Source organism: Cajanus cajan, chromosome 7 (genome assembly GCF_000230855.2).
Source record: "Cajanus cajan strain Asha chromosome 7, NIPB_CcT2T_4, whole genome shotgun sequence".
Lineage (NCBI taxonomy): Eukaryota > Viridiplantae > Streptophyta > Magnoliopsida > Fabales > Fabaceae > Cajanus > Cajanus cajan.
The window spans coordinates 33,513,560-33,585,648 of NC_138523.1; the positions used below are offsets into that span (position 1 = coordinate 33,513,560).

Consider the following 72,089-nt stretch of genomic DNA (forward strand, 5'->3'; position numbering starts at 1 on the left):
GGACTTTGGACTAATTTTCCTACCTTAGCAATTGGAGTTATTCTTTGGACCTTTGGACTATGTTTTAGTGGCTAAATGAGACTTTAAAATTTAACATGTTATGTGCAACATTTTATCAAACACTTGCTACTCAATTCTAGTGTCATTCTAGGAATTAATCTTTTGAGTGCTTGCCTTTCTTAATGTGCCTTAATTTTAGTTTTGTGTCTTCTTTCTACTCCTAAGTTTTGTCACATTTATCTACACTTGAATTTAGCCTTCCTAATTGTGCATTTTTAGTTTTTATTTCTTTGGACTCTTGTACTCTTGGGTGGTTTCTTCTTGATCTAGGTGTGGAAAGCTCCTAAACTCATCATATACATTTTCGGTGAATTGATTGGAGGAGTTGTTCGATTTGACTCCAAGACCTTTGGAAAGAGTTCTACCATCAAAAACAGTGAATACACCATTGAGAGGCTAACCTTGGGTGTTCCTTGTGAAGGGGTGGAGAATTAAAGACTAGAAGATCTACTTTTATTGTTTGCATTTCTCTTTTGCACAATTTCTTTTAGGCCACTTGTGTTCTTGGCCTTTTTTTCTTTGATTTTTGGTTTGTAATTGGCCTCTTTAAACCTATTAGTTTTAGGGTAATTTGAGTAGTGCTTGTGGGATTGACTTGAATACCACCAAGGTCACTTCAAGCTCCCACCCTAGGGAATCCGACTAACACATGCTTTAGTTGCCTTCTTTGCATGCTTTAGTGCTTTGGTAGTATAATTACTTAGGTCTTTTACTTTAATTTTTTTTTCGTTTTAGAAGGCTTCAATTTGCCTACTAGGGGGTCGTGCACACCACACACTTAATTCTTGTGAAAAATTATTTTTTGTAAGAAAAGTATAGAAGGGCTTAGTGATTTTTACTTGAAAAGGTTTGGTTATTAAGTGATTCTTAGTAGTCCACCTCCCTTGAAAGTTCACTTTGTACACTTAAGCCTTTTTGTACCACTCTTACACCTTAAAACCTTTTGTGAAAACCTTTTATCAGTCACTCTTTGTGAAAACTTTTAGTACCAACCTTTTGAAACAAAATTTGTGAAAACCTTTTCTTGATCAAAGATGAGTGATCATTCTAGTTTACATGCTCAAAATTCTTGTAGTAGTAAACCTAGTATTAGGGATGAAGTTAAGGAATTAAAAGAGTACATAAGAAAAAAAAAGGAAAACACAAGAAGGGAAGAAGAGATTAGGAGAAGAGAAAAAGAAAATGCAAAGAATAATGAGGAAATAAGAAATTTACTTGCAAAATTGGTTGTAGAAACTAGTGGATCCAAACCTAGGGTTGTTCCAAATAGGTCTCAAATAGGCAAAGGGGTTAGAATCCCTAAGAGTATGCATGAGGAAGGAAATATAAAAAGAGAGGAATAACTTAGGAGAGAGGAAAAAGAAAAGAAAATACAAATAAAAAAAGAAAAAAAGAAGAAAAATATAGAGAGTTGAAGAGTGGTTAGAAAAAGAAAAACAACAAACAATACTCTTAGAGAAGAGTAAGGAGGATAATATTTCTTCCAAAGGGTTTATGCTTAAAGAAAGTCACTTTAACATTGAAAATGATTAAAAAAAAACTCTCTTTATTCATCATGACCTTAACTCTTTCTCTCATGTTACCACTAGTCATGAAGTGGAGATTCAAAAACAAATCCCTTTTCAAGAAAAAGAATCTCAACTTCAAGAATTAGTGAAGAAGAATTGGACTTCACTTAGTCCCACTTCTTGTGCTACTTCCTTGGTGGTGCCCAAGGTAGATAATCTTCTTTCTTTAAGACTCTTTCTACTTTAGTTCTCTTCATAAAGTACCCAACTTTTGGTTTGTATGGTTTGTTGGATATATCTCATGGTGTCATATTTTCTATTTTTGATCTTGAGGGAAGTTCAAACTTATTTGAACTTAACTTGGCTATTTCCCTACAAGAGAAACTTAGATTATATGAGTCTTCTAGACTCCTCTTAACACCTCTTTCTCATATGTATCTAACAAATAATGCAACACAAAGTTGTTTAGGTAACTTTTTAATTAAGTTTTCTTTATTTTCCAAGACATACCTAGGTCACTACATTGGGTACCTCCAACAAGATATTTTAGTTCTTAGGACTAATGCTTTAGTGTGCTATAATTTTAGTCCTTTTACCTTTTTAGGCTTTAGTTATACACCTAGACTTCATCATGGGGAGGATCCTATCCTTACCATTAGAGAGTCTAGTCCTTTTAGTTTAGAAAATCTTTTTAGAATTTTTAGTGGAACTCTTCTTAGGATGCACTTTCCATTTATATCATATACCATTACCTCTAATGCTTATTTTTATGTTTTTGTCGGTCATGACGTCCACTATAAAGAACCTCTAGATTTGAGGTCAAATCTTTTTCAAGAGGGAGGGAATGATAGAATCACACTAAGGCCAAGAAGACCAAAAGGTGATATATTGAAGGAGACAAGAGGAATGGGTTAGTTTTTGAAAACCATAAGAGGAGTGAGCTTACTTTTGGGCCTTAGCTCCTAAGTTTTTTTTATTAGTATAGGATTTATTCCTATTTTACCCTTATCTATAATTTTCTATTTTACCCTTGTATTTTGGGTACCTTGGACATAGGATTTATTTTTCTTGTATTTCCTATTTTATCCTTGTATTTTAGGGTGTCTTAGTTATAGGATTTATTTTTACTTGTATTTTCCATTTTACCCTTGTACTATGGGGTGCCTTAGATTATAGGATTTTATTTTACAGCTAGGGTATTTTATTAGGGTAAGAAAATAAGGCCTAGACATATTTTTTGGTAGCCTTGGATTTATTTTTGGACTTGGCAAGGTTTAGGCCTAAGTGGAGGGCACCTAGGTTGCATGGTATTATCATGCACCTAGATGTAGCTTAACCAAACCCAAGGATTCCATCCTTGGCCACCAAGTAGCATCCAGGGTTAATTTAGGTTTCATTTGAAGTGCATTTCGCTTGCATTTTTCAGCCAAGCACTCTCAAATGTAACCCTAAATGCATCCTCCCTTCTATAAATACCCTAGGCTAGCAACCTTGTAAATACTTTGGAATTTATAATATTAAAAAAGCCTTTGAGCCTTAATATTCTTTCCTTAGTCCCCTTGGTCATTTCGGCCAACTATCCTTCTCATCTTCACTATGAGTGTTCTCACCTTTAGGAGTGGCCTTCATCCATCAATGAAGTGAGCCAAAATCCTAGAGTACCACCTTAGCATTTCATCAAACACCTAGCCTCCATAAACACCATTCGCCCATCTCCATCACCAAGGCTAGAAACCTTGAGTTCCATGATCCAAGGAGTCTGGTCTTCCCTCTTTGATGCTCCTAACTCAATTTATGCAAGGAGGGTTGCCATCAAAGATGTTTGTCTTGTTGAAGATAAATAATGGAGTTGGGAGAAAGATGATTGGAAGTAGGTTCCTAATTTTTCTTTTATAGAAGAAAAATAAAAATTTTGATGAAAATGTTGATGATCCACCGGTTAGAGGAACTAGATTACTTTATGATATTTATGAAAGATGTAATGCTGCTATATTAGAACCTGCAGATTTTTTTGAAGCAAAAAAGGATCCAAAGTGGATTGTTGCAATGCTGAAGGAGTTTTGCATGATTGAAAAGAACCAAACTTGGGAATTGGTTTCTAGACCTCAACATCAAAATTTTATTGGTGTTAAATGGGTGTTTAGAACCAAACTCAATGGAGATGGTTCCATTAATAAGCACAAGGCTAGGCTTGTAGTGAAGGGATATGCTAAAAAATATGGAGTTGATTTCTCTGAAACATTTGCTTCCGTTGCCCAAGGCCAGGCTTGTAGTGAAGGGATATGCTAAAAAATATGGGTGTTTAATTTCCATGGATTCTCTGATAGCGATTGGGGAGGTTCATTGGATGATATGAAAAACACTTCTAGTTATTCTTTTACATTAGGTTCAGGAATGTTTTCATGGGCCTCAAGAAAGCAAGAAGACAATGTGGCATAGTCAACTACAGAAGCAGAGCTCATAGCTACTGCTGAAGCTGTTAATCAAGCTTTATGATTGAGAAAAATTCTAGATGATCTACAAGTGGTTCAAACAAATCCAACTAAGGTGTTTGTAGACAATCAAGCAGCAATTACAATTTCTAAAAATTCAGTTTTTCATGGGAAGACTAAACACTTCAATGTTAAGCTGTATTCTGTTAGATATTTTCAGAAAAAAGGTAATGTTGTGTTAGTATATTGCAAGACAAAAGATCAATTGGCAGACATCTTCACAAAGGCACTTCTAAAAGGAAAGTTTGAGAACTTAAGAGGAAAACTTGGAGTTAATAGCTACTGATACAAGGAGGAGTGTTGAGAATATGAATCAGCATCTATTATTTGAGTTTATTTCAGATTAATGGAGAATTATTAGAATTCCTACGGTTATGAATTTTAATTATAGGAATTATAGGTGTTGTTACACTTTTATGAGTATTTACATTTGTCATTTAGTTTTATGTTTATGAGCAAAATTTGTATCAACTTTCAATTGTGTTTTGTATATTTAAAGGTTGTAAGTATGAATAAAAATACATGAGTTTCAGCCTTCTAATTTTTCTGAATTCCTACAAAGTGTTAAACTTTTGTTCCCATTCTGATCTTTTTCTTTGGAAGCTATTCGTCATTCTACAAATCAATTCTAGCATCGCTAGAAGACCATTTATGTAATGCTTTGGTCTCTCCTTTTGATGAATTGGAAAGAATGCTTTGGTGTCTCTTCAATTAACGATGTCATATTTGTGTGAGAAAATTATTATCAATAATACAGAACGACTAATCAAATCTAAAGGCAGATTTGCAGAATAAGGTAGCAGTGAATTTGTTCTTGCTGTTGCTGCTGCTGCAAAATTATTAATTTCACAGAAAATTTAAAGTAAAAAAAGAAAAGAAAAAAAAAAGGCCAAATCCAGCGCACAAACCCTATACCACTATATTATATTGAGCAGTCAAATATAATAGAAGTTGGTTTCAAACCTCAAATCGGACAAGAGAAGTATGGCATCTATGCGCATGTTTGCTCACTCTTCGCGTCAATTCGGACATAGATCAAAGAAGCAATTATTAGTTGCTTTATGACGTAAAATTTAAGAAAACGCAGATCATCGACAGAGTTCCAAACACGCACTAAATGTGCATTGAACAGTCCACGTCTTAGAGTCAGATGCCAATGAACACATTAAACTATCTATGAGAAATGTCTATCACATTCTTTTGAACATACTTGCTCTCTTAAGTTATTAAAAATAAAAATAAAAAAATTATGATAGTCACATCTTATGAATCCCTCGTGATTTCATAGTTTTGAATAAATTTTAATCAATAATTAGTGTATTAAAATTTGTAAAAGAGTATGTTATATATGGTGCAAAGCCGTCATTCCGCCGAGCATAACAACAAAGTCATCAGAAGCGCACTCTTGACTCTACCATTGAACTTAAAGCCTATCATACGGGCCCAAAAGAAAGAAAAACCCCCACCCCTCCTCCCTCTTTACTATTTTACGTTCCCATGACAAGCTTTAGGATGAAATTTGACATAAACTTGAGCTGACCAGAACTTTGCCTACCGTAATGAAAACCATATGAAAGTAGAGAAAAACAAAGCTAGACAACATTCTTTGAACCACACTAATAAATCCCTAGTTTTATTATATTTACCAACTCAGTGATGGAATCATGCTAAGGAGGTCAAGTGGTGAAACCTTGAAGGACCCAAGAGAAATGGGGTAGACATGAAGGTTTGGGCTAGTTTAGAGTCCAGTGGACCCAATGGGCTTGGAAGGCCCAAGTTGCTCCTCACATGGGCCACACTCTGAGATCTCCATTTTCCTCTAATTATATATATTATATTAGTATAGGTTTCATATATTTTGGTCTTGTATTTTGAACTACCTAGAATAGGATTTTTAGGCCATAGGAATAATGGGCCTGTTTTGTGGGTTTTATGGGCCTTGAGTATTTTGATATCCAATATTAGACTCATTTTGTTTCTTTTATTATTTCCTATTGTTTGTATTTAGTTGACCATTGTATTTAGGCCATTAGAGTAGAAAATTAGAAGGGATACTTAACAAGCAAAGGTAGCCTAATCTAGATTTCATTTAGAAGGAATTTAAGCTGAATTTGGGTCACATGTTTTTAGCCATGGGTGGCTGAACATGTGCATGCCCAAATTCAATTTAAACTCACTCTAAATGAAATATAAATGCCATAAATACACGGTCATCACATGGCAGCCAAGGAATTTGAATTCAAATTTCAAATAGAATTCAAATTCTTGGCTCTAAAGTTCATATTTCAATTTGGCACCACTTGGCTTGGCTTGCCTATTAAAGTTTATTCCTTCACTCTTGTAATCACTTTGAACATTTAGAGAATTTTGATCAGATTTTGATTCAACCAAATTCTCCCCTCAAAGTCTCCTTTTCACGCCTAACTTAGAACCTTGAGAACGTCTAGTCCATTTGTGGTGGACCATGGGCCAAGGGCCAAGGGCCTAGTCACTAGAGTTATGGCAAGGGGCAAACAAGAAGAGTTGGACAACTTGAAGACCAGTGGGTTCTCTAAGTCCAAGGTACTCTTCATTTGGACTACTCTATCATGAAGAGGAGACATAGTTCTAATTGTATATAGTTTGTATATAGATTCCTTGTATAGGCTTATTTTTTCCTTTATATTTGTGAGGCACTTTATTTCATTTTATTAGTCATTGTATATTGATTCTAGGGTAGGTTACTTGGAAACTTTAATTCCATTTAACCTCATTTTTAGGTACACTCATTTTCTATTTTTTCAGTAGTAGAAAGGGGATGGCATTTAGCAATGCTTGAGGGTGTGACTAGCAATTGGGCCAGAATTGGGCCTAGCAAAATTTTACATATTGGACTCATTTTGCTCCTAATTTTTCATAGATTTGATCTAGCTAGGTCTCATCATTTTTGGATGGACCTAACTAGACCAAATCAAACATTTTTTAAATTAATTCAAGGAGTGAAAATGGACCAAATCCGCCTAGCTCACTTAGTTCTTCATGGCCAAATTTCTTCTCCTTCTTCAAGCCTTGAGAAGCTTGTGCTACAAGCTTCTCCTTAGCTTGCTTCCCAAGGAAGCTTAGTGAGAAGCTTGCTCCACAAGCTTCTTAACTAGCTTGGACGGTCAAGCCAACCAAATCATGGTTCACTTGAATCATGGTTAAGGTTAGCTTACTCCCTAAGCTACTTCCTTTTATTTATTTGTAACTCCAACCTTTTCTCTCACTTTTGATGAATGAATTTCAGAATTTTCACAAATTCTCTCTTCTCAAAGTCACTTAGAATCTGTGGAGAACCTTCTCCTTAGGCTTCTCTCAAAGGTTTTCAACCTTTGAAGCTTGGTTCCTCAAGCTTCTTCACCTTCTTAAGAGTAACCGAACCTCCTTTGGATGCTTCTTCACCATTGGAGACTTCTCCAAGGTGCTTCCGCCATCTTTAAGTGTTCAACCTCAAGGAGCAAAGGTCTTGGATGGTGGAGTTCTTGAAGAACATCAATCCTCTTCAAGTTTCATCCATCATTTTTGGTATCTGGAGCCTTGGTGCTCTTGAGGTTATGTGTCTCAAACTTTTTGTGTGAATCCGTGTTGTTTCTTCTCTCTCTCTTTATGTCAAATGTTTGTTTGTTGAATGGATCTAGGTTTTATACACATTTTGATGGATCCAAAATGTCAGATGAGAATTGATTGATTCATGTTATTGCTTGTTCCTTTACTCATTGAATCAATCCGGTTGTACCTATAGGTTCCTATACTTGTGCATTTTGTTTTTTGTTTGAGTCTTCTCTGTTCCATAACATCAGTTCGTGATTGGAAAACATTATATTGCATGTGTTTTTGCTTGTGAATCAAATGTTTTGTCTAGAGTCATGTGTAGTCCTTTGTATGTCATGAATTCCTAGACTAGCTTGTTGAACCTTAATTTGATTGTGTTGTTTTTGTGTCTATATTGGTGCGGTTTTTGCTTTCTAATCTTGTGCCTACCTATATGTGCTTTTACTTTACATGATTGAGTTCCTAATTTGCTATTAGTTCTAACAAATTTCCTAGAGTTAGGTTTCCTTTATGTTTTGTTAAAAAGTTTTGTCAAGAAAATTTCTAAACACTTCCCTATTAGGTTTCCTTGAGTTTTGTTTTATGGTTGAAACTTGTATTACTTTTTAAAGCATAAAAACATAGGCAAAAAAGAGGTTTAAGTGTGCTTAAAGAATTTGGAAAATAAAAGAAAGAGTGCTTGAAAATTGACCTAAAAAATTGGACAAAAATTGTGAAGCACTAGAAAAATAATTTCACTAGAATACCTCTTGTTTTGTAAAAATTTTGCCAGCAGTTTTAATTCATCAAAGCTGAGACTTATACATGTGTAAAAGGCACTAATACTCCTGTTTGATAAAGAAAAAGAAGTGAAAAATATTTTGCAAAAAGAAGGACAAAAAAAGAGCAAAAGAAAAAAACCAAAAGGAGTAGGAAAACTAGTAAAATTAGCTCTCGGTTTTGGTGTATGTTTGCTTCCTAATTTTCTGTCCAGCCACACATCACTTACTTTTGAGTATTATTTTGTTTTATAATATTAGGTTTTATTTTGTAATCTACTCTAGTGCCATTGATAGGTTTTCCTTTGTGTGCTAGCCTTTCTTTAATGCCTTAATTTTTTCATGTCATTTTATTGGAATTCTTTCTAGTCTTGTCTCATCTCTTTCCACCATTTGGTGTAGCTTCTCCTAATTGTTCCTTTTCAATTTTATCATAAATATTCCAGCAACTTAAGGTGTGTTGAGTGCTTCTTGAAGGTGTGGAAGGCCAAGCTACAAAGGAAGCCAAACTTGGAAGGCTTTGGAAGTCCAAACACCTAGGAATAACCAACATCAAGGTTATTCCTAAGAGAGGAGTGAAACACTTGGAGAGTTGCTGCAGTTGTAAGGAACTTGAAGGAGCAATCAAATTTTGTGAAATTTTGTGAAAATTAGAGACTAGTTTAGAGACGAAAATTTTGTCTCAAAATTTTTCCTAGCCAAATCCGTCTCTAAATTTGTCACTATTTTAGTTGCTGAATTTTGTTTTCTATAAATTTGGTGCAGCCACTACATTACATTTAGTGTGAATTTACATTTCATTTGGTGTAAATTTACATTTCATTTGGTATAAATTTGCATTTCATTTGGTATAAATTTGCATTTCATTTGGTGTAAATTTGCATTTCCTTTCTTGTAAATTTTCATTTCTTTCATTTCTTGTACAAGCCTTTCTAGGAGTGTCTTGGAGTGCCTTTGGTGTATCTCCATCTCTCCTTAGTGTTTTCAATTAGGTAAATCCGTTTAGTGCTTGTGAGAGAGGTCCTTGGAAGTCTTCGGTACTTTTCAAACTCTCACATAGGTTTATAGTCTTGTGCGCCTAGTTTATCTTTTCTTGTCTTTAAGTTTTCAAGCAATTTATGTTTTCAGCAATTTAAGTTTTCAAGCAATTTATGTTTTCATGCCATTTATGTTTTCAAGCAATTTATAATTTCAAGTCTTGATTAATTGTACACATTAGGCACTTGATTGTTATTTTTCTTTTCAAAAATACTTTGTGAAAACTTTTTGTGCAAGGCAAAGTACAAAGGAGTTTAGAGATTTTTACTTGAAGAGACTTGGTTATTAAGTGGCTCTTTGTAGCTCACTTCCCTCCATAGTTCAATTTGTACTCTTAGACCTCCAAGTGCCAAGTCTAACACTTCAAAAAAATATTATTTTCCTAAAAACTATTTTTGTGTGAAAGTACTTTTTGTTTAAAATGTCTCAAAACTCTGACCCTAGTGAAAGTGATAGCTCTCCAAAAATCCTTTCTTATATCACTAAAGAGCTAAAATCACTTAAAGTATGGAGAAAGAAAGAGGCCATACAAAAAGAGAAGGAGAAAATTGAAAGAGAGGGCCAACTTGCTTTCTTAGAGCAGGAATTGAGACTTCTTAAACAAGAAGAGGAAAAAACTCAAAGAAGATATGAGAAAACAAAAGAGAAGGAGTAAGAGCTCACACTCTCAATATTCTTCTCCCAATGAGAGTCTAAATATGGGAGACCACTATCAACCTACCTCTAGGAGAGCCATCAAACCTAGGAAAGTCAAAGTTGACCTCCCATAATTCTTTGGGAAGGATGATGTTGAATTATACTTAGATTGTGAGATGAAAGTTGAGCAACTCTTTGCTTGCCACTAGGTAACTGAAGAGAGGAAAGTCCCTCTAGCTACCCTTAGCTTCCAAGGGCATTCCATGTATTGGTTGACGGCCTTAGAAAGAGAAAGGCGCCTCCATAATGACCCTCTTATCCAATATTGGAATGACCTTAGAAGTGTCATGAGGAGGAGGCACATTCTCACCTATTATGGAAGGGAGCTTATGAATAAGCTCCAAAGGCTCCAACAAAGAGGTATGTCTATAGAACAGTACATGCAACAAATGAAGCTTTACATGATGAGGGTTTGTATAAGAGAAGAGGAAGTTACAACTGTAGCTAGATTCTTGAGTGGTCTTAACTTAGAGATAAGAGACTAAGTGGAGCTACTATCCTACATGGACCTAAATGACTTGGTCCAACTTTGTGTAAAGGTAGAACAATAGAAAATGAGAAAATTCTCTTTTAAAAGAGAAAGCTCCCACTCTTCATCTCTAAGGAAAGATTACAAGAGGGAGGGAAAGTCTATTAAAAAGAAGAAAAAAATTGAACCCTCCAAAGATCTAGCTAGAAAAAAAAAAAAGACAAGGGAAAAGGGAATGTCACTCCACACACTAGTTCTAGGACTAGTGATATTAAATGCTTTAAGTGTTTAGGGAGAGGCCACATTGCCTCCCAATATCCCACAAAGAAAATTATGATCATGAGAAAACATGACACTTATAGTAGTCAAGAAGAGACTACTACTTCCTCTAGTGAAAGTGAGGAAGAAGCAAGTGAGCATGAAAGGAACGTGTAGGATACTTTTCCTTATGAGGGGGAGCTCTTAATGATTAGGAGACTCCTCAACAACCAACCTAGTGGTACCCTATTACAAAGAGAGAACATCTTTCATACAAGATGTAATGTTTTAAACAATGCTTTTTCTCTTATTGTTGATAGTGGATCATGGTGCAACTATTGTAGCACTAGGTTGGTTGAGAGTTTGGGCTTAACTACTAATGTAATGACATGCCTTAGGCCGTCACATCAACAACCAATATGAAAACTAAAATAAAGTAATATATAATAAAGAAAATAGAGCAAAAGCCAACTACACTAGAGTGTAAATATACAATAACATATAAATTGTTTTCATCATATAAAACATAATTTTATAAAAGAGTCATCCTCAGCAAGGTTATACAGTCATCTAAAAAGAATATAATTACAACATCATGAAAGTATCAAAATAAGACACCCTAGGGGCTTGTCAAGCTCTAAGTCTAGCCACTTCTCAAAGCAGATACCCAAAAGAATCCATGTCATCCCAAAGCCTCACACCTGACCTGCTCCCCCACATAGTGAGATCATCATAGTCCACATCATGGAAATATAAGAGTTAGCACGTATAAAATCAACCATAGTACAATAAAATGAAATATCATTAAACTAGATATTCATCAACAATATGTATCCATACCAAGGGAATGACAACATTCTAACAAGTCATTTCCATGCCAAATATAAACCAATCCAATTTCCAATGTATACACATCCATGCCAATGCATACATATCCTATGATAATAAAGAATCCATAACCAATGTATACAATCCATACCAAATGCATACATATTCCACATCCAAACCAAAGTCACACCATTGTATAATCCCATGAAGTAGCCAACACACCCAAACCAAATGTTGACCTCAACACATCCAAACCAAGTGTTGAATTCGTGAACATGTCACCTGTCCATGTCACACACCTAACCTCTCATGGAAAATATACAGTTGGGTTACGTCGTCACGTAACCCTGGTGATTGCGGCCACTTCATCCATCGGTATGACCCGGCCTTACCCTCATGCCGGTAACAAATAGAATACTTAAAGGAGTACTTCAGAATCCACCTAACATCTGAAGTGATTTATTATATAATCTTTGGAAAAGTTCCATATTGGAATCCTCACCATGGGACTCCTAAATTCCATATTTTCCCAAAGATTATATCCTGATCTTACTAAGAGATCTCCCAATCCATACCATAACCTTACTCCTCTAAGTCCTATTAGCTTTCCAAACCAAACACACATAACATATTACATAATTACATACAAACTTTTCCATAATCATGCCAACTAAACTAAATCACGTGAAATGGTAACCTTCACACAAAATAGCATATCAGGAGTTATACTACTCCTATCATGCTCATACTTATCTCATATGAAAGATAAGAAGATTTCCTACAACTCTTATGAAGACATCAAGTCCTAATTTCATCATCTACTTTGTTCAAAATTCTAAAAACCGCAATAGATATAACCAATGCTGGCAGCTTGACCCCTATTTACTAAAACAGTCATATCTGGAGTACTATACCTCCTTTTTGGGTGATTACAACGCCATTGGAAAGCTAACATCCAAGGCTACAACTTTCATGAAAACTTAAAGACCAACATACTCACGTTTAGCGCACTAATATCCTGCCCAGAGCAAAACTCAAATAGAGACCTACAGAGGTCTTAGTGCCCGGTGCATTTATCCTACGCCCGGCACAATTCCAGATAGAGACTCCCAATAAGTCTCCACGCCGGGCATGCTCAGATTACGCCCGGCGCAATATTAGTAACCAAAACATAAGGACCACATCTTATAGTGCGTCCGGCATGATTCACTCAAGGATTCCCATTTCAAATTGTGCGCGGCGCGACTTGTAACATTGTTAAAAAAAAAAAAAAAAAAAGAGGTTGATTCAGTAGCCCAGAACGGGCCGTTCCCAAACTGGAACGGGCCGTTCCAAGCTACTGAATTGAACTACATATTGTAGTTGAGAACGGGCCGTTCTGGCAAGGAGAACGGACCGTTCTGGAAGGAGAACGGACCGTTCTAGAGGGAGAACGGACCGTTCTGGAGGGAGAACGGACCGTTCTGGAGGGAGAACGGGCCGTTCCGGAGGGAGAACGGGCCGTTCCGGATGAGTTCCGGAACGGGCCGTTCTGATTTCAGAACCGGCCGTTCTGGGCGTTAATTTTGTGCGTGATTTGGGAGTTCGGAACGGGCCGTTCCGAATTCGGTACGGGCCGTTCTGGGCCAATCCGAAAGTCTATAAATAGGGGGTTGGGGGCCTTCAGGAGTTTTGGAGTTTTTAGAGAGAAGTTTTAGAGAGAAGGTCTCTGGGTCAGTGAGCTCCTTTCTCTCCCAAATTTCTCTGTTTGACTCCTTTTCTCCTCTAGATTGTAGACCCCTAAAATTGTCCGGGTCGGAAATAAGACTCGAAGACCCTCAAAGATCAAAGGAAAGTCAACCAGGAGGACTCCTAGAAGGCCAAAGGATGACTATCTGTAGGTTTAGAGGTCTTAGAGTAGCAAAAATAAGCAAATAGGAAGAAATAAGCTCAGTACGGCCTGTTTGAGACTCAGTACGGCCCGTATTGAAGTTTTGAACTTCAATACGGCCGTACTGAAATCAATACGGCCGTATTGAAGGTTTTGAACTTCAATACGGCCGTATTGAATTCAATACGGCCGTATTGAAGAACAAATCTTCAATACGGGCCGTATTGACCCCCAATGCCCGTACTGCGCCTGTTTCCTATAAATAAGACGTCATTGGACGTCATTCCACACTTTTCCACACAGTTTTGACTCCCTCCTTGAGTTTTCTGGGGTTTTTGAGCAGTGTTCTGCCCTAGAAATCTCTCTGGGAGTCGATCCGACGAAGTTCTGGAATTCCGAGCATTTAGCTTGGAGATTCGAACCTAGTCGAAGGGAAATCCTCCGGATTTCCGTAGTCAAAAGTTTTTAGGAAGGAGCGAGCGAGCTTGTAGAGCGAGGGAACGCCAAAAAGCTTCCCAGTTTTACGAAATATATAAAAGCACGCTTCAAAGGTTTCTTCTTAAATCCTTCCTTTTACTGCTTTCTGTGTGCATATTTAAACTGTCATCATGTAGATAGTTAATTTATAATCGCTTATAATAAATAGGGGTAATTTAGTAATTTTACGCTATTATTTTAGAAATAATCTGTCATAGGGAACCCGAAAGGGGCACTGTGGGGTGCTAACACCTTCCCCACGCGTAACCGACTCCCTTACCCAACTCTGGTTGTAATGGCCAAAGTTGATTTATAAAATCAATTGCCTTATCCCTTTTTCCAATGTTTTGAGTAAAACATTGGTGGCGACTCCACGAACCCTCCTTTTACGAAAACCACTAATCCATGGAGGGTCCCGCTTGGGATTAATATGGATTGGTGAGACATTTAATAAATAAATTGGATAAGATCGACAAGGTCTCAGTTTGAGAACAAGTCGTTCTAATAATCCAATACATTTTCAAAACTAAAATAAAAGCGAGCTCGACCGTCTTCGCGACCGCCGAGGCCCGTTTGGGCCGGTGGCGACAGATGGCGACTTCACTGGGGAAGCCTCGAGAGTCAGTCCCATTTAGTGACAGATTATTTTTAACAAATAAAAGTTAAAAATTACTTCATTACCCCTTGATTGTATGATAATATGATTTATTTTGTGGCTTTAAATAACTGTTGTATGTTTAAATTCCGCAATTGTTTGAAATACAAACTGTACACAAACCTTTGCACACAACAGTTCCCTCTATACCCGGGGGCATGAGTGATTAACCATAGGGAGTGGATGTTAGTACGGCCGGTTGAATGGGTCTATAGGAGCCTACGAGACCGTTGTCGGAAAAACATCACTCAAGGTGATAACCATGAACTTGAGTCCGACAGTGTGTTGGAGCTTTCCATCGACTTACGACGAGAGGAATTGGGTCCCTATAATGGGGGCACCTTGGGGGCCTTTGACCAAGTGAGAACAGTTAGATCCTCCTTGAATATGCACTTTTCTGCAGGAGACCCCTACCTCGTGATTCGCTCGTGACTGTTCGTGGATGAGTGAATTGTGTGTGCATTTTTATGTGACATTGTATGAGCATACATTGCACCTTTTAAACATACAACATTCTTTTTTAAATAAAAAATAATAAATAGGAATAAGGATCTTCTAAGTACATGGTGTTAACGTCTACCTTCATTGCATTCATATAGGTACTTTCCCTTTTCACCCAAAAATACAAAAAGATACAAAATATCAAAAAAATAATGATATTTACCCAAACCAAGCAATATCATGCATCATGTTAGGAAAATCCCAAAAACATGATAATGCTTAGTTGAATAAACACAATGCATGCATATTCACCACCATCATCTCATATCATGCATATAGATCATGGAGGGATCTAGGAATCATTCATACATCTCTCCTAGTAATCCATTAATAAACATTAATAAAAAGAAAGGATTAGTCGATGCGTATGTTCAAAGAATGGATCGCACGCCGTTCGTTATCAAGTGTAAGCCAACAACCGTGCCAATCGAGCGCACATCAACTCCGTTGTTGGTAATCAAGACGAATAAAGGGGAAGGTCCAACACCATTAAGGATCACAGTTCCAAGGCCTTTCCCTTGCAAATCAAATAAGGCTGTGCCGTGGATATACGACATCCACTCTTCTGCCGACAGCGATATCTCCAACATCGCTGGACTTGGGGGCATAACTAGGAGTGGCAGGATCTACACTCCCGAAGATCTTTATGATAAAGCCCCCAAGAATAAAGAAAAATAAGAAAAGAAAACCGAGGAAAAAGAATCTGAGGAGGAGACAGACGAGCTGTTAAAGTATATCCGACAGAGCGAGTACTCCACCGAGGATCAACTTCATAAGACGCCAGCAAAGATTACGCTGTCGTCGTTGATCCGAAGCTCCGAACCGCATCGACAAGATCTGTTGAAAGTCTTGAACAAGGCATATGTGTCGCACACTATCTCCCAAGACAAGTTTGAGGGGATTGTTAGTCACATCACGGCTAATGATCACCTCACCTTCATCGATGAAGAAATCCCCGCCGAGGGATCAAACCACAACAAGCCCTTGCACATCTCTATAAAGTGCAAGGAGTATCACATCGCTAAAGTCTTGGTAGATAATGGATCTTCCTTGAACGTAATGCCAAAAAGAACGCTCAAGCAATTGGCAATCAAGGGAGTCCAAATGCGCCCGAGCAACATGATCGTCCGAGCTTTCGACGGTTCTAAAAGAGAAGTGGTGGGAGAGATCAATCTTCCAATCCAAATTGGACCCACTATCTTCAACGTCGAATTTCACGTGATGGACATTACTCCGACATACAGCTGTCTCCTTGGCCGACCTTGGATTCATGATGCAAAAGCTATTCCTTCTACGCTCCACCAGAAAGTCAAGTTCATAGTGGGTGACAAACTGGTGACTGTACAAGCTGAAGATGACATACTCATCAGCAAGCCATCCAACATACCTTATGTGGATGCAGCAGAGGAAGCTTTAGAAACCGCCTTCCAAGCATTGGAAATTGCCAATGTTGAAACGTTTCCCCAAGAAATGAAGAAGGTAGCTCCATACTTGCCAGAACAAGGATTGGGCAAGTACTCCCAAGGAATCCCGGAGCTACCTATTATCAAGGACAATCCGGGGAAACAAGGGTTAGGATACAACCCTGTTAAAGATCAAAGAACGAAGAGGAATCAAGATCCTTCTCGACGTTCTTTAAGCCAGATCTTTAGGAAGGCTGGTTCACAAACGTCAAGGCCAGCTGTCGTCATCAAGTGTCCTTTTCCTTCTAATAGGGATGTATAGACTCAGTGACTATTAGAGATCACTCCTCGGGGACAGCCCGACCCCCGAGCCTCGATAGGGCACATGTTTCCGCTGCGATTATAATAAAATCATTCTTCATTAATTCTTTATTGCTTCTTTTCTTGCTTGCAATAAAATTCTAGACCACATTATTTTAACCCTGTTTGAATAAACATGAATGAGGTTAAAATCATCTTAATAATAATAAACCCATAGCATTTTTATGTGGAAGTGTGTGTGTCAACTTGGAGCACCTTTTCTTGGCCTCAATAAGTGCCATCATGGATAAAGAAATCCTAAAGAGCAAAAGACCCGCTAGGAATCCCACAAAAGGGTGACCTAGGCAAAAGTTAGGGTTACAAAATAAGAGCAAAAGACCCGCTAGGAATCCCACAAAAGGGTGACCTAGGCAAAAATTAGGGTTACAAAATAATGAATAAAAACAAAAGCCCGCTAAGACACCACAAATGGGTGTTTTAGGCAAAAGTAAGAGCCATCAAAAAAGGAAAAAACAGAATAAATCCATGATGGTACCATCAATTGAATTCAACAAAGGGGCTCAAGAAAAGCTATCCAAGTTGTCAAAGCACAATCATTAATAACAAAGATGTGCTTAACCTCATAAGTGTTTAATCAAACAAGCCTAAACACAATAAGCCTACCAATGGCCAGCCATTCTTACAAAATCCATTTTTCAAAAATAAAATAATCCCCTCTAAAACACAAACTTTTGAAAATATATCATTTCCTTCTTTTCTCTCTTGTCCCAACGATTTTTGAATAATCTAGTGGAAACATGGAGATATAGTGGTCAATAGGAGGGTTGACATATCGTCTAAAAGAAAGGAAGGATCATTTGGTTGATGACACCAAAATCAAATACGCATCATTCCTCGGTAACAGAAACCGGCAGAGCACAGCTCGTCTTGAGGAATGGCAGAATCCAAACAAAAACGCATCGGTTAATTCTTTTGAAAAATGAATCAAATAGAATTAGGTGCATCATACTGCATACATGCATACAGATGATAGGTGTAATGGAAGATCGCTTATTCTCTGTTTATTGAAAAAAACAAAAATATATATATATATATAAACTTCAGAAAAACAATACGCCCGTATCGTGTTCAGTATGCCCGTACCAAAATTAGGGTTATGAACAAATTTTCAATTCAATACGGGCATACTGAAATGAATAACGGCCGTATTGGCAATAACAGAAATCCTCCCTCACATCAATGACAAAATTCCTCCAAGAAGAAGAGGATAGGGGAAGCCATTCATTTTTTCCAAAAATAAAATAATTAAACTTGCATTTTGTGCATCGCGCACAATTAATTGCACATTCAAAGACCTCATCATGAGGCAATTGCATAAAATAGAAAAAATAGAAAAATTGCTTGTGTATGACAGCAGCAAACAAAATGCAAAGATTCAGAAAATCAACAGCGTCATACAGAATAACTGAGCCTGGAGAGGCTTGCCGAAAAAATACTCTCAAAATAACTGAGCCTGGAGAGGCTTGCCGAAACAATACTCCCACAGAATAATTGAGCCTGGAGAGGCTTGCCGAAACAATACTCCCACAGAATAATTGAGCCTGGAGAGGCTTGTCGAAATAATACTCCTTCAGAATAATTGAGCCTGGAGAGGCTTGCCGAAATAATACTCCTACAAAATAACTGAGCCTGGAGAGGCTCGCCGAAATAATACTCTCTCAGAATAACTGAGACATTTCTGTACAGAAAAAGCCGAAAAACAACAAAAAAGGCAAAAATACAGAAAAAGCCAAAAAATGACAAAAAAAGGCAAAAATACAGAAAAAGTCAAAAGTCGACAAAAAAAGACAAAGATTTCACATCTTTCAGAATAATTGAGCCTGGAGAGGCTTGCTGAAATAATACTCTTTCAGAATAATTAAGCCTGGAGAGGCTTGCAGAAATAATACTTCCTCAGAATAACTAAAGCCTGGAGAGGCTTGCAGAAATAATACTCCCCCAACTGTACAGAGTAAATGAGCCTGGAGAGGCTTGCTGAAATAATACTCCCCAGAGATATTTCAACTCAAGCTCATAGAACAAATCCCCAGCGAGAGTTACCAAAGCAAGATCGTCAAAATCCCCAATGGAAGTACGATCTCCCAAGCAGAATATCCAAGTCAAAGGACTTAAACTTCCTCAGTGAAGATAGCTCTCCAACTCAGGCGTTGAGTGAATCTAAGCCTGTAGAGGCTTCCTAAATAATACTCTGGGATACATAAGATCCCTCATTCCCCAATCGCCTACTCAGAGGCATCCCTGCAAAAGGAGAAAAATCAAAAAAAAAAAAAAAAAAAAAATATCAATAAATATTCCCCAAGCGGAATGCGGCATCCAGCCAAGCACCAAACATCAAGGTTATTTGCCTAACAGAAGAGGCCAGTCAAGAAATGAATGACAAAATCCCCAGTGGATAACAGCCTACGCAGAGGCAGCAAAAATCAGAAAACCCAAAAGAGATACCCGAATAAAGATAACCGGGATACTCCACCAACGTCAAAGGACGTCAGCCAAACATAAGGCATCGCTCAATTCAAGAAGAGCATCTGTGTCTACACCCCAAGGAAACAGAAATTCCTCAATGGGTACCAACAATGCAATGCAAGTTGGGGCACAGGAACCTATGAATGACTGCACATCCCCTAGACGGATCCCTGCGTTATCCAGCCCTCAGCGGCACAAAATCAGAAAAACAAACCGTCGAAGCAGCATTGTGGACTGTGGAGACAAACTATACTCAACTGCCTCATGTTGAGAGGCAGGGCCTGGAGAGGCAATACTCAACTACCTCATGTTGAGAGGCAGGGCCTGGAGAGGCAATACTCAACTGCTGAATGTTAAGAGGCAGGGCCTGGAGAGGCGATACTCAACTACCTCATGTTGAGAGGCAGGGCCTGGAGAGGCGATACTCAACTGCCGAATGTTAAGAGGCAGGAACTGCTGAATGTTAAGAGGCAAGGCCTGGAGAGGCAATACTCAACTGCTGAATGTTAAGAGGCAGGGCCTGGAGAGGCAATACTCAACTGCTGAATGTTAAGAGGCAGGGCCTGGAGAGGCGATACTCAACTACCTCATGTTGAGAGGTAGGGCAACTGCTGAATGTTAAGAGGCAGGGCCTGGAGAGGCAATACTCAACTGCTGAATGTTAAGAGGCAGGGCCTGGAGAGGCAATACTCAACTGCTGAATGTTAAGAGGCAGGGCCTGGAGAGGCAATACTCAACTGCTGAATGTTAAGAGGCAGGACCTGGAGAGGGTAAATTCAACTGCTGAATGTTAAGAGGCAGGACCTGAAGAGGGTAAACTCACACTGCTGAATGTTAAGAGGCAGGACCTGGAGAGGGTAAACTCAACTGCTGAATGACCTGGAGAGGGTAAACTCACACTGCTGAATGTTAAGAGGCAGGACCTGGAGAGGGTAAACTCAACTGCTGAATGTTAAGAGGCAGGACCTGGAGAGGGTAAACTCAACTGCTGAATGTTAAGAGGCAGGACCTGGAGAGGGTAAACTCAACTGCTGAATGTTAAGAGGCAGGACCTGGAGAGGGTAAACTCACACTGCTGAATGTTAAGAGGCAGGACCTGGAGAGGGTAAACTCACACTGCTGAATGTTAAGAGGCAGGACCTGAAGAGGGTAAACTTAGCTACCGAGGTTGTCAGGAGCGCCGAGGTATGCAACAACCTGGAGAGGTTACTCAACAATTTTCCACCGGAAGACGCTACAAGTCAGAAGGTCGGCGCATCACCCGGACAATTGGGTCAACTCCTTTACTTGTCAGCCGGTACACCAAAAGACCGTTTGACTAAGTAAAGGGGGGGCAGCTGTAGACCCCTAAAATTGTCCGGGTCGGAAATAAGACTCGAAGACCCTCAAAGATCAAAGGAAAGTCAACCAGGAGGACTCCTAGAAGGCCAAAGGATGACTATCTGTAGGTTTAGAGGTCTTAGAGTAGCAAAAATAAGCAAATAGGAAGAAATAAGCTCAGTACGGCCTGTTTGAGACTCAGTACGGCCCGTATTGAAGTTTTGAACTTCAATACGGCCGTACTGAAATCAATACGGCCGTATTGAAGGTTTTGAACTTCAATACGGCCGTATTGAATTCAATACGGCCGTATTGAAGAACAAATCTTCAATACGGGCCGTATTGACCCCCAATGCCCGTACTGCGCCTGTTTCCTATAAATAAGACGTCATTGGACGTCATTCCACACTTTTCCACACAGTTTTGACTCCCTCCTTGAGTTTTCTGGGGTTTTTGAGCAGTGTTCTGCCCTAGAAATCTCTCTGGGAGTCGATCCGACGAAGTTCTGGAATTCCGAGCATTTAGCTTGGAGATTCGAACCTAGTCGAAGGGAAATCCTCCGGATTTCCGTAGTCAAAAGTTTTTAGGAAGGAGCGAGCGAGCTTGTAGAGCGAGGGAACGCCAAAAAGCTTCCCAGTTTTACGAAATATATAAAAGCACGCTTCAAAGGTTTCTTCTTAAATCCTTCCTTTTACTGCTTTCTGTGTGCATATTTAAACTGTCATCATGTAGATAGTTAATTTATAATCGCTTATAATAAATAGGGGTAATTTAGTAATTTTACGCTATTATTTTAGAAATAATCTGTCATAGGGAACCCGAAAGGGGCGCTGTGGGGTGCTAACACCTTCCCCACGCGTAACCGACTCCCTTACCCAACTCTGGTTGTAATGGCCAAAGTTGATTTATAAAATCAATTGCCTTATCCCTTTTTCCAATGTTTTGAGTAAAACATTGGTGGCGACTCCACGAACCCTCCTTTTACGAAAACCACTAATCCATGGAGGGTCCCGCTTGGGATTAATATGGATTGGTGAGACATTTAATAAATAAATTGGATAAGATCGACAAGGTCTCAGTTTGAGAACAAGTCGTTCTAATAATCCAATACATTTTCAAAACTAAAATAAAAGCGAGCTCGACCGTCTTCGCGACCGCCGAGGCCCGTTTGGGCCGGTGGCGACATAGATCACTAACTCCTTCTGACTTTTCTTGAAATTCAGATTAGAAAGCTTGTTTTGGGAGGACTGAAGTTCCGAGTTGAGCCTCGAGGGGAAATTATACTTTTGTTCAGTCTTTGGCTATCTGAGCCAATCTTCAGGTAAGGGAAGCTAGAATGTTTGTTATTTAAGTTGCATGTGAGTTTAGAAACTCAATTGATGCATGAAAGTTGAGGATCCATGGCTGGATCGGAGAATTCGCTAATTGTTCAAAGTCTTGGAAAAATAGGGGTTCTAGTGAATTTGATGCATCAGATGGGTGCATGTTGATTCTAGGTTTATTTAAGTTGTATGGAGTCTATGCATTGTATTTTGTGTTTGCATGTGGCTGGATTTGTTGGTGTGGATGAGAGTTTGTGAACTCTGTTATTGGAATTTAGGCCGGGCGCAGGTTGAATGCGCTAGGCGTGGATGAGTCTTGGGACTCTCAGGCTGAGATTAGGCTGCGCGAGCTCAGGCTACGCCGAGCGTGAATAAGTTTATGAATGAATTGATGTTTATGCATGTTTAAAGTTAAAGTTTTAGATCATGTATGTATGATATATGATGTATGGTGAGGTGTGATTCATATGTATGCTTTGTGATGATACGTATGAATGTTTGAATATGATATGACATGCGTATATGTTCATATGAGTATGATTGTTGATCATAATGGTGGGCAGACCATTATGATGTATGATGCATTATTGCATGTGATGTCTTATGACATGTGTATGATTGTTGATCATGATGGTGGGCAGACCATTATGATGTATGATGCATGATTGCATGTGATGCCTATGGCATGAGTCTAGCCTAGGACTTGAGGAGAGGAAAAATATTTTCGAACTGGAAGAGCTCACATAGAGTTTCTTGAGAGTGGTGCTTGGATAGACCACTGATATATGAGAGTGGTGCTCTGGGAGGCCACTGGATTTGGGAGAGTGGTGCTCAGATAGGCCACTAGGTTGGGTGAGTCTCCTCTAAGTCCTTAGCTAGTGTTGGAGCGGGGTATGAGGTCGAGGGTTATTCCCTTAACCAAGTACTCGGGAAGGTGCGTGGATCCTTGCGGATAGTCGGTGGGCGAACTCCACAATTGACTTGGTTAATGCATGCCAAGGTCGTGGTAAGCCCGTACCCAGCTGTGCTATACCTGACGGTGGATCTGGACTTCCAATTGTGTAAGTGACATCATCCGAGTAAACCCGAGGGAGGATTATATATCCTGTTTAGCTGTGACCGAGCGGGCGCATTGGGCGTGAAAACGGTTGGGGTGGTTTCGGTAGGATGGAATGTCACTTATACAGCTCTATTGTTGTGGAGATCTCCTAGGTGTATGCGTGACGACGCATTAGATGATTGATATGCATTGATATCTGTCATGAGATGCATTTATTGTATGATTATTAATATGATGAAGTGTGGTGTTTGACTTCATGATTGGTGGATTGTATTTTATGCATGAGTAGTATTGGATAGAGTGTATGGTGTGACTCTATGAATACGATTGTGTAATATAGATTATTATGATTCATTTGTGAATTCTAGCTTACCCTTCTGTTTCCATGTGGTGGAACTGCGATGATCATACTTGGTATGGGAGCAGATCAGGGCTAGCTTGGAGTCGAGGTGACCGCTGCGAGACGGGGAGTTTGATCCTCGTGTTAGGGTTACCATTTTGGGTAGTGATTTTTGTCTGTTTGACCGGCACTAGGAAATATTATTTTTGGGATGACTGTACATATATGACATTTTATTTTGTATTTAAAGAATTTGGTTATTTTTATTCTTATCTATACCTGTATGTATGAGTTATCCAATTTAATATTTTCCTTAGTTCACTAGTAGTAGTGCGATTCCACTAAGTGTAGAGACCATGGCGGGTCGTTACACTTTTATGGTATCAGAGTCGGTCGAGTCTGTTAGGATGCTCTGTGGGGAGTGATCCTTCTATGTTTCTGTTGTGTCATATCTTTGATATGTGTTAATTTTGGTGAGTTGTAGTGGTAAAGTGTTAGTAAAAGAATGTTTGAATTCTTTTAGTATGGTGAGGTCTCAGTTTGATCATATCGCTAGAACTATGGAGATGATGGCCATAGTGATGCAATAGTAAAGTGCTTACTTTGCTTAGATGGAGGTGGGTAGAGCTGCGGTTGAGGCAGCTAGACCGGTGGTCTCTCAGGCAGAGTTTAGGAGATTTTAGCTTCTTCAGTTCAAGGGGGATTCAGATCTTGATGTGGCATATTAGTGGTTGTGTGAGATGGAGAAGATCTTCAGTGTTTTGAGATCTTCTGAGGAAAGGAAGTTGGCCTATGCAATATGTATACTGGCAGGCGAGGCTGAGTACTGGTGGAGAGACACCAAACAAATGTTAGAGAACAGGAGTGTACCTGTTGATAGGGATTGCATTAAGAGAGCCTGTCTGTTCTAGATTATGCTATGAGGTTTGAGCATTTAACTCGTTTCTACTCTCAGGCCATATCTGAGGCTTGGAGATGTAGAAAGTTTGCAGAGGGATTGAGGCACGAGCTGAAGAGGGTCATAGTCCCTATGTCCATAGTGGAGTTTCCTGCCTTGGTTGAGAAGGCAAAGACTGTTGAGAGTTTGGAGGGTGGTAGTAGCAGTGGTAAGGCTGCTAGAGTTCAGGAGGGGAGGCCAGTAGAGGGGACCCTATGACAGACCGGTATAGTCTCAGAGAGGAGCTGTTAGTAGAGAACCTCGACCTGTTACTGCTCAGGGCGGAGCACAGTCGGTGCGGTACTACAGATGTGGAAGAGCACATATGGTTAGAGATTGTTCTCATCCGGGGAATGTTTGCTTCAGATGTGGTAGGCCAGGCCACATCTCTAGAGATTGTCAAACACCACCGACTTCATCTGGGAGTGCCCCGAGGCCACCTAGACCTACAACTGCGGGGAGAGTGTTTACATTATCAGGTGCAGAGGCTTCCACTTCATCAGACTTGGTGAAGGGGATAGGGAAGGCAACAGGTGAGGATGTTTTATTTTTGTTCGATTCTGGTGCCACACATTCATTTATTTTTGTTGATTGTGTGGGGAGATTGGGTTGTTGGTGTTTGCAGGGCACGTTGTTTTGTATGTATCTACTCTGGCTTCAATTTCTTTGATGACATTGGAGATGTGTGTGAGATTCCTAATAGAGGTGTTTTGGTAGGAGGTTCTGAGTGAACCTGATTGGGTTGCTCATGATAGATATTAACATAATCTTAGGGATGGATTGGTTATCTGTCCATCACATCCTTATAGATTGTGCTCGGAGAAGATTGGTATTTCCTCAGTTGGAGGATGAGGTGTTGTTGTCAGCGGGTCAGGCTGAGTAGTTGATGAAAGATGGAGCTGAGTGCTTCATGTTGTTTGTCGTTTTGAATGATTGAGATGGAGAGGGCCATCACTGGGATTGAGATTGTCAGTGAGTTTCCTGAGGTGTTCCCAGATGATGTGTCGGGATTGTTACCTATGCGAGATGTTGTATTTAGCATTGACCTGGTATTGGGTGCAAGATCGGTATCAGTGGCTTCTTATAGGATGGTTCAAGCTAAGTTGGTAAAGCTGAAGAAACAGATCGAGGATTTGTTGGAGAAATAGTAGTGAGGTCCAATGTTTCTCCTTGGGGTGCCTTGGTATTGTTAGTAGAGAAAGATGGTGGGGCCCGTTTGTGTGATTATCGGCAATCGGTAACTGAATAAATTGACGATAAGGAATAGGTATCCGCTTTTGAGAATTGATGAGTTGATGGATCCACTAAGGGGAGCTTCGATGTTTTGATGATATATTGGTGTATTCTAAATCTTTGGAGGATCACTATGAGCATTTGAGGTTGGTTTTACAGGTACTGAGAGAGAGGTAGTTGTATGCCAAGCTGTCCAAGGGTGAGTTTTGACTGTCTGAGGTGAGATTTGGGGCATGTGATATCGATAGAGGGGATTACAGGAGATCCAGCCAAGGTGGGGGCTGTGATCCAGTGGGAGCGTCAGAGGACTGTTACGGGGATTAGGAGTTTTGTTGGGTTAATGGGTAACTATCAGAGATTCATGAAGAGTTTCTCTCGAATAGTAATGCCTTTGACTTAACTGACTTGGAAAGATCAGCTTTTAGTTTGGATGGACGCTTGTGAGCAGAGTTTTCAGGAATTGAAGGAGTGATTGAATACTTCTCCAGTTTTGGTGTTACCTAATACTGGTGAGTATTTTGATGTGTGTTGTGATGCTTTTCACCAGGGGTTGGGCTGTGTGTTGATACAGGAAGGAAGAATAGTAGTGTATGCTTCGAGGCAACATAAGACTCATGAGAGGAATTATCCTACTCATGATTTGGAGCTTGCACAGCTTTGGTGGTTGCCTTGAAGTCGTGGAGGCACTATCTGTATGATGCGAGATTTAATGTATTTAGTGAGAAAAAAAAAGTTTGAATATGAGGCAGAAGAGGTGGATGGAATTCCTAAAGGACTTTGATTTTAAGTTGATGTATCATCCTGGGAAGGCGAGTGTGGTAGCGGATGTATTGAGTAGGAAATCCATTCATGTGTCGGTTATGTTGATTAAGGACTTGGAGCTGATTGAGTAGTTTAGAGATTTGAGACTAGAAGTGGAGGTTGTCCAAGATCACATTAGTTGTGGTATGATCACCATAACTAATGATTTCTTAAGACAGGTGGGAACTAAGCAATTACATGATCTAGAATTGTTGAGGATTTTGGGATTGCTTGGTATTAAGAGGGCAGCTGTTTTTGAGCTTAGTGCTTTGAGCTTAATGCTGATGGAGATTCTCAAGTGGAAGTGTGATAGTGTCACTAAGGACTTTGTGGTTGAGTTGCCTAGGATAGCTAGGAACAGTGACTCTATCTGAGTGATTGTTGATAGGTTGTTAAAGTGTGCGCACTTTCTTCCTATCAAGAGGTGGTCCTTGGAGAGGCTTGCACAGTTGTATATCAGAGAGATAGTACGGTTGCATGGAGTGTCTTACAGTATTATCTCTAACAGAGATCCAAGGTTTACTTCCCGGTGGGCAGACTCTGCATAAGGCTTTGGGAACAAGGTTGAGGTTGAGCTCTGTTTATCATCCACAGATAGATGGTCAGTCGGAGAGGACAATTCAGTCAATGGAGGATCTCTTGAGAGCTTATGTGTTGGATCATCTGGGTAGCTGGGAAGAGGTGTTACCATTGGTAAAGTTTATTTATAATAACAGTTATCACTTGATTATTGGCATGACACTTTTTGAGGCTTTATATGGCAGGAGGTGTATGACTCCATTATGTTGGTATCAAGAGGGTGAGCCAGTAGTGGTTGGTCCAGAGTTAGTTCTTCAGACTACTGAGATGGTGAGATAAATTCAGCAAAGGTTGAGGGCTACCCAGAGTTGATGAAAGTCCTATGCCGATACGAGGAGGAGACCTCTAGAATTTGATGAGGGAGAGCATGTGTTTCACATTTTATAGTTGAGGAAGTAAATCCCAGATCTGAGTCAAGTAGTAGAGATGGATGAGGTGCAAGTTAGAGAGAACTTGACCTATGAGAAGAGACCGGTAGCTGTGGTTGATCACAAGTTGAAGAAACTTTGTGGCAAATCCATCAGCTTGGTGAGAATTGTTTGGGATGCAGCTACTGGTGAGGTTACCTGGGAGGTGGAGAGTCAATTCAAGGAACAGTATTCATTCCTCTCTTCAGGTAGACCTATTTTCGGGGACGAAAATTCCTATTTGTTGGGGAGTATTGTAACATTGTTAAAAAAAAAAAAACAAAAAAAAGAGGTTGATTCAGTAGCCCAGAACGGGCCGTTCCCAAACTGGAACGGGCCGTTCCAAGCTACTGAATTGAACTACATATTGTAGTTGAGAACGGGCCGTTCTGGGAAGGAGAACGGACCGTTCTGGAAGGAAAACGGACCGTTCTGGAGGGAGAACGGACCGTTCTGGAGGGAGAACGGGCCGTTCCGGAGGGAGAACGGGCCGTTCCGGATGAGTTCCGGAATGGGCCGTTCTGATTTCAGAACCGGCCGTTCTGGGCGTTAATTTTGTGCGTGATTTGGGAGTTCGGAACGGGCCGTTCCGAATTCGGTACGGGCCGTTCCGGATCCGAAAGTCTATAAATAGGGGGTTGGGGGCCTTCAGGAGTTTTGGAGTTTTTAGAGAGAAGTTTTAGAGAGAAGGTCTCTGGGTCAGTGAGCTCCTTTCTCTCCCAAATTTCTCTGTTTGACTCCTTTTCTCCTCTAGATCACTAACTCCTTCTGACTTTTCTTGAAATTCAGATTAGAAAGCTTGTTTTGGGAGGACTGAAGTTCCGAGTTGAGCCTCGAGGGGAAATTATACTTTTGTTCAGTCTTTGGCTATCTGAGCCAATCTTCAGGTAAGGGAAGCTAGAATGTTTGTTATTTAAGTTGCATGTGAGTTTAGAAACTCAATTGATGCATGAAAGTTGAGGATCCATGGCTGGATCGGAGAATTCGCTAATTGTTCAAAGTCTTGGAAAAATAGGGGTTCTAGTGAATTTGATGCATCAGATGGGTGCATGTTGATTCTAGGTTTATTTAAGTTGTATGGAGTCTATGCATTGTATTTTGTGTTTGCATGTGGCTGGATTTGTTGGTGTGGATGAGAGTTTGTGAACTCTGTTATTGGAATTTAGGCCGGGCGCAGGTTGAATGCGCTAGGCGTGGATGAGTCTTGGGACTCTCAGGCTGAGATTAGGCTGGGCGAGCTCAGGCTACGCCGAGCGTGAATAAGTTTATGAATGAATTGATGCTTATGCATGTTTAAAGTTAAAGTTTTAGATCATGTATGTATGATATATGATGTATGGTGAGGTGTGATTCATATGTATGCTTTGTGATGATACGTATAAATGTTTGAATATGATATGACATGCGTATATGTTCATATGAGTATGATTGTTGATCATAATGGTGGGCAGACCATTATGATGTATGATGCATTATTGCATGTGATGTCTTATGACATGTGTATGATTGTTGATCATGATGGTGGGCAGACCATTATGATGTATGATGCATGATTGCATGTGATGCCTATGGCATGAGTCTAGCCTAGGACTTGAGGAGAGGAAAAATATTTTCGAACTGGAAGAGCTCACATAGAGTTTCTTGAGAGTGGTGCTTGGATAGACCACTGATATATGAGAGTGGTGCTCTAGGAGGCCACTGGATTTGGGAGAGTGGTGCTCAGATAGGCCACTAGGTTGGGTGAGTCTCCTCTAAGTCCTTAGCTAGTGTTGGAGCGGGGTATGAGGTCGAGGGTTATTCCCTTAACCAAGTACTCGGGAAGGTGCGTGGATCCTTGCGGATAGTCGGTGGGCGAACTCCACAATTGACTTGGTTAATGCATGCCAAGGTCGTGGTAAGCCCGTACCCAGCTGTGCTATACCTGACGGTGGATCTGGACTTCCAATTGTGTAAGTGACATCATCCGAGTAAACCCGAGGGAGGATTATATATCCTGTTTAGCTGTGACCGAGCGGGCGCATTGGGCGTGAAAACGGTTGGGGTGGTTTCGGTAGGATGGAATGTCACTTATACAGCTCTATTGTTGTGGAGATCTCCTAGGTGTATGCGTGACGACGCATTAGATGATTGATATGCATTGATATCTGTCATGAGATGCATTTATTGTATGATTATTAATATGATGAAGTGTGGTGTTTGACTTCATGATTGGTGGATTGTATTTTATGCATGAGTAGTATTGGATAGAGTGTATGGTGTGACTCTATGAATACGATTGTGTAATATAGATTATTATGATTCATTTGTGAATTCTAGCTTACCCTTCTGTTTCCATGTGGTGGAACTGCGATGATCATACTTGGTATGGGAGCAGATCAGGGCTAGCTTGGAGTCGAGGTGACCGCTACGAGACGGGGAGTTTGATCCTCGTGTTAGGGTTACCATTTTGGGTAGCGATTTTTGTCTGTTTGACCGGCACTAGGAAATATTATTTTTGGGATGACTGTACATATATGACATTTTATTTTGTATTTAAAGAATTTGGTTATTTTTATTCTTATCTATACCTGTATGTATGAGTTATCCAATTTAATATTTTCCTTAGTTCACTAGTAGTAGTGCGATTCCACTAAGTGTAGAGACCATGGCGGGTCGTTACACGACTAGCCTCGCGCCCGGCGTGATTTGGCAATGGTGGTTCCTAATGAATTCATGCCCAGCGCCAAGAACTGCGCCTGGCTCATTTACTACCAAAAACCCTTGAAAACCTTGAAAATTTCTTCCCAACATGAATCCAATTCAAATTACACGAGTTCAAATTGTTGGATCGAGCGCTTACCACTAGCCCAAAAGCTATAGTAGATAGTCAGGGCGCAACTCTTTTTACTTAAGAGCGCAGCAGTCCAAGCGCCATGATTTGACAGTGACTTGGCCCACCTAGCCTCCGTCACGGGATAATTGATGCAACCCGCAACAATCTCCCCCTCAGCAATTGCCCCGCTGGGTATAGAACTCATGACCTTGGCTCTGATACCACTTGTTAGTCAAGTAGCCTCGTATAACTTAATAGGGGGGGTGAATTAAGTTATCTAATTTTTCTTCTCTTTTTAAGTTTTTCAAACTTCTTTCTTATAAATTCAATATCATAAACAATTTGAATGTAATGATGAAAAAACTTCACAATCAAAATTAAAAGTATAGGGAAAGAGAATTGCAAACTTGATTTTATACTGGTTCGGCCAACCTTGCCTACATCCAGTCCTCAAGTCACCCACTTGAGATTTTTCACTATGCTTGTAACCTTTACAAGACTCAAATTTCCCAACACTTAGGAATTCCCTTTCCTTGTGTTGAGAATCACAGACCACCAAGGAGAACAACACTTTCTCCTTTTACAGATCAATAGTTGAAATGAATGAAGTAGAACAACTCTCTTTGAAGAGTGGATTTTACACTTTGTTGATCTAGTAGAACTCTTTAGATAATATCTGCAAATGATTTTGGCCAAGTGAATGTAAAGATAATTTTTCACAATAGAGTTCGTAACCTTTTTCTGAAAAATTATTGGTATTTATAGATGATTGTTTCATAGGTCATGACTTTTCATGAAGAGTTATGACTTTCTAAAATATTTCAGAAAATTGCCTATGGTAATCGATTACAAGACTTGGTAATCGATTACAACAGTTTAGTTTCAAAAGATTGGAACGTTGCAAAATTTAAATTCAATATTTGAAGTTTATATCTTCTGGTAATCGATTACAGGTAATGGGTAATCGATTACCAGAGTACGTTTCAAATTTGAACATATGAGTATCCATTCTCTGGTAATCGATTACATGTACTGGTAATCGATTACCAAATTGTTAAAACTGAGGATTTGAAAAACTTCTATTTTCAAAAACTTATTTAAAAAATTATATTTGGGTTTTCTTTGAAATTCTTTATTTTAAATGGCCAAGAACTTTATGCAATATTTCTAAAGATTTTTTTTTACATATTAAGCTAGGTTGACAAGACTTATCTAAAATTTTTTGAGACTTTTGTTTCTTGATCACCTTGCTTTAACTTGACCTCTTGTTTTCTTTAACTTCTTTGGCATCATCAAAATCCTTTACATACGTTCTTCCACATTCTCCCCCTTTTTGATGATGACAACATACTGTAAATGGAAAGAAATAAAAAAAAATAGTGTATATCGATCACTCCCCCTTAGTCTCCCTCTTAATAAATCATTGTTTGATGTTAATTTTATTTTATAAAAAATTTGATCAGAAATAGACAGTTGTAGTGACCATGTTAAATTGTTCAAATCAAAATATCCAATTTTGATCAGAAATAAATTATCCCTTTTTCTTCTTTCCTTTCCTCTCCCCCTTTGGCAACATCAAAAGGAATTAGACAATATATAAAAATATAGAATGAGATAAACAAACACCATTCAGAACCAAAAGTCAAATATGTCCCTATACAAAATAGTCAGAGTCAAGCAACCAGAATTACCCTAGAACATACTAATCAAAAGTTTAGAAATGGACTAAAAATAGCTCAAAACAGAAGGTAAACTAAGAGGACAACTATCAGAAACACAGGCAACTAGCTACTCAGAAGGGCGTCTAAGAGATTTTACTTCCTCCTCAAGACGAGTCATGCGAGTGTCAAGAGAATCAAAACGTTCACCAACATAGAACCGGAGATCTCTAATTTCATTGAGAACATCCGAGAGAAGTGCTGATGAAGAATCTTGAGGACGTGGTGATGGAGTTCGATCGTCAGTGTCTACTGCTTGAAAATCCTGCTTCTTGACCCAGGTGTTGTCCAGTGTTTTCTTGTACCCAAAGGAAGCAATTACATTTACCCCAATCTCAAAGACCCTCTTAACTGGAACCCAGGTTTCATCTACCAGAGGAACTTTAAAATGTTCCAAAATAGTAGTTACAAAATGTGGGTATGGAAGAGAAGCATTAACCCGCAAGGCCTTCTTCATTCGACTCCTAATCAGATGAGCCCAGCTAAATTCCCGGCCAGTGATTAGAGCCCATATCAAAATTAAGTCCTCCTCTGAAGTCAAGGCAAGGTTAGTCGTGCGGGGAAGCAGTACCCGAACAATTATGTAATGCATGATTCTATAATCAAATTTCATTGAGCCAGCCAATAATCTTCCAGTCATGTCAGCGTTATCTACACAAATCATACTTCGGGCATTGGGATGGGAATATTCTGGTTTCCATGTATCCGGAATGGTTCCCTCAAACAGAGTACCCTGATCTTTTAATTTTGATAAATCTCCAAACAGAGACTGATTTATCACTAATGGAATTTTTTTAACCTCGGTGTAAAGAACTCCATTCCTGATTTCCAAATTGCTGTAAAAGACCCTGACTAATTCTGGATAAACAGGGTTCTTCATAGACATAAAATCCACCAAGCCAGAATTTTTAAAAATAGTATAACACTCAAATGATTCTTCCTCAAAAAAATCAACACTAATATACTTGGGATCAACAATATTTCGCTCAGAAAATAACTGGTAGTACCTATCTCGTTGTTCGTCTGAGGAGAACAGAGCGAGAGCACGTCCAGTATATGGAATTTGATTCGCAGGAGCGTTGTTGGAGGGAGGTTGTTGATGGCGGCCGGCGGTGGTTGAACGTGAAGAACCCTTATGACATTTTGATGATTCCGCCATTTGAGTGATTGTTTTATAAAATCGAATCGGTAGAATTGAAGAGAATTGAAAATGAAGAAGAATGGAACAAACGGGGTTCGATTTGGTTAAGAATTGAGGAAGATATGGGGATTTGAAGATGGAAGGGCGCGGAGGTTTTTGTGGAGACTTTCGAAAGGAAGAAGACGAACTGCACTCTTTTAAGTGCAGATGAGTCGCGTAATCGATTACATGCATATGGTAATCGATTACACCTTTTAAGATTCTGTGCATTTTGCCACTGGTAATCGATTACATTATATGGTAATCGATTACACTTTACCCAGATAAGTAAAATTGCACTGGTAATCGATTACACTACTATGTAATCGATTACATATACCAGAACAAGCAAGTACGCACTGGTAATCGATTACATGACCATGGTAATCGATTACACTGAATAAAATTTAATCATTTCCTTTGGTAATCGATTATATGTACCTGTAATCGATTACAAAAATGAAAAATGTATCTTTTTGCTATAGGATCAAAAAATAATGTGAGAAGAGTCTAGAATCCCCAATTCTTGTCTAATTGAAAAGAAGTTTTCTTTTGGTAAGGGCTTTGTGAATATATCTGCTAATTAATTCTTTGTTTCAACAAATTCTAGAACACAATCTCCTTTTTGAACATGATCCCTAAGAAAATGATGTCTTATCTCAATATGCTTTGTTCTAGAATGAAGAACTGGATTTTTAGAGAGATTGATAGCACTAGTATTATCACACTTAATTGGAATATGATCTAATGATAAACCATAATCAGATAATTGTTGTTTCATCCATAGTATTTGTGCACAACAACTTCCAGCAGCAATATATTCTGCTTCAGCAGTAGATAAAGCAACACTATTTTGCTTTTTACTATGCCATGATACTAAAGCGGATCCAATAAAATGGCATGTTCCACTAGTACTCTTTCTATCAGTTTTACACCCAGCAAAATCAGAATCGGAGTAACCTACTAGATTGAAAGGCATGTTTTTAGGATACCATAGACCTAGATTTTGGGTTTCTAACAGATATCTCATAATTCTTTTAACAGCACTCAAATGAGATTCTTTAGGGTTAGATTGGTATCTAGCACATAAACAAACACTAAACATAATATCAGGTCTACTTGCAGATAAGTATAAGAGAGATCCAATCATACCTCTATATTTCTTGACATCTATGGATTTTCCCACTTCATCTTTGTCAAGGTAGCAAGTAGTGCTCATTGGTGTTGCCATTGATTTAGCATTCTCCATTCCAAACCTTTTGAGCAATTCTTTACAGTATTTGCTTTGATTAATAAAAATTCCATTTTTAGTTTGCTTTATTTGTAGTCCAAGGAAAAAATTTAGTTCTCCCATCATGGACATTTCAAATTCACTTTGCATATCATTTGAAAATTCCTTGCACAAGTAGTCATTAGTAGCTCCAAAAATAATATCATCAACATAGATTTGGACTAAAAGGATGTCATTCATTTTTCTTTTGATAAAGAGTGTAGTATCAAATTTTCCCCTTGTAAATTCTTTTTCCAAAAGAAATTTACTAAGTCTTTCATACCATGCTCTAAGAGCTTGTTTTAATCCATAAAGAGCCTTTTTCAATTTAAAGACATGTTTTGGAAATTCTGAGTTCTCAAAACCGGGGGGTTGTTCTACATAAACTTCTTCTTGAATAAAACCATTTAGAAAAGCACTTTTAACATCCATTTGATATAATTTGAAGTCCATTATTGATGCATAAGCAAGTAACATCCTAATGGCTTCTAGTCGTGCTACTGGTGCATATGTTTCTTCATAATCTATGCCTTCTTCTTGATTATAACCTTTAGCAACTAATCTAGCTTTATTTCTTATGACTAAACCATGTTCATCAAGTTTGTTTCTAAAAATCCATTTTGTTCCTATAATGGGATGATTAGTGGGTCTATTTACCAAATCTCATACTTGATTTCTCTCAAATTAATTTAATTCTTCTTGCATAGCATTAATCCAATGTTCATCATTTAAAGCTTCATCAATATTTTTCACTTCTATTTCAGAAACAAAAGACATATTGTTGCATGCTTCTTTTAGAGAGTTTCTAGTAATTACCTCTTTTGTTATATCTCCAATGATATTTTCAAGAGGATGATTTCTTGAGATTCTCCACTCTCTTTCAGAATTGATGTTTGTTTGACCTTCTTGGATTGTTGAATCCTCTTTTTCTTTATCTTTGTCATCCTTGTGAGTTTTCTCATTAAGATAAGTATCTTCAAAGCTTTCTACAATTTCATAAAAAAAACATCTCTTCTTGGACAGACAAGGTTAGTTTCATCAAAAACAACATGTACTGATTCCTCAATAGTCATAGTTCTTTTGTTGTATATTCTAAATGATTTACTATTTAGAGAGTATCCAAGAAATATCCCCTCATCAGATTTAGCATCAAATTTTCCTAAATTATCTTTTCCATTATTAAGTACAAAACATTTGCATCCAAAAATGTGAAGATGTGAAATATTAGGTTTTCTTCCATTGAATAACTCATAAGGAGTTTTCTTAAGAATAGGTCTAATCAAGGCTCTATTCATAGTATAGCATGCAGTGTTGACAGCTTCTGCCCAAAAATATTTGGGGAGTTTTGAATCATTAAGCATTGTTCTTGCTAATTATTCTAATGATCTATTCTTTCTTTCTACTACTTCATTTTGTTGTGGAGTTCTAGGTGCAGAAAAGTTATGTTCAATTCCATTTTCTTCACAAAATAAATCAAAATCTTTATTTTCAAACTCTTTTCCATGATCACTTCTAATGGAGACAATCTTAAGGTTTTTCTTATTTTGAATTAGTTTAGCAAATTTTCTAAAGACACCAAATGTATCACTTTTATTAGCAAGAAACAAGGTCCAAGTGTACCTAGAGAAATCATCTACTAAGACTAGACCATAGTAACTTCCTCCAAAGCTCATAGTTCTAGAAGGTCCAAACAAGTTCATATGCAAGAGTTCTAAGGGTCTTGTGGTTGTAACTATATTCTTTGGTTTGAAAGATACTTTCACTTGTTTTCCTTTTTGGCATGCATCACATAATTTATTTTTCTCAAATTTAATTTTTGGTAATCCTATTACTAAATCTTTAGAGATTAATTTATTTAAATGTTCCATATTTATGTGAGCAATTCTTTTATGCCATAACCAAGATTCATCATTTTTACTCATGACGCATTGAGAATGTTTAGGATTATTTTCTATTTTAATTTTATATACATTGTTAATTCTAAATCCCACTATCTTGACTTGTTTATCATTTTTGTGTTCTATTAGACATTTTTGTGAATCAAAGGATACTGAAAAATCTTTATCACAAAGTTGGCTAACACTTAATAGACTATGTTTAAGACCATCTACAAGTAAAATATTTTCTATGGAGGTTGAGAAATTTGTACCAATTTTTCCAATGCCAAGTATTTTTCCTCTGTTGTTGTCTCCATAGGTTACATGTCCACTTCTCTTAGGGGTGAAGTCAATAAATTTTGAAGCATCTCCTGTCATGTGCTTGGAACATCCACTATCAATGTACCAAGTTTGGTTGCTAGAATCGTTCAAGACAAAGAAGGAGTTGATTTAGGTACCCAAGTTTTCTTTGGGTCCTTAATGTTAGTATTAACAAAAGAACCTTTTGGAATCCACACCAAATTCTTGAGATTGTTAAAATTCTTTCTAATATAGCAATTTGAAGAATTATGACCTTGCTTCCCACAATAAAAACATGTTATTAAAGGAAAACTAGTAACTTGTGTGGGAACAAAGAAATTTTTGTTCTTCTTTGGTTGTTTTTGAGGATTATATCCTAATCCTGTCTTATCAAACATACATTTTTGCTTTCCTAATATTATATCTAAATTATTTCTTCCATTTGTAAATTTTGCAAGAGTGTTTCTTAAATTACTAATTTCTTCCTTAAATTTATTGCAAGTTAAACATGGATGATTTGCTTTATTAGTATCTAACTTAGTTTTAATTTCATGTTTTTCATTTTGAGTTAATCATCTAATTTCAGTTTTGAGATTATCTAATTCATTATTTAATGTTGAAATCTCATTTTCTAATTTTGAAATTGTTTTCTTATAAGATGATACTAATTTAGCAAGTTTAAATGATTCTTTATGTAAATCATTGAATGCATCTTGAAGTTCATCAAATGAGATTGAGATTTCATTGTTAGAAGATGTTACCTCTTCTTCGCTTTCGTAGTCATTGGCCATAAGTCCCAAATTTACAACTTCATTTTCAGAGTCACTTGTACAATCTGCATCGTTTTCTTCCCAAGTGATATAGGCTTTCTTCCCCTTCTTTTCTTTGAAACTTTTCTTATTAGATTTCTCCATCCTTCTTTTATAGATTGGACATTCTAATATCAAATGTCCTGGTTGATTACATTCATAGCATTTTGGGGTTGAAGAAGAGTCTTCTCCTTTTCTTTTATTGTTGAAGTTGATTCTTTTTCGGTTTCCTTTGTTTCTAAGGAATTTGTTGAATCTCTTTATAAAGAGACTGAAATCCTCATCATCCTCTAAACCATCTTCCACAATATTTTCTTCTTTCTCATCTTCTTGTTGAATGGATGATGATGTTTTGAGTGCTATCCCTTTCTTTCTTTTATCACTTTCCTCATTTTGATTCAGTCTCATTAATTCCATTTCATGTTCTTGGAGTTTTCCGAACAATGAGGCAAGAGGCATGGTTGTCAGATCTTTTGATTCAGCAATTGCAGTCACTTTCGGTTGCCATTCCCTACTCAAACATCTCAAAACTTTGTTAACAAGATCTTCATTAGGAAACACTTTTCCTAGAGATGCAAGATGATTAATTATATGCGTAAATCTCTTTTGCATGTCTTGTATGCTTTCATTTTGATTCATTCTAAATAATTCATATTCATGAGTGAGAGTGTTTATCCTAGATCTTTTCACATCATTAGTGTCTTCATGTGTTACTTCAAGTGTATCCCACATTTCTTTAGCACTTTTACAATTTGAAATTCTAAAATATTCATGAATTCCTAAAGCAGAAGTGATTATATTTTTGGCTTTTAAGTTATATTGAACCTTTCTTCTATCATCTTCACTCCATTGATCTTTGGGCAAATTTTTTATTTCATGACCAACTACAATAGTGGGAATGAAAGGACCAATTTCAATAGCATCCCATATGTTTAAGTCTATGGCTTCTATAAAAATTTGCATCCTAGATTTCCAATAATGATACCCTACCCCATTGAATATAGGAGGTCTATTAATAGAGTTTCCTTTGGGAAATAACAAATTTGATGAGGCCATTTCAAATCTTGAAGCTTTTAAGCCTTATACAAGAAACCTGCTCTGATACTAATTGTTGGATCGAGCGCTTACCACTAGGTCAAAAGCTATAGCTTATAGTCAGGGCGCAACTCTTTTTACTTAAGAGCGCAGCAGCCCAACCGCCATGATTCGACAGTGACTTGGCCCACCTAGCCTCCGCCACGGGACAATTGATGCAACCCGCAACACAAATCATTACAAAGCATAAATATTATCCAAAAACAACATATTAACCAATGAAATCATGTCTTAACCATTTATTCGTGGAAATCATGAAGAACCATTTCCCCTCAATCCATCCTTAATCATGCATAAATCATGGAATCAATGTGATATTTCAAACCCATACACACCAGATTAAGTCTTATAAGTACTACCTTTACCTTAGAAACCTCAAAAATGCAAGGTTTGAACAAAACCCTCAAATCCCAACTCAAACTTTAATCCCCTTTTTCAAGGCTTTAGAGGTTAAATCTCTTGAAACTCTAGTTGTGAAGATTGATTCTGGCTTGATAAGCTTCCCAGATATATCCTCAACTTCCCTTCGGACCAGAGCCTCTCTCTCTACTTCCTCTCTCTAGAAACTGTCTCTGTTTGACAAATGAGACTCTCCGGTCCTAAGTCCCTATATATAGCCATTTTCCAAAATTTCCAAATTTCACCCTTAGCACCTATCCACCTCAAATATTCTATTTCTTGAAGTATTTCAACTCCCTAAGCTCTAAAACAACCTCAAATTCACTCAGAAAGACCAGATTTATCTTATGTTCCTATCTTTCAATCTCCTACCCATCCTATTCATTTCCATGCAATACTCACAACTCACCACCATATGAAATGCAACATGTATCAACACATAAACAAACATCACTTTCAGATACATATGCTTGGAATAATGAGTTGCATGCCATAATACTTCACTTAACTAAGATGAGAAGGAAGGTGATCAATCTTCTTCCCTCTTAGTACTAATTCAGTATAATGGTGTACAATGCATCATTTACCACATTCATGATACACATGCCTATATAAACCTTTCATCACATACTACAAAATCACTACTATGTCCAAACAACTAATCAAAACCACATAATTATACAACATGCACAAAGATAAGTACATTTCAAATCCACACCTCCATAATCCAATCCAAATCCATATAGACAACATATACATACTTACATACATACATATATATAATATAAAGTATATATATCAAATAGTTCGTTATTTCTATGGCGTTACAACTAATCCACATCCTAAACCTTATCAACTTCATTGGCTTAATGAGGATGATGATCTAGTAATTGACCAACAAGTAAAGGTCAAGCTATCCATTGGGAATTATGAAGATGAGGTGTTATGTGATGTAGTACCAATGGAAGCTTGTCATATCTTACTAGGAAGGCCATGGCAATTTGATAAGAAAATCATGCATAATGCTCTTACTAATGAGATATCCTTTACTCATAAAGAAAAGACATTTATGCTTCATCCTCTTTCTCCTCAATAGGTGGTAGAGGATCAAGCACAAATGAAACTCAAAAAAGAAAGTGAAAGAAAATTTCAAAAAATGAAGAAAAGAGAGAAAAAAAGTCCATGAAAAATAGGGACAAAGAGAATTTTATAGACTCTCTAGAAGTTGTTAATCAAGAGAAAAATATTTCAAAACAAACTCTCTTGATTAAACAACCCTCTTTTATCCTATTATGTACAGGGACTCTAACTTGCACTGCCACATCTAGTGGACATGAGACTCTACCAAAAGGGGTGAAAATTCTTTTAAAAGAATTTGATTATCTATTTCCTCCCGAGAGTCCAATGGGCCTTCCTCCTTTAAGAGGAATAGAACATCAAATTGATTTGGCGCCTGGGGCTAGCCTACCCAATAGGCCAGCATATAGAACTAACACCCAAGAGACTAAAGAAATAGAGTCTCAAGTTCAAGAGTTGTTGGAGAAGGGCTGGGTTCGAAAGAGCTTAAGTCCTTGTGTTGTCCCAATGTTGTTGGTTCCTAAGAAAGATGGCAAGTGGAGAATATGTTGTGATAGTAGGGCCATCAACAACATCACTGTTAAGTATAGGCATTATATCCCTAGGCTTGATGATATGCTAGATGAGCTTCATGGAGCCATTATATTTTCTAAAGTTGATCTTAAAAGTAGATATAATCAAATTAGAATTAAAGAAGGTGATGAATGGAAAACCGCTTTCAAGACCAAGTTTGGATTATATGAATGGCTAGTGATGCCCTTTGGGCTCACCAATGCTCCTAGTACATTCATGCGCATCATGAATCGTGTCCTAAGGGATTGTATAGGAAAATTTGTTGTAGTTTATTTTGATGACATTCTTATATATAGTAGGTGCCTAAGTGATCACGTAGGACACTTAAGGCAAGTTTTTAACATTCTTAGGAAAAACCATCTTTTTGAAAATCTAGAAAAATGTACCTTTTGTATAGATAGTGTTGTATTTTTAGGTTTTATTATTAGTAAACAAGGGGTTCATGTGGACCCCGAGAAAATCAAGGCCATCTAAGAATGGCTCACTCCTAAGAATGTTGGAGATATTAGGAGCTTCCAAGGGTTGGCTAGCTTCTATAGGAGGTTTGTTCCTAATTTCTCCACACTTGCCTCCCCATTGAATGAGTTAGTAAAGAAGAATGTGGAGTTTATATGGGAGAGAAATAAGAGAGAGCCTTCCCAGCTTTAAAGGATAAGCTCACTCATGCACCACTTCTAGCTCTTCCAGATTTTTCAAGAACTTTTGAGCTAGAATGTGATGCCTCTAGGGTTGGCATAGGGGCGATTTTGTTACACGGTGGGGCACCCAATTACTTATTTCAGTGAAAAACTTAAAGGTGTCTCCCTTAACTATCTTACCTATGATACAGAGCTCTATGCTTTAGTTAGGGCCGTTCAAACTTGAGAACACTACCTTATTCCCAAGGAGTTTGTCATTCATAGTGACCATGAGTCACTAAAATATTTGAGGGGTCAAGGTAAACTCAACAAAAAGCATGCTAAATGGGTAGAGTTCTTGGAACAATTCTCATATGTGATCAAATACAAGAAAGGGAAAAACAATATTATAGCTAATGCCCTTTTTAGGAGACATATTTTACTAGTCTCCCTTGGATCTCAAATCTTGGGATTTGATCACATTAAGGAGTTGTATTCCAATGACTCTGAGTTTAATGAATCATATACCCATTGTTTAGTAAAACCTCAAGGAGGTTTCTATGTTTCTGAGGGGTACTTGTACAAGGAAGGACGAATTTGTATACCCCAAGAATCCATTAGAAAACTCCTTGTTAAAGAAAGTCGTGAAGGTGGTCTCATGGGGCACTTTGGAGTTGAAAAGACTCTAAGCTTTCTAGAAGAAAAATTCTTTTGGCCCCACATGAGAAGGGATGTTGAGAGGTTTTGCTCTAGATGTATAGCTTATTTGCAAGCAAAGTCTAAAGTAATGCCTCATGGCTCCTACACACCCTTGCCAGTTGCTAACTCTCCATGGGTTGATATCAGTATGGATTTTATATTGGGCTTGCCCAGAACCCAGGGAGGCATAGATTCTATCTTTGTGATAGTGGACAGATTTAGTAAAATAACTCATTTTATACCCTGTCACGAGATAGATGATGCATGCAACATAGCAAGACTCTTCTTCAAGGAAGTGGTTAAACTTCATGGTCTACCCAAAATAATTGTATCAGATAGGGATACTAAGTTCCTTAGCCATTTTTGGAAAACTCTTTGGAGTAGGCTAGGAACTAAACTACTTTTCTCAACTACTTGCCATCCTCAAACTGGTGGGCAAACAGAAGTAGTTAATAGATCCCTATCTACCATGTTAAGGGCAGTCTTTAAGGGTAACCACAAATCTAGGGATGAGTACTTGCCCCATATTGAATTTGCCTATAATAGGGTAGTTCATAAGACTACCAAAATCTCACCTTTTGAGGTTGTTTATGATAATGAGGAGGTTGACCCTACAGATTTGAGGACAAATCCTTTTCACAAGGGAGGGGATGGCAAACTATGGGCCAAGGGCCCAGTCACTAGAGCTATGGCCAGGGGCATACAAGAAAAGTTGGACAACTTGAAGACCAGTGAGCTCTCTAAGCCCAAGGTACTCTTCATTTGAACCACTCTATCATGAAGAGGAGACAGAACAGGGTACTCTATTTGAGGGAACAATTCCGGATACATGGAAACCAGAATATTCCCATCCCAATGCCCGAAGTATGATTTGTGTGGATGATGCTGACATGACTGGATGATTGGTGGCTGGATTAATTAAATTTGATTATCACATCATGCATTATATAATTGTTCGGGTACTGCTTCCCCGCACGACTAACCTTGCACAGGCTTTAGAGGAGGACTTAATCTTGATATGGGCTCTAATCAGTGGCCGGGAATTTAGCTGGGCTCATCTGATTAGGAGTCGAATGAAAAAGGCCTTGCGGGTTAATGCTTCTCTTCCATACCCACATTTTGTAACTACTATTTTGGAACATTTTAAAGTTCCTCTGGAAGATGAAACATGGGTTCCAGTTAAGAGGGTCTTTGAGATTGGGGCAAATGCAATTGCTTCTTTTGGGTACAAGAAAACACTGGAAAATACCTAACTGGGTCAGGAAGCGGGATTTTCAAGCAGTTGACACTGATGATAGAACTCTATCACCACCTTTTCAAGATCCTTCATTAGCACTTCTCTCGGATGTTCTCAATGAAATTAGAAATCTCCGTTTCTATGTTGGTGAATGTTTTGATTCTCTTGACACTCGCATGACTCGACTTGAGGAGGAAGTAAAATCTCTTCGCCGCCCTTCCGAGTAGCTAGTTGACTGTGATTCTGATAGTTTTTGTTTTAGCTTATCTTATATTTTGGGCTATTTTTAATCAATTTTTGAACTTTTTGATTAGTATGTTCTAGGATAATTCTGCACGTTTGACTCTGACTATTTTGCTATTAGGACATATTTCACTTCCGTTCTGAGTGGTGTTTGTTTATCTTATTCTATTTCTTTTTTATATATTGTCTCATTCCTTTTGATGTTGCCAAAGGGGGTGAGGAAAGGAAAGAAGAAAAATGGATAATTTATTGCTGATCAAAAATTGGATATTTTGATTTGACCAATTTAATCTAATCACTACAACTATCTATTTGAATTCAATTTTTTATATAAAATTAACATTAAACAATGATTTATTAAGGGGGAGACTAAGGGGGAGTGATCGATATACACTGTTTTATGTTTCTTTCCATCTACAGTATGTTATCAACAAAAACGGGAAGAATGTGGAAGAACGTATGTAAAGAATTTTGATGATGCCAAAGAGATTATAGAAAACAAGAGGTCAAGTTAAAGCAAGGTGATCAAGAAACAAAAATCTCAAAGTATTTTAGATAAGTATTGTCAACCTAGCTTTATATGTAAAAAAGAAATCTTTAGAAATATTGCATAAGATTCTTGGCCATTTAAAATAAAGAATTTCAAGAAAACCCAAATATAATCTTTTATTTTAATAAGGTTTTGAAAATAAAAGTTTTCTATATTTTAAGTTTTAATAAGGTAATTATTGTTTTAAGAGTCTGGTAATCGATGGTAATCGATTACCAGAGAATGAAACTCCTTTGTTTAAAATTCACTTATTAAAACGTGCTCTAGTAATCGATTACCCATTCCCTGTAATCGATTACCAGAAGATAAAAATTTCAAAATTTGAATTTAAATTTTACAACGTTCCAAACATTTTGAAATTAAACCGTTGTAATCGATTACCAAATCTTGTAATCGATTACCAGAGCCTATTTTCTGCAAAATTTCGAAAGACACAACTCTTCATGAAAAGTCATGACCTATGAAACAATCATCTATAAATACCAATAATTTTTTAGAAAAAGGTTACGAACTCTATTGTGAAAATTATCTTTACAAATCACTTGGCCAAAATCAATTTGCAAACATTATCTAAAGAGTTCTACTAGATCAACAAAGTGTAAAATTCACTCTACAAAAGAGAGTTGTTCTACTTCATTCAAATTCATCTATTGATCTGTAAAGGAGAAAGTGTTGTTCTCCTTGTTGGTGTTTGAATCTCAACACAAGGAAAGGGAGTTCCGAGGTGTTGGAGGATTCATTTTCTTGTAAGGTTTACAAGAGTAGTGGAAATCTCAAGTGGGAGACTTGAGGACTAGATGTAGGCTGGATTGGCCGAACCAGTATAAAATCAAGTTTGCAATTCTTCTTTCCCTACACTTTTAATTTCTTGTTATTAATTTTGATTGTGAAGTTTTTGCATCATTACATTCAATTTGTTTGTGATATTGAATTTACAAGAAAGAAGTTAGAAAAACGTATAAAGAGAAGATAACTTAGATAACTTAATTCACCCCCCCCCTCTTAAGTTAATTGAGGCTAAGGGACTAACAAGGAGGCATAGTTCTAATTGTATATAGTTTGTACATAGATTCCTTGTATAGGCTTATTTTTGCCTTTGTATTTGTGAGACACTTTATTTCATCTTATTAATCATTGTATATTGATTATAGGGTAGGCTACTTGGAGACTTTGACTCCATTTAACCTCATTTTTAGGTACACTCATTTTCTATTTTTTTAGAAGTAGAAGTGGGATGGCATTTAGCAATACTTGAGGGTATGACTAACAATTGGGCCAGAAATGGGCCTAGGAAAAATTTTATTTATTGGACTCATTTTTCTCCTAATTTTTCATAGATTTTATCTAGCTAGTTCTCATTATTTTTGGATGGACCTAACTAGACCAAATCAAACATCCATTTTTTAAATTAATTCAAGGAGCCAAAATGGACCAAATCCGCCTAGCTCACTTAGTTCTTCTTGGCTGAATTGCTTCTCCTTCTTCAAGCCTTGAGAAGCTTGTGGTACAAGCTTCTCCTTAGCTTGCTTCCCAAGAAATCTAAGTGAGAAACTTGCTCTACAAGCTTCTTAACTAGCTTGGACGGTCAAGTCAACCAAACCATGGTTCACTTGAACCATGGTTAAGGTTAGCTTGCTCCCTAAACTACCTCTTTCTATATATTTGTAACTCTTTTCTCTCACTTTTGATGAATGAATTTCAGAATTTTCACAAATTCTCTCTTCCCAAAGTCACTTTGAATCCATGGAGAACCTTCTCCTTAGGCTTCTTTCAAAGGTTTTCAACCTTTGAAGCTTGGTTACTCAAGCTTCTTCACCTTCTCAAGGAGTGACCGAACCTCCTTTGGATGCTTCTTCACCATCGGAGACTTCTCAAAGGTGCTTCCGCCATCTTCAAGTGTTCAACTTCAAGGAGCAAAGGTCTTGGACGATGGAGTTCTTGAAGAACATCAATCATCTTCAAGTTTCATCCATCAATTTGTGAGCATTCCATTGCTCCTTTCACTTTGGTGCTTCCTTCCTTTCTCAATTCCGCAATTCATCTTCTTCATTGCTGGACTTTGATGTCTAGAATTTGGGTTCAAGGAAGGATTCCAAGGCTAGAGCAAAGCCAAGGGAAGATCATCAATCTTCTTCACCTAGCTTTGCCATCACTCAATATTTCCATTATTAATACAAGACTTTCTTTGAACAAAACCTGGTATGTGTTACATGGTATGGTAAATTCAGTATGCAGTATCCTGGGTTATTGAGAGAATGCAGTAAATTAATATGCCTGGCAATGAATACGGTGGTTGAAATCCATCAAGTTAGCCGGAATATGACAGCCACTTGTATAAATAAAATTGATATCATTAATAGACAAAGGCTAGGGTGGGGAAGGAGGTTAAGTGGTATATAGAGCACCATTAGATTAGTCTTGTCCTAAATATGTTATGGTGGACTCTTTGTACCATAACTTTTTTTCCTTCACTAAAGAATAAAGTAGCTTCAACATCTCTCCCTCTATTGTCTCATCCTCCATCCGTCGGGTGTCTCCGCTCCCCCACTACAACGGTTTCCACATGGAGGTTAGTCTTCGAAAGTTATCTCTTTCCCCAAAATCTAACATGGTTATAAAATTTGGTTAAGAGTGACTGAGTGAGGAGGTTTGGCACTTTGGGTTGTAGTAATCATGGGTCTCTTCCACACACAAATCACCTTGTTGTGTGTAGCAGAACCACCATACTCATGAGCAAGTGTATCACCTATCCGCATAAAAACTCAACAAATCATCAGATGCGAGATCAGCAAAGATTAATTTTTGGGTGATCAGCTGCAATGACCGAGAGCAGCCAACCCATATGCATATTGAGCAACATTTGTGCGATCCAACCAATCTATGCAGTTGGTCCTTGGGGTATTTGGCATCGTCATTGGTGGCCTTTAGAGTATTTGGGCATCAACGGGTACCGAGGTTGCAATGAAAGGAAGGGAGGTTGTGGCGTTGAAGTTACTGTAGAGTATTGAAAGAAAAAAAAAGGTTATGGTACAGAAAGCCCACCATGATATTTTAAGGACAAAATTAATCTATCGGTGTATCATAATAGTCCACCATACACCACTTAATCTCATTCTCCACCCTAGCCTTTGTCTCATTAATAAGCCCCAAATACCAATGGTATCTATAAACTAACATACTCTCACTGCTAATGCCCACAATCACCACAGTATGTACTGTATTTAGCAATACGTTTATCTCAATATGACCTTGAGTCAGAGTCAAATTGCAAGGTTCAATTTAAATATAATTATTCTCAATACAGAATCTACAGAGTACAATAGTATCAAAAAGGATACGTGCACCGCAATTCACCACTTCCTAGCTCCCATACATAATTACGAATGCAAAGACGAAACAGCTGACAGTCTGACACAAATAAGTCATAACTGAGTGAACCAAACACAATTCTCCACTTCCAAATCAACTAAATTGAACATTTGAGGGGAATTAAGTTAACCTGGATTGATTGAAGATCAAAGCGTTGGTTTGCGATGAAAACCGGTGCCAGGGTCATCATCGGAGGGGAACACCTGAATTCCGGTAACAAGCGCATCGGAAGGGCCACGTCGACACCTCTGCTCCATTTCCTGCACCGCGTCAACACTCCCGGAGAACAGAGCCTCCACAGACCCATCCTTCCGGTTCCGCACCCACCCCTTCAGCCCCAACTGCGTCGCGTTCTCAATCGTCCAGTTCCTGTAGAACACTCCCTGCACCCTCCCCTTAATCACCACCCTCTCCTGCACCAACGACTCCAATCACAACCACAATACAAATAAGAACAACAAACAAAATTGAATTAGCCTGAACGCACCGTTTTTGTAGAAGACGACTCGGAGGAACTCATGGCGGAGATAGAACGCGGAAGAGAAGAACTCAAATGGAAGAATCTAGAAGCAGCGCCAACACTAGAACTATTGCTACTGCGATACGCGAGGAATCTGAGTCGTGGCGGGATAAGCGTGATCGTAGGTGATGATGCCATCAATCCCATTGCCAATGCCATATTCGTGTGATGATATTAAAAATGGAATGGAATATGGATATGGATTCGTTCTCTGTTTTTTTTTTAGTTTCTAGAGGATATGTGATATTGGGCCGGGAGCGAGAAAGGCCCAGAGCTATAAGATTGGGCGAGCCCATGGGGTGGGGTGCGAAGGGGAGAATGAGGAGGTATGTTTTGAGAGTGTTTGTGTCGGCGAAGCACGTGACGGCGAACGTGGTGCAGTGGAAGGAGGGGAGGGTGGTGGCCAGTGCTTCGAGCGTGGAGCACGCGGTGAGGGGCGCGTTCGAGTGGGGGAAGGGGTGTGACGCGAGGGTGGCAGCGGCGGTGGGGGAGGTGGTGGCGATGCGGCTGAAGACAGAGGCGCCGGAGGTGGGAGTCCACTTTGACGCTGAGAAGGAGATCGAGAAGAAGAGTGTGGACAACGGGGAGAAGGTGTGGGTGGTGGTTAACACCTTGAGGAACAGAGGGGTCAAGGTTTTCGTTACCGGTGATCGTAATTCAGGTTCGCATTGACCTCACAAAAAAAAAAATATGTATGCTAATTGCTATTGTGTGTTTTTGCTTTTTTTTTTTTTTTTTCATATCCCAAATTTGAGATCTGGAATGAAATGGAATGGTACTTTGGGTGGACTTTGATTTATTCAATGATCTTCAGTTCTTAACACAAATACTTTTGAATGTTATAAAAGAGAGAAAAGTAAAAAGAACAAATATGATAATAAGAGATGGAAAAAAGAATTTGACTGATATATTATCTTTAGGAGATGAGTAACTTATTTATAAATATATACGGTAACTGAACAATTATATAATAAAGGAAATAATACATAACAAAAATATAAATGGTAATGACTGATAATGAATATTAGCATCCACTAATTAAGCCACTAATTATTATTCATAATACTCTTTCTTGGATGTCCAATATTTAGAATGTATCTCATTAAAACCTTACTAGGAAAAATCCTGTGAAATAAAAACTTAGTGAGGGAAAAAGAGTATATCATTCATAAATATTTATTTCTCTTCCTCATGCATACAATCTTTAAGACGACGGAGTTCAATCTTGTGTATCAACTGTTCAAAAACTTTTCTTGGAAGTGACTTTATAAAGAGATCTGTCAGGTTGTCACTTAAGCGGACTTATTGAACATTTATATCACCATTCCTTTGAAGATCATGAGTAAAAAATAATTTTGGTAGAATATGTTTTGTTCTATCTCCCTTTATGTATCCATCTTTCAATTGTGCAATACATGCAACATTATCTTCATATATAACTGTCTATGTCATTTTTCTAGAAGATAAACCACAAGTTTCCCGTATGTGTTGAATCACAGATCTTAGCCAAACACATTCACGACTTGCCTCATGTAATGCTAAAATTTCAGCATGATTAGATGAAGTAGCTGATATGGTTTGTTTTACAGATCGCCATGAAATGGTTGTACCACCATTTGTAAACAAATATTCTGTTTGTGATTTACCATTATGAGGATCTGACAAATAACCTGCATCTGCATAACCATTTAGTTCTGATTTGGGAACATTTGAATATAATAACCCATATCCATTGTACCTCTAAGATAACGAAGGATTTGTTTAACTCCATTCCAATGTCTTCGTATAAGTGAAGAACTATATCTTGCTAACAAATTAACAACAAATGCTATATCAGGTCGTGTATAATTAGCAAGGTACATTAGTGCTCCTATAGCACTAAGATATGGTACTTCAAGACCAAGTATTTTTTCATCTTTTTCTTGGGGCCTAAATGGATCTTTGTTAACATCTAAATATCTTACAACCATGGGAGTACACAATGGATGTGATTTGTCCATATAAAACCTTTTAAGCACCTTAGTTATATAAGCTTCTTGATGCACAAGAATTCCATTTTCTAAGTATTCAACTTGCAGTCCTAGACAAAACTTTGTCCTTCCTAGATCCTTCATTTCAAATTCTTTCTTTAAGCAATCTATTATTTTTGAAAGCTCTTCAGGAGTTCCAATAATGTGTATGTCATCTACATAAACTACAATTATGGCAAATCCATTTTCAAATCTTTTTATAAATATACACGGACAAATTAGATCATTTTCAATTATATTTATAGTACCAGATATGATACTAACATTGATTTCTTGCATCACTAAATTTGAGAAGAATTTATTATTCTTGAGAATCATGTGAGTCGTTGCATTATCAGCGAGACACATATCTTCATTATTGATGCTATTGTCAATATCCATTTTTCATGAAATTAAAAAAAATGTAAATAAGCAATATGATAAAAGACAACAAGACAATAATTTCTGGAAAAAAAAATCTAACAATAATTTGTATATTAAAAAAAATTCATAATCCAATAACATCAAAACATAAGAAATACCTAAAATCCAATCAATAAAATATGAAGAAAAAAATTATTTCTGAACACTCCCATCACCAATAATGTGATCAATTTTTTCATTTGGATCAGCAAAGAAATCAGCAACATCTAAGTGAGTAACATCCATACGACCATAATCTGAATCACCATCTTCATAAGAAAAATGTGTCTCTATCTTTTTCTTCTTATTAATTGATTCTTGGTAAAGTTCAACAAGATGCTTTGGTGTACGACAATTACATGACCAATGACTCTTGGCACCACAACTATAACATTTGTTTTTCTCGTGTTTGTTACCATGTCCATCCATTTCCTTCTTATTTTTCCCATTATTTTTCTACTTCTGGTGTGAAAAATTGTTTTTTCCCTCATAACCATGACCACGACTGCCTTTACTACCACGACCATGACCATGACCACGACCACGACCACAATTATTTCCACGACCGTGACCATAGCCACAACCACTAGTTTCTTTATCATGTGTTGCAACATTCACTTCAGGGAATGGAGCAGAGCCAGTTGGTCGAGCCTCATAATTTTTTAATAAAAGCTCATTATTTTGCTCAGCCACAAGGAGGCAGGAAATTAATTCAGCATATTTCTTAAACCCCTTTTCTCAATATTGTTGTTGCAGGAGCACATTAGATGCATGAAAAGTGGAGAATGTTTTTTCTAACATATCTTCATCAGTAATTTTTTCTCCACACAATTTCAATTTAGAAGTAATTCTAAATATTGCAGAATTATATTCACTTACAGATTTAAAATCTTGTAACCGTAAATGCATCCAATCATAACGAGCTTTTGGGAGAATCACAGTTTTTTGGTGGTCATATCTTTTTTTTAAATTGTTCCAAAGAACAAGTGGGTCTTTTATGGTAAGATATTCAGCTTGTAACCCTTCGTGTAGGTGATGACGAAGAAAAATCATAGCTTTTGCCTTATCTTGGTTAGATGCTTCGTTTCCTTCTTTAATAGAGTCTCCAAGATCCATTGCATCTAAATGTATTTCAGCATCTAATATCCAAGATAAATAAATCTTTCCCGTAATGTCAAAAGCAACAAATTCAAGTTTCGCAATATTTGACATGTTCAATACTATCATAAAAGAGAGACAAAATTAGAGGAAAAAAATAATAATAATAAAGGAATCATAAATAGCCATAAAATTATAAATTAATAGTGCTTTAATTATGGAAATCAAATTGTCTCTAATTTAATATATATTATCACATAAAATAAATAGAATATATAGTAAATATATATATATATATATTGATATGACATAAAAAAATTATTGCAGAATATTTAAATTGATAATATGAGCAGAAAATATGTGTCATAATAATATTATTATTAGGCAGAATAAATATATTCATCATTCCATATATATTAGGCAAAATAAATGTATGTAATATGTAGAATGTATCGCATCAATAAAACATAGATATTTCTCACTTCTGGTGAAAAAAATAAATTAATAAAATAATAGAGTTTAAACATTCTTCTTTGATAATGTCTTCTAGACATTTCAAAAATGTATGAAGAATTTCTTTATTTCATAGTATCTTCGGGACTACTATAATGTCTTCAGGACTACTTTGATTCATAATAACGTAAATAATATAAATATTTGATAAAGTTCTTATTATGAAAGATGAATAGCTAACCTTAAAATATTTGTCTTGAAAAATATGATCTTCTTGAAGAAAATTCTTCACAACTTTCTCTTGTAGTTGTAACACCAATAGGTAAAAGACTATCGTGTTGATAACGTGTTATAAAAGAGAGAAAAGTAGAGAGAACAAACAAGACAATAAGAGATGGAGAAAAGAATCTGACTGATATATTATCTTTGGAAGAGGAGTAACCTATTTATAAGTACATGTGGTAACTGAACAATTACACAATAATGGGAATAATACATAACGGAAATATAAATGGTAATGATTGATAATGAATATTGGCATCCACTAATTAAGCCACTAATTATTATTCATAACATTGAACAATTTTTAAATCAATTTTTTGTAATTATTATTAAATTATACTAAAAACTGGGATTTTCCATTTATTAATTATTTTTCAAACAATGAAAAATGCAACAGCTCTTCAAAATTAAGTGGGGTATATTGAATTAGGATTTTAAAAGATGTTTTTAGTTGAAAAAAGTCATGCGGATTTTAAAAGACTTTGCAAGATTTTTATGACTTTTAAGACTTTGTAGGATTTCGCAAGACTTTAAATCAAGATTTTAATGATTTGTCTTTTAAGTAAGGATTTTAATAGATTTTGCAGGACTTTGTAAATTTTACAAAATTTCGTGTATTTTTGACATACGATAAGAGTTCAAAAGTTTTTTTATCATATATTCAAATTTAAAAAGAGTCAAAAACAAAAATAATAAAAAGAAAACAATAATGTTTGGATAAATAATAATAATTCTTTGTAATATGATGTCCTCTTAAATAAAATTCACTCATATATCCAAAGTTATACTAGTCTTCCAAACATTAGCATATTTTCGCTCTTGTTCCTAAGTTTGAATAATGGGCTCAAAAATTATGATTTTTATTAACCAGTTGAAGATGAAGGTTCATCGATGGCTCCAATTGAAAATTCATCATAATGATATTCTTTATGAAGAAAGTTATGTTGATGGAGAAGGTAAGTGAAGTGGATGATGATCTTTCTTCCTTAGCCTTCACCAAACTCACGGATCTTTCTTCTTGAGGTTGAACTCCAGAGAGACTACTTGATTTGGTGAACAAGAAATGATGGAATCCCTAAACTAGGATTGGAAGCATCCAAGCAAGAGAAAGAGATTTTCCTAATGCTAAGACCTATGGCTCTCAGTGACTTTGGGAGAGAATGGTTGAACTCAAATTCAGAAAATTCTCATATAAGCTCAGAGTGAATACACAAGGGTGATTAAGGACTTATATAGACCACAGATTGATTAAGAATTGGTGCCAACCAAGAGAAGCCAAAGTTGGCGCCAAGTTTGAATTCAAAATTTGAAATTTGAATTCAAACTCGGACGTCCAAGCTTGGTGCCCCATGTGGCCGGTTCTCATCTAGAAGCTTAATTACATTTTGATGTAATTTAGGGTTCATTTGAGGCATCACATGTGTAGTCACCCTTGGCACAAAACATGTGACTCAAATGCAACTCTAATTACTCCTAAATATAATTAAGTTTCTATGATCCATGCCTAATATGTAATCTTTTAAAATTTCTAATGTAATGGCCTAAATACAATGGCCAAACAAATACAATGAAAAGGAAAAATTACAAGAATAAAATGAGCTCAATATTGGGTACCAAAAGCTCAAAGGCCCATGAAGCCCAAAACTAGGCCCAATAAGCCTAAAGCCCAAAATACCTTTACTAGTGGCCCATGATACAAGACCAAACAATATGAAATCCTACACTACTAAGAATACAATAAAAAGGTGGTCATTCATGCAAAACTCATGTGAAGAGTACCCTAGACCCACTAAGCTCATTGGGCTCACTAAGCTCTGAAGCAGTCAAATCATCAAGTAGCTTCCTTGTCATAGCTCTAGTGGTTGGACCTTTGGTCCATGCTCATTCATCATATGTAGTGTTGCACATGTTAAAAATTATTCTAAACAACATTTCAAATTGTTTATAATTTGTGATTTAAAATATTTTATTTATAAATTTATAAATGATTAAAAAAATAGTGGGGCAGTTGTCATACTCTCTTATAACTAAATATGGCCCTGCATTTTATATCTTTCATTCACTTTTATTGATTTAAAATATCTTAGAAATTTACAAAGATCAATTAGGAGAAGAAAAAATATATCTAAAATTTATTATAGGTACAAAATAATTTTTTTAATTTTTAATTACTTTCGATTATTCACTAGCGAAGAATTATTTTTAATATTAAATTCTAAGATAATACAATATCTCATGTTAATTTTATTTTTTAAAATATAAAAAAAACCTAATTTCATAATATAAAAATTAAAAAAAAAATTCATAGTAAAAAAAATAGTAATAATTATTGAGTCATAAAAGGAGGAGGAATAACAGTAACAAATTTAAGGGAAAAGAGAAATTACAGTTTTTGTGTTGAGAGAGTTCTTCCCCAAAATCATTCTACTCATAAAAACTCTAACTCAATTTCATCATATATATATATATATATATATATATATATATATATATATATTGTTCTAATAAATCTAAATTAATTACAATGTCTTGAAGATCTACCATTGATTGTAGAGATTATGATATCAATTTTAGCTTTCATCTTTCCCGTTTCTTGTTGTGTGTTATAAAAAAGTTACTACTTAAAAGTTGAAATTTCAAACATTTTCTATCTTATATATACGAGGAACAAATTCAACTAAACAGAACAAAATAAAGCAAGTCAATTAAGGAGAATGAAGAGAAAAATAGAGCAAGTCAATGATAATATCATTTATGTACTGGAGTTTTACCAAATAGGGGAATGGAATAGGAACAATAGTACAATATTATATATGAGCAGTAATGCAGTATTATTAGCAAACAAAAAAAATGGAGAAGACATGAGCATAAAAAAATGAAAAACTCACTTAAAAATTCTTGAAACACTTGAAAGGTCATTTTAAACAATCCTCCAAAATTTGATGGGTTTGGATGGGATTATTGTATGAATTTGGTATTTATAGATATCACTAAAAAATCTTTCAAAATTCCTCTAATACAACAATTCTTTAAAATCCTTATATTTTTGAATACCAATAGATTATTTTTAAATTGTAAAAAGTCTCAAATGAATACCAATGAATTTTAATAGACTCTTAAAAAATCTTAAAAATGTAGATTGAATACTACTAGATTATTTTTAAGTGACATATATAAAATCTTGATTAAATACTAAAGGACTTTTTTTTTTAAAAGTATTTTAAAATCTTATAAAATCTTAAATCAATACATCCCTTAAGTATCTTTGATCTCTAAAGTGAGAAATTCTTGTTACTTTGGAATGCGAATAGCATAGGCAATTCGTTGAAAATTTATGACTGAACTTACCTTAAATTTTTTTATAAATATATATATATATATATATATATATATATATATAATATTCGTACAGAGTATTTATTGATTTTAATAATTAATGATTAATGAAAATTTTAATTGGCCACTTCTAATTTTAGTGTGGTATTTATAATTTAAGGAGACTGAATTTAGTATTAATGTTATTGAATTAGTATTTTAGTTTGTAAAATTCACATTATAATTTTTTATATAATTAAAAGTTGTCTATTTTATAATAAATAAATACTTTTAAGAATATAAACTGTATTTTAAATTTATAGTAATAATTTATATTATAATATAGTATTATTTTTAATTATTTATATTTCAAATATTAAAATTAAAAATAAAGATAAAGATAAAAATGATGCATTAAAAAAATAAAATATCAAAAATTTAAAAATACTCTCACTGAATAAAATATTTTTCATTGAACTCAAATTCTTAAAAATAATTGTCTTTCATATTATTCCTTTTGTCCTGTAATTTATGGTTTTTCCATTTAAGAAAAAAAAAATTAAGAACAAAAAATATATCTAATCTCATTAAATATAAATAATTATTAGTTATTTATTTTCAAAAAACCACACCTTTGCCCTTTTTTTTTTCTTTTAAGTTAAATTCGTCAATGGATCTATAAATAATGCCAGTATAGTATAGTATTGTAACTATAAAACCTTTATCGTCTATCTGTCACATATTCAAACATTTAAATCCCTTTTTATAAAGTTATTAATCGAGGCAAAATTAACTTATTCAAATTAGTCGTTTTCTGGTGTTTTAATATGTGTAATGCATAAACATATTTATTATATATGATTAAAATTTTTAATAAATTATATATATATATATATATATATATATGAATATATAAATTTTGTTTAAAATTAATGTACATAAATATTTTTAAATATATAAATTATATTTTAGATTTATGATAAATAATTTATATTGTAGCAAAAAATTATTTTTATTTATTGATAATTTATTTTAAAATATTAATATTTAATTTATATAAAAAAATTATAAATAAAAATCAAATTAGATAAGTTAAGAAAATCATTAATTCTCTCATAAAAAAAACTCTTAAAAATACTATCATTTAAGATAGAGATTTATATTTAATATATAGAAGTTGATGTGGTGAACCAAAATTTGAATTTTCTTGAAGAAAAATATTCATATTTAGTTTTGATTATACATCGATTAGGATTGTTTCCACAGCGTGGCAAATTAAAAAAAATTATTGTATAACTTATTTAATTATGAGTTTTTTTTAATTTAATTTATAAAATTTGGAGTCTAATGATTCAATCCAATTTAAATTATTATTAAAAAAACCTTATATTTCATTTTTTAAAATTTGTTTTTATTACCTTAAATCTAAAGGTAAAGCGTATTTAAATAATATCAACAGAATAAGTAAACAGGTTGTAATAATAATTTAATTTAAATCACTGTAAAAATTAAAAAGAAAGGCCTACAAGTTTAGCCCATTGCCCACTAGCAAAAATTTGTGATGGGCTTAATTTGATCCAAATTAAATTGGGCTTAATTTTAGTTGGTTGAACAGAATAGTCCATCAACCACAACCCATTCTAATAGTCTTATTTTTATGTGTGCTTTTACAATAAGTTGAATTCAACTCAATTTGAGTTATAAATAAATAAATTAAGGTTACATTTACAAAAATTTTCTATTTTTTCATCAAAACATGTATTTTTTCAATAAACGTGATATTAAAACTCATCGAAACATACATAAAACTGGATTCATTTTAATAGACCTACTTTTAAAACATTTTCGGTATGTTATTATATAACCCTCTAATTTTTTATATGTTTACATTTAATTTTATTGGTCAAATAACTTATTTCTTCAGGCACAGCATTAGTATAGCCTATGAGATAGCTTTAAATAGTGTCTCCTTGTGATGATGAAACAATATTACTAAGGAATTACTGACAGCTCGCTTTTACAATAAATCTCTAACAAACTTCTTTAAATATTTTCGCCAACATAATTATTATTCTTTCTCATCAACTTCAATAGTGCTTATTTAAACCAATTTTGCTTCATGCTTCTTAACAACCTTGGTACGGTCATCTTCTTTGTGTTCTTTTTTTAACGGATACTGTCATCTTCTTAGTACTATCATTTTTTAATCGCGGCCATTAGTAGCGAAATATCCATCCTTTTCACAAGAGCTTGAGTAACTCTAACTATGCTTTAACTTTTGGTGGGCTGAAGAGGTTCTTAGTCAACCTCTATTGAGCACAACTTTGGTGCATGTTTGATAACACGTCTAAAATATGAAGTGAATCATAAAATCATAAAATCACGTTTAGAACACAAAAATTATAACTTATAACTTCCATTTTGACATGATAAATTACGTTCAAAATTTGAACTAAACACACACTTCATTATTTACACTACACCAAAACTAGTTTTTTGTGGCAATTAACTTATTATTTAGCGGCCATATAAATGGCCATAATTTTTTTACCAGCATTTAATTAATGGCTGGTGTATCCAGTGTCGCTAATACTATTACCGGCATTTATATAAAATGCCGGTAAAGATCTACTAAATTGTCGGAAAAACTTATTTTTTTTAGTGGCAATTCTAGTAGCCATTTTAAAGGCTATTAAAAGTTATTTTTTTCAATTGTCTCATTTACTTTAAATAATTTATATATTCCTATAATTTCATTTTCTAAATTCATAACTTATATATTTTTTTATCTCTACTCAATATGAGATTTGTAAGATGAAAGTTGTCTTTTATTTATATATTTTTTAATTATGTTGTCTTTTAAGCGATGTGAGATTTATAAGGTCAAAGTTGGTCTCTAATTGTTTTATAGCACTATTGAAGTTGGTAACAATGAATGATTTGATACCAATTTAGAATAGTGAATTAGGAGTCAATCCTATAAAATGAACCTGTAAGGTGATAGTTATTACTCACTTATATACTATTTAATTATCTTATCTCTAATCAATGTGGGACTTAAGTTTTTTCTAAATAATTGTCGCTAATAGTAAACTTTAGTGTAATATAAATATATTTTTAGTGGCTATTATATATTAGCCATTAATATTTTTACATATGGTGGCAATTAAATTATTATCATTAAATAATTGTCATTAAAAATAAATTTTGTTGTAGTGTTATGTGAATTCATTATTCGGTCGGTTATAATATCTCTTATACTTTCTTCTTATGTCACATAGAATTTTGTAAAAACTCCTTGAATCAATCAAAATATATATACATTCAAAAATATTGACTGTAAACTTTTATCGGTTAAGTTGTGATAATTATCTCTCTTAATTCTTATAATACACCCATGTAAAGCTTTAGAAGACTAATGATTTTTTTTTTTGCGTGTGTCCTCCATCTCTCGTTTCCCATGTTATTATTAAATATGTGTTTCGATTTACTTGAATTTAAGGGAGAAAAACACTTTTGAAAGAAGTTTTCTCAATAAGATTATGGTTAAAAATAACTATTTTAAGTAAAAGAGGAAGCTAATCCAAATGCATTTTGAATCCTACTTCCTTTCCAATGCAAGCTAACAAAGTAAAAAATAAAAAATAAAAAGGTGGTTCAGACTCACATTCAATCAAGAAAGCAGGGTGTCATTTTGGTCCTGGAAATTATTTAAGGAAATAAATCATTTCCACTTAAAGTAAGGAAGTGAAACAATTTATGATATCATTTTTAACAACAATAATTGTTTGGCACATTATTTTTATTAAAGTTCTAATATAACAATAATTTACATCGACTAAAAATATGATCAAATTAATGTATATAAGTAAAAAAATAATAAATAAATTAAATTAAATTCTTAATTAATTCACTTTTTAAGATGATATTAAAATTTATATCAATATTATTAAACTTATAAGATTATATAGATCATAAATCTTGTAAACTATGTTTAAAATATCTAATACTCGACATAAAAAAAAAATATATTATAAAGATTAAATTAATATATATATATATATATATATATATAATAATTCTCACTTTAAAAATTGAATTAACTTTAAATGTTATTAATACTTATGTTGTTCCAATACTACCTACTACAACCTAGAATAGGGAAAAATGCAATTAACCGGGGACGGTCGTCAAACCATTGAAGTTTTACACGAGGAAAAGAAAAGTTGAAAATCTGAGATACTGATTCCAATCCTTATCCAAACTAAAAAATATATGACAAGTCAAAAATGAAACAAAACATAGTCCTGACTTTTTAAACCAAAAACAATTTTGAATACCGACCAACTTTAGCTCATAAAATAATAGACAAACTTTAGCATGTGTTTGTATATATCAAATGCAAATTCAAAGACTGAATTGTAGTTGGAAAAAGAATTTTGAGTGGAGTGCACGTGGGTAGTATTGGGGTATATTTTAAGAGAATTTTGCGCCTTGACTATGGGCATCAGTGGCGAATTTTAACAGAGGAATTGGATAATGGCGTCCTAGAAGTGTTTTTTTGCTTAAAAAAGTGAAAGGGTAACCCTTAAATTAAGTCGTGAATGTAAGAGACGTTGTTGAAATAAGGGGAGAAGACACACTCGTGGCGTAGAAATTCAAACTCCAACACAGCGCCATGTGTTGTTGACGTGGAATGGGACCCAACATTGAATGGTGGCTAACCACATTGTAATGAGTCAATAAAGATCCAAGAATCAGGCCCCAACCTAAACCCTTTTCAAACTCAAACATCACCAACATTAATGAACCAACGCCACCATTGTATTAACACTAGTAATCAGTGTAATTAATTGCATAATACAAGTTTTAAAAGGCTTAAATAAAAATAGAGTAAATACTCACTTCTTTTAAACCAAGAAATCCTAATATTAGTATTTGAAAATACAAATTCGAAAATCACATTAATCTAAAATTTAAAAAAAAGTAATTACGATAATAATATTGATATATTTAAATACTAAAATGATATTAAGTGTACTATCCGTGCTGCGTAATCCAGCTCCGAACTCGGCACCACAACGCAAGCCGACCTCGGATGCGCACCACGTGACATCAGCTCGGCATTTAAGTGAATCATAACTGATTCCCGAGGATCTCGCCCCGGACGAGATCCGTTATCTAATCATATTACATCTCATCTCAAGCCCAAGGCCTAAAGCAACCCTAAATCACACTAAGGTACGTGCATTACATATACGAGACTAATACTTACACAAACACTAACTTTAGCATCGGAGTCTCTTTTGCAGGTACCACCCCCATCTTGGAGCACCAGCGTACCAGTGAAGGAGGCTCACCGATCTTACCTGGCAGATCAGCTCTACGGTAGATTTCTGGTAAGAACATTTGGCGCCCACCGTGGGGCCGATCAAGACAGCTCTTATCGGCCACACCTATGGTCTTCACCAGAAGCCATAGTAGACGCACGACAGACGACGCAAACCACTCAACTACCATCGATAACGAAGCAGCGTTAAGGAGACTAATCGATCAGGTCGAACAGATGCGGCAACAACACGCCGCCGATCTGCAAAGCATGCGTGCCCAACACGACACCGATCTAGCCGCAATACGGACCGCTAATGAGGCTGACCTAGTGGCTCTGCGCGCGGAAAACAAGAGGATTCGCACTCAACCCCAGCGGCGACACTCTGCTCATCCCTCCGGCCCTCAACCCAACCCCGCCAGAGCAGTGCGAGCCGAGGTAAACCAGGAAGCAGGATCAGCTCCCCCACCGGGAGTAATCAACACAATTGCAGGCGGCTTCGCAGGAGGGGGAGCCAGCAGCTCGGCCCGGAAAAAACACCTGCGCAACGTCAACAACGTACAATTCACCACCTCTGCTTCGCACCAGAGCTCGCCAACGATCACTTTCACCGACAATGACTATACCGGGGTCAACCCCAACCAGGATGATCCCATGGTTATCGTCGTGGCATTAGCCAATTGGGAGGTTCACAAGACCCTGGTCGACTAAGGGAGCTCAGCCGACATTCTATATTGGCCAACGTTCCTCAGGTTAGACGTCCCCCACTCTCTCATACAACCTCACACAGAACCCCTAGTCGGTTTTGCAGGAAGGAGCGTTCACACTCGGGGGTACGTGGACCTACTGACGAATTTCGGAGCACCTCCGGATTTAAGGCGGGTCATGGTTCGATACCTCCTCGTGGAAGCCGATGCCTCCTATAACATCATCATCGGCAGGCCGACCTTGAATCAACTCGGAGCGGTGGTGTCCACCCCACACCTCACCATGAAATTCCCAGGGCATGATGGGAAGATTATCTCCGTCAAAGCAAATCAGAAAGATGGCACGACAGTGCTACACCGAAAGCCTGAAAATCACCTCACTTGGGGAACAGGGCAAGAGCAACCTTACCACCGTGGCTCACACCAACCACGAAGAAATCACCGATCTCGATCCAAGATCTGACGCTCACGACGAGCGACCTAGCCCTGTTGACGAACTCGATGACTTCCAGGTCGGGGAACTCCCCGGGCAAACCACGAAGATCAGCAGACAGTTGACTCCGGAGTTGCGGCAACAACTTGAAGCGGAAATCCTCAAGAATGCCGACCTCTTCGCCTGGTCTAGCGCTAACATGCCAGGCATAGACGCCGATTTCATCTGCCACAGGCTAGCAATACACAAGGAGGCAAAACCAATCGCCCAGAGGAAGAGGACGGTTGGCGGCGAAAGACGGGAGGCCATCGTCGCCGAAACACAGAAATTGCTCAACGCAGGCTTCATCCGTGAAGTCAAATACACCACATGGCTGGCGAAAGTGGTCCTGGTAAAGAAGAACTCAGGAAAGTGGCGTATGTGCGTCGACTATACCGACCTAAACAAAGCATGTCCCAAAGACTCATACCCTTTGCCGAGCTTTGACAGGTTAGTCGACGGAGCCTCCGGACACGCCCTCCTCAGTTTCCTCGACGCCTACTCTGGATACAACCAGATAATGATGTACCCACCTGATGAAGTGCACACGTCCTTCATCACCGACCACGCCAACTACTGCTACCGGGTGATGCCCTTCGGCCTCAAAAACGTGGGGGCAACCTACCAGCGACTGATGGATAAGGTCTTCCATCAACAGATCGGGAGAAACATGGAAGTTTACGTCGACGACATGGTAGTCAAAACCACCTCGGCGATAGACCACACTACCGATCTCGCCGAAGTATTCGCCCAGGTCAGAAAGCACAACATGCGCCTCAACCCGGAGAAATGTGTCTTTGGTGTCCAGGGAGGGAAGTTCCTCGGCTTCATGATCACCAGCAAAGGAATCGAGGCCAACCCCGAGAAGTGCAAAGCCATCATCCAGATGCAAAGCCCACAAACGGTGAAAGAGGTCCAATGCCTGGCCGGACGATTAGTCTCACTGTCCCGCTTCATTCCCAAACTCGCGGAAAAGGCGGGACCGATCTTCACTCTGCTAAAAAAGCCAAAAGATTTCCTATGGACAGATCAGTGCGAAGAAGCTTTCCAAAGCTTCAAAACCTTCCTCAAAACTTCACCGATCCTTCAAAGGCCGGATCACAACACCGACTTCCTCCTCTACTTGGCAGTAGCTGTAACGACCCACCTTAGGTCATCACATCAATAACCAACCAAAATAAAAGAGCATTTATAATAATAAAAAAAAATAGAGCAAAAGCCAGCTACGCTAGAGTGTAAAAATTGTTTTCATAATAGCAAACATAAGTATATTAGTCATTCTCAGTAAAATCATACAGTCATCCAAAATATATTAACATTAACCATTAACAGAAACACCCTAGGTGCTGGTCAAGCTCTAAGCCTAGCCACTTCTCAAAGCAGCTACCCAGAAGACTCCTTGCTATCCTATGGCTTCACACCTGATCTGCTCCCCCACATAGTGAGATCATCACAGTTCCACCACATGGAAACATAAGGGTTAGCACGTATAAAACCAACCATAGTATAAATATCATTTTAACAATTATTTATTCAAACCAACCAATATAATGTATACACATCCATGCCAATGCATACATATTAATTAAAGAAATCCATAACCAAAGTATACAATTCATACCATATATATATACATAATCCACATCCAAAGCAAAGTCACACCACCGTATAATCCATGATGTAACCAACACATCCAAACCAAATGTTGGCCTCAACACCTATCCAAACCAAGTGTTGATACGGTGAAACATGTCAGCAACCCATGTGTCACGCCTAACCTCTCATGGAAAGTATACAGTTGGATTACGTCGTCACGTAACCCTGGTGGGGTCACCTCATCCATCGGTATGACTCGACCCAGACCCATACCGGTAGCAAATAGATACTTAGAGGAGTACTTCAGAATCCACCTAACATCTGAAGTGGTTTACTATATAATCCTTGGAAAAATTCCAAATTGGAAATCCTCACAATGGGATTCCGAAATACCATATTTTCTCCAAAGATTATATCCCTGATCTCACCAAGAGACCTCCCATCCATAACCTTACTCCTCTCAGTCCTATTTACTTTTCCAAACCACATACACATAGCATACTTCATAATTATATATATAAATATAATCATAACCATGCCAAATTAAATATCCAAAACAACCACCAACTTGAATAAATAACAACCATCAATTTAAATAAATAACAACCTTCATACAAACAAAATAGCATATTAAAAGTTATACTACTCCTATCATGCTCATGTATACTAGATTAAGTCTTATAAGTACTACCCATACTAGATTAATTTTATAAATGCCACCCTTACTTGGATAAACCTGAATTGAAACTCGGGCAGAAACTGAGACTATAGCACAGCTGCCTCCCCAAGGCTCCTTCCGTCTAAAATAGGGGCCGGAGCTAAAACTAGGACAGAACCTTCTCCTCTAGATTTCCCTTGGTCTTCAAAGAGAAGAAGAGGGAAAGAAGAGAGTATGAGAGAAGAGAGGATGAGAATGAGAAGTGTTTCTTGGGATGGTTTGCAATGGAGAAGTGAAGGCCTATTTATAGCCTCCAAAACACATTAAAAAATGTAAAATAATGGAGAAAAAGATAGACAAAACTAAGTGGAATGAATTAGTGGAATGAATTATAGAAGTTGGTGGGATGAATTAATGGAGTTGGTGTGAATTAATGGAGTTGGTGCCATGTTCTTTTCCGCACCGACTTTGGCTACTGATTTGGACCTTATAGACAGCCGAATCTGAAAATATTTCCTTCATGAAAGTTGTAGGATTTTCTCTTATCTTTCCATAGCCACCAAGTTTGTATCATTTGAACAACCACCGACCAAGTTATACCCCAAAAACCGAGACTTGCCAATCAGCCCAGCGAGAAACAATTGTATCAATAAAATTCCAATTTTGACCTTCTATACGACCGAATTTGAAAATAGCTATTTCAGTAAAAGTTGTGCGTTTTTCTCTTAGATTTCCATTGACACCAATTTTGCATCATTTGGACCATCACAGCCCAAGTTATGCCTCGGACACTGAGACTAGTCAGTCAGCCCAGCGAGAAATGGTTCTTAAAAAATTTCACAACTATCTAATTAGATCCAACAACACATATCTTTCTAAGCATAAATGGAGTGTGAATTATCTATAATTGAAGTAAAATATAACCACCAAATTATGACCAAATACCACATAATAATAATAATAATAATAATAATAATCATGTTGAAAACTGAGATGTTACAATTCTCCCCAACAATAAAAATTTTCGTCCCCGAAAATTCACTTACTCAAAAGAGATATGGGTATTGATCCTTCATATTGTCTTCCAACTCCCAAGTGGCTTCATTAGTGTCTGCATCCCAAATAACCTTCACCAAATTGATAGATTTACCTCGCAACTTCTTAACTCTCTTGTCTGCCACTGAAACTGGTTGTTTCTCAAAAGTTAAATTCTCCTTCACTTGCACTGCCTCTGATTCCAAGACATGACTCGGATCGTGAATATACTTTCTCAGTTGTGAAACATGAAACACATCATGCAAATTATATAGGAATGGAGGTAATGCAATCTGATATGCCACTGCTCCAATCCTCTTGAGAATTTGATACGGTCCCAATAAACTTAGGATTCAACTTCTTAGTTTTAATAGCTCTTCCCACACCTGTGGTAGGAGTCACCCTCAAAAATACATGTTCTCCCTCTTTAAACCAACACAAAGGTGTTCTACATTTCCTCACATATAGAGTCTCAAATGGTGCCATTCCTATACATGCGTGAAAATTGTTTTTATAAGTGAACTCGACCAAAGGCAACATTTCTTCCCAACTCCCTAGATGATCCAAAATACAAGCCCTCAACAAGTCCTCCAAAGATTGGATAGTCCTCTCAGACTGCCCATCAGTCTGTGGGTGATAAGCAGAACTGAGTCTCAACTTAGTCCCTAACGCCTGATGCAAACTCTGCCAAAATCAAGATGTAAAACGAGGATCCCTATCAGAGATGATACTGGAGGGCACACCATGTAATCTAACAATCTCCTTAATATACACTTGAGTTAACCTTTCTAAGGACCACTTTATATTCACCGGAAGGAAATGAGCACACTTAGTTAATCTATCCATGATCACCCAAATAGAATCACAATTCTTAGCAGACTTTGGTAATCCAACAACAAAATCCATGGTTATACTATCCCATTTCCATTCAGGGATCTCCATTATTTGTAACAAACCTCCTGGTTTTTGATGTTCCACTTTAGCTTTCTGACACACAATGTAAGATGCAACATACTCAGCTATCTCCTTTTTCATTCCATTCCACCAAAACATTTTCTTCAAATCTTGATACATTTTTGTCATACCCGGATGTACACTCAACTTGCTTTTATGACCTCCCTCAAGTATCAACTTCTTCAACTCTCCATCTTGTGGAATACAAATTCTGCCTTTGTACCTTAAAACCCCATCCATATCTTGTTCAAGATTCTTCCTAAACCTCCTAGGAAAACCCACAACAAACTTTATACACATTATCTCATTTCCAAATAGGAACATCTAAAGGCTACAAAAGTCCTAAAAGGCACCTAATGTTCTGTCTCAGACTTATACTATACTAAATATGAGTACACACCATCCTCTATTCCTTTCTACACTTAAGGCCACCATGCTTCCACTGCACGACTTTGATACACCTTAGTAGCTCCTCAATGGATACTAAGAGAACACTTGTGTCCTCCCTTTAAGATCATCTTCCTAAATTCAAGATTACTAGGCCATAGATCCTATTATTGAACCTCAAAACATCATCAATTTCCACTCGTAAAGGGCTATTTATACCCACCCCTACTAATCCTCTCCACTTGGTTCACTAAGAAAGAATTTAACTCCTAGGCTTCTCTAATCTCGTCCATTAATTCATTAGTTACTTTCAACATACTAAATTCAATGCTCCTAAGGGTGAGCTCACACATCACGCTTAAGTCTCTAAGTTCTTTAGTCAAATCCAACCCTTAAATCATCAAATGTGGTAGGCGAAAGATCATCCTACTCAAGGTATCTGCCAGAATAATATTTTCATTTCTACGACCCTCTCCAAAAATCATGTGCCTAAGCGTAAGTTTTACACAGAATCAATCTCCAAGTCTTACCACCTCATCTATACCGAAGGCAGCTCTTATCCACTACCTTGTCCTATATCCTCTTGTCTTGTTTTCAAAATGAATCAACTAATTATGCTTCTCCAATTTCCTTCAATAATTCACTTGTTACTTTAGTCATACCTAGTCTCATACTACTAAGGGTAACCTCATAAGCCAAACTTAAATCTTTAGACCAAACCAAAAGATCTATCTCTCTAACCATAAGGGAAGATATATCTAGAGGTCTTCTACTCAAAGTATCAACCACCATACTAGCTTTGCCCAAATGACAATTAAGATCAAAATCCTAGTCCTTAAAAATTCCAATTATCTCTTCTTGTCAATAGATATTTAAAATTCTTATGATCGCTAAAAACCTCTAGCTTAGAATCATATATGTAGTGTCTCCAAATCTTAATTAAAATTGCTAACTCAAGGTCATGGGTAAGGTAATTCCTCTCATGAATTTTCAATTGCCTAGAATCACAAGCTACTATCTTTCCTTCATGCATCAACACTCTTCCCGAATCTATCTTAGTAGCTATAGGAAAAGAAAGCAAAGTGATTCCTGTAGTAGAGGCGAGTGAGATGAGAGTAGCCTAAACCTCGAACTGCTATCTTAGAAATTTACTTAATAAATCTCCTATAAATTATCCTAAGAAAACTCTTAATTTTACTAATTGAATTAGGTATCTCTCACTACAACTTCTACCTTAGGTAGCTCTATGTTAAACCTTCACAAGAAATTACATGGCCTAAAACACGCACCTAATACAATCAGAGTCATACTTAGATAATCTAGCCTAAGTTTATCTTGGATATATCTTCACACTTAACTCTAATATGATGGTATCACATCCTAAGATCAAAACCTTTCATTAACACACAAATATCCACTAATTGATCCATAAGGTCACATACTTGCATATCAATTCATATTAGAATACTTCCTTCACATATACTATCCCTAAGCATATATGAATTGATCACCATGAACCAAGCATATCATTTTAATCAACCTTTCAATGACCAAACCTCAAAACATCACCAAATCTATTTTATCCTTGTTATGCCTATCATGACAGTATATATCTATAGAGTTATACTCATCCAAATGATTTCAAACCTGTCTTAAATGAAAGCTAAATGAATAAGCTACAACTCTTAAGATTTCAAAAAGATCACCTTCCTAACTAAAATTTCAACAATCACTTCAAGTATATTCAGCTCTAACAACTAGACTTCTGATCACCAAAGCAGTCATAACTAGAGTTCTAGACCTGCTTTTTACCTGATTCCAGTTCCATTAGAAAGATAGTATCTAAAGCCATAATTCTCATAAAGACCACAAAATCAGATTCTATCAATATGATACTCATACTGGCACAACAAAATTTCAACAAAAATAATCCCCATATCATACAGCATTAGTGTACTAACATACCTTAATCATTCCAAACTCACTCCTTTCCACCTTAAACTCATATTCAAGCTTTTCATTACAATCCTAAACCAAAACAGCTCACAAAATAAAATTCACATACTACCTCAACCATAAAAGTTATCATGCAAGCACCAACACTCAAGGAACGTTCCAATCTCCCATCAAAACTTCAATTCTCAGATACAACCTCTTTGGATTCAATCACTACTACTATAGATTCCTAAATTCCATTAATTGTAAACTCTTGCCAAATCAATGTCTCACCTAAATCTAAGGTGTCAATAATTTCTAGTTGATTATCAAGGCTTTATTCATACTATTGGTACCTAAGCTCACCATAAAGTATTCTATTATCCAATAGTAGCAGCAATTAGCTCCATAGCTCGAGCAATTTGCCGCCCATCCATGCTTGAAGAAGAATTAGAATGATTTCCCCTACCAGTCATCCTAAAAAGGTCAAAGAACTTTATGAGTTTACACGAAACTCATAAGAAATTTCTAATCAAGATTAAGAAACTCATGAGTTACTCATGAAGTTCCTTTCAAAATTCGTTTCCATACAACGGAAACATAACAAGACCATTCCCCACAAATCCTAAAGAGACTTGACCTGCTCTGATACCAAAATTGTAACGACCCACCTTAGGTCATCACATCAATAACCAACCAAAATAAAAGAGCATTTATAATAATAAAAAAAAATAGAGCAAAAGCCAGCTACGCTAGAGTGTAAAAATTGTTTTCATAATAGCAAACATAAGTATATTAGTCATTCTCAGTAAAATCATACAGTCATCCAAAATATATTAACATTAACCATTAACAGAAACACCCTAGGTGCTGGTCAAGCTCTAAGCCTAGCCACTTCTCAAAGCAGCTACCCAGAAGACTCCTTGCTATCCTATGGCTTCACACCTGATCTGCTCCCCCACATAGTGAGATCATCACAGTTCCACCACATGGAAACATAAGGGTTAGCACGTATAAAACCAACCATAGTATAAATATCATTTTAACAATTATTTATTCAAACCAACCAATATAATGTATACACATCCATGCCAATGCATACATATTAATTAAAGAAATCCATAACCAAAGTATACAATTCATACCATATATATATACATAATCCACATCCAAAGCAAAGTCACACCACCGTATAATCCATGATGTAACCAACACATCCAAACCAAATGTTGGCCTCAACACCTATCCAAACCAAGTGTTGATACGGTGAAACATGTCAGCAACCCATGTGTCACGCCTAACCTCTCATGGAAAGTATACAGTTGGATTACGTCGTCACGTAACCCTGGTGGGGTCACCTCATCCATCGGTATGACTCGACCCAGACCCATACCGGTAGCAAATAGATACTTAGAGGAGTACTTCAGAATCCACCTAACATCTGAAGTGGTTTACTATATAATCCTTGGAAAAATTCCAAATTGGAAATCCTCACAATGGGATTCCGAAATACCATATTTTCTCCAAAGATTATATCCCTGATCTCACCAAGAGACCTCCCATCCATAACCTTACTCCTCTCAGTCCTATTTACTTTTCCAAACCACATACACATAGCATACTTCATAATTATATATATAAATATAATCATAACCATGCCAAATTAAATATCCAAAACAACCACCAACTTGAATAAATAACAACCATCAATTTAAATAAATAACAACCTTCATACAAACAAAATAGCATATTAAAAGTTATACTACTCCTATCATGCTCATGTATACTAGATTAAGTCTTATAAGTACTACCCATACTAGATTAATTTTATAAATGCCACCCTTACTTGGATAAACCTGAATTGAAACTCGGGCAGAAACTGAGACTATAGCACAGCTGCCTCCCCAAGGCTCCTTCCGTCTAAAATAGGGGCCGGAGCTAAAACTAGGACAGAACCTTCTCCTCTAGATTTCCCTTGGTCTTCAAAGAGAAGAAGAGGGAAAGAAGAGAGTATGAGAGAAGAGAGGATGAGAATGAGAAGTGTTTCTTGGGATGGTTTGCAATGGAGAAGTGAAGGCCTATTTATAGCCTCCAAAACACATTAAAAAATGTAAAATAATGGAGAAAAAGATAGACAAAACTAAGTGGAATGAATTAGTGGAATGAATTATAGAAGTTGGTGGGATGAATTAATGGAGTTGGTGTGAATTAATGGAGTTGGTGCCATGTTCTTTTCCGCACCGACTTTGGCTACTGATTTGGACCTTATAGACAGCCGAATCTGAAAATATTTCCTTCATGAAAGTTGTAGGATTTTCTCTTATCTTTCCATAGCCACCAAGTTTGTATCATTTGAACAACCACCGACCAAGTTATACCCCAAAAACCGAGACTTGCCAATCAGCCCAGCGAGAAACAATTGTATCAATAAAATTCCAATTTTGACCTTCTATACGACCGAATTTGAAAATAGCTATTTCAGTAAAAGTTGTGCGTTTTTCTCTTAGATTTCCATTGACACCAATTTTGCATCATTTGGACCATCACAGCCCAAGTTATGCCTCGGACACTGAGACTAGTCAGTCAGCCCAGCGAGAAATGGTTCTTAAAAAATTTCACAACTATCTAATTAGATCCAACAACACATATCTTTCTAAGCATAAATGGAGTGTGAATTATCTATAATTGAAGTAAAATATAACCACCAAATTATGACCAAATACCACATAATAATAATAATAATAATAATAATAATAATCATGTTGAAAACTGACATGTTACAGTAGCAGAAAACGCCATCAGCACAGTTATCGTACAAGAGCACCAAAAGATACAGACACCTATCTACTTCATCATCCGAGTCCTCCAAGACACGGAGAGGAGATACCAAAGGATCGAGAAGCTGGCACTGGCGCTTGTCACCGCAGCCCGACGGCTCCAACCCTACTTCCAGAGCCACCAGGTGGTAGTCAAAACTGACTATCCCATCAAGCAAACTCTGCGAAAGCCTGAGCTCGCCGGACGGATGATTGCGTGGTCAGTAGAATTATCTGAATTTGGCATCCAGTACGAAAGTCGCGGACCCCTAAAAGCCCAATGCCTGGCTGGCTTCGTAGCCGAGCTCACGCCTGCTTCTGCCGAGGAACCCCAGGTATGGACTTTACATGTTGACGGATCCTCCAACTCTAAGGGTGGTGGTGCAGGCATCATATTGGAAGGACCAAACTAAGTCACCCTGGAGCAATCCCTCAAATTTGGCTTCAAAGTGACCAACAACCAGGCGGAGTACGAGGCACTTCTCGCTGGACTAAGGTTAGCTCGCGACCTCGGAGCCCGAAAGGTAAGTTGCAACAGCGACTCAAAACTCATGGTGGAGCAGCTCAGCGGGACGTACCAGGCAAAGGAAACCTTGCACTCACCTAGCTTAGACGACAAAGTCGTCAATGTCAGCGACAACGAAGACCTGGGATGGATGACGGGCATCTGGGGATACTTGAAAGAAGGAACCCTACCCGAGGACAAAGACGAAGCTCGGAAGATAAGGATGAGATCAGCTAAGTTCATCATCATCGGAGATGAGTTATTCAAGCGTGGCATTTCCTCTCCGCTGCTCAAATGCTTGACAGTGTCTCAGGCAGCCTACGTCATCAGGGAAATTCACCAGG

The 72,089-nt window shown here is 36.9% G+C and overlaps 5 protein-coding genes and 2 pseudogenes across 6 annotated transcripts in view; 2 read left to right on the plus strand and 5 right to left on the minus strand.

The window, feature by feature from the left end:
- Positions 1 to 11,326: 11,326 nt before the first annotated feature.
- LOC145949528 (uncharacterized) lies at positions 11,327 to 46,891 on the minus strand. 2 transcript variants are annotated; one of them, XM_083059533.1, is made up of 2 exons: positions 35,223 to 46,891; positions 11,327 to 11,555 (listed from the first exon to the last, which is right to left on the minus strand). In XM_083059533.1, exon 1 carries the CDS (start codon positions 38,446 to 38,448, stop codon positions 37,156 to 37,158), a length of 1,293 nt encoding a protein of 430 aa, XP_082915659.1. In that variant the 5' UTR covers positions 38,449 to 46,891; the 3' UTR covers positions 11,327 to 11,555; positions 35,223 to 37,155. The 2 variants fall into 2 exon arrangements, with proteins under 2 accessions (XP_082915659.1, XP_082915658.1); XM_083059532.1 differs by lacking the exon at positions 11,327 to 11,555 and adding an exon at positions 34,287 to 34,419.
- On the minus strand, positions 33,720 to 34,385 carry LOC145949960 (secreted RxLR effector protein 161 pseudogene; annotated as a pseudogene).
- A 179-nt stretch (positions 46,892 to 47,070) lies between the features above and the next one.
- On the minus strand, positions 47,071 to 48,540 carry LOC109790444 (acylphosphatase family). Its single transcript, XM_020349595.3, has 3 exons — positions 47,739 to 48,540; positions 47,382 to 47,664; positions 47,071 to 47,290 (listed from the first exon to the last, which is right to left on the minus strand). The coding sequence occupies exons 1-2, from the start codon at positions 47,928 to 47,930 to the stop codon at positions 47,398 to 47,400; spliced, it is 459 nt and encodes a 152-aa protein (XP_020205184.1). The 5' UTR covers positions 47,931 to 48,540; the 3' UTR covers positions 47,071 to 47,290; positions 47,382 to 47,397.
- LOC109790446 (uncharacterized) lies at positions 48,066 to 48,443 on the plus strand. Its single transcript, XM_020349597.1, has one exon. The coding sequence runs from the start codon at positions 48,066 to 48,068 to the stop codon at positions 48,441 to 48,443; it is 378 nt and encodes a 125-aa protein (XP_020205186.1).
- A 674-nt stretch (positions 48,541 to 49,214) lies between the features above and the next one.
- LOC145949961 (secreted RxLR effector protein 161 pseudogene) lies at positions 49,215 to 49,741 on the minus strand (annotated as a pseudogene).
- A 918-nt stretch (positions 49,742 to 50,659) lies between these two features.
- Positions 50,660 to 51,415, minus strand: LOC145949962 (uncharacterized). The gene is made up of 2 exons (XM_083060868.1): positions 51,083 to 51,415; positions 50,660 to 50,935 (listed from the first exon to the last, which is right to left on the minus strand). Exons 1-2 carry the CDS (start codon positions 51,413 to 51,415, stop codon positions 50,660 to 50,662), a joined length of 609 nt encoding a protein of 202 aa, XP_082916994.1.
- Positions 51,416 to 71,791: 20,376 nt separating this feature from the next.
- LOC145949963 (uncharacterized) overlaps positions 71,792 to 72,089 on the plus strand; it is a 444-nt gene continuing 146 nt past the window's right edge. Inside the window, exon 1 of the mRNA XM_083060869.1 lies at positions 71,792 to 72,089. This exon is cut by the window's right edge and continues 146 nt beyond it. Coding sequence (XP_082916995.1) covers positions 71,792 to 72,089 — 298 coding nt within the window.

What these genes read in the sequence shown, in the direction of transcription:
- LOC109790444 (XM_020349595.3), bottom strand. Translation starts at nt 47,930, where the DNA reads ATGGCATTGGCAATGGGATTGATGGCATCATCACCTACGATCACGCTT. An exon ending in AGTCGTCTTCTACAAAAACG is followed by an intron (nt 47,665 to 47,738) that starts GTGCGTTCAGGC and finishes TCGTTGGTGCAG; the next exon opens with GAGAGGGTGGTGATTAAGGG.
- LOC145949528 (XM_083059533.1), bottom strand. Translation starts at nt 38,448, where the DNA reads ATGGCCTCATCAAATTTGTTATTTCCCAAAGGAAACTCTATTAATAGA.
- LOC145949962 (XM_083060868.1), bottom strand. Translation starts at nt 51,415, where the DNA reads ATGTCAAATATTGCGAAACTTGAATTTGTTGCTTTTGACATTACGGGA. An exon ending in GGTTACAAGATTTTAAATCT is followed by an intron (nt 50,936 to 51,082) that starts GTAAGTGAATAT and finishes TATTGAGAAAAG; the next exon opens with GGGTTTAAGAAATATGCTGA.
- LOC109790446 (XM_020349597.1), top strand. Translation starts at nt 48,066, where the DNA reads ATGGGGTGGGGTGCGAAGGGGAGAATGAGGAGGTATGTTTTGAGAGTG.